Raw genomic sequence first — 72,089 nt, forward strand, 5'->3', positions numbered from 1 at the left:
TGGGTGACTGTTTCTTTTGACAAATGGGATGGGGAAGAGTTAGCCTATGCTGAACTACAGGAGGTTTAGGTGAGTATGATGGGGATTCCTGTCAATAAGCTCACCTGGAAAGTCATCTCACAGACTTCTTGTATCTTAGGCATCCTAGTGAATGTGGAGTGGCTTGAAATCTTTAGAAGCTTTTATGAAAAGGTTAAAGTCAAGATTGTTGTGAGAGATATCTCGAAGATACCATCTGAAAGGCTAGTGGAGATTGACAAGGAGTTATTCCTTATATCTTTCCTGGTTGACACAAAACCAATCTTGGAAGCTGCTAATCCCAGTACTAATGATACAGAAATAACTAATGATGATCTGCTAGAAGGTGATCCTGAAAAAGATCTGCATATGCAGGGGCCAAAAGATATGTGGACACACAAAGAAAAGAACAAAAACAAATCTACTAGGGTCCTACTCAGAACTCTCAAAAAGCTCCTTCACACTCCAAAACTCCTATGGATTTAATGAACTCACTGGAAAAGAAGGTGCAAAGTGTTATCTTGGGTATGAAGAGTGATGGGAGCATTAAAGAGAGCATACAGAGAAAACTGCCTGAGGAGAATATTGGTGTCCAGTTACTTGAGCAATTTGATGAGGAATCTGAGGGTGAAGGCATATCTATAGAATATCCAACCCAACAGAATTTGCAACAGGGACAAGCTAAGAATTGGGGCCCCGTTGTGGCGCCCACGATGATTACTAGAATCAGAAGAGATGGGAGGACTGCAATACAGAAGGCTGAAGACCTTAAAAAGCTCAAATACCTGAAGGTAACAGAAACACGAACTCCTTTTCTGCATTCAATGATGATGTATTGTTATTGAAAGCTAGGAAAGTTGGGTTATATTGAGGAGATGATGATGTTAATGTTTCTCATAACATCCAGACCATTAGGCTGGTGGAGAATGGTAGATTTATCTGCTTTTAAAGAATCTCATCATGAATGTTTCCTCCCGACTGAATTAGATATCAGTTTTGAGGAATATAATAATGATGCCTCAAAAAATGTAGGTCCAGTGTGTGGTCATAGTAGTGATCACACTATTGTTATCCCTACATGGGCTAAGGTAGTATCTGGTAAAAAAAGTAGTTGTAGAAAATTGGATTTTATTAATGGTAATAGGCCTAATATGGAACGTTAGAGGGCTTAATAAGCCTGAGAAACTTAGTGAAGTGGGAAAACTCATTAGAGATACCCATGCTGACTTGGTAGGTTTTTCTGAGTCTAAGAAATAGTCCTTTACTAATACTCAAATTAATTCTATTGAACCACAAAATTATTTCACCTAGAAATGGCTACCAGCTATTGGTACAACATGTGGTATCTTAGTAGGGATCAAGCATGATGGTTTTGATACTGTTTTTGTAGACACCTTACAAATCTATGTTGCTTGCTTAATCAAGGATAAGAGAGATAGTAAAATTTGGAGATTCATTACTATCTATGGGTCAGCATATGATAATCTCAAACTGGATTTTATAAATGAACTTCACAACACCATGGATGCATGGCTGGGCCCTACCATTATTGAAGGTGACTTCAATCTGGTTAGGAGTAGTGAAGAGAAAAATACTGGCACTGTTAACTTACATTGGGTAGCTCTTTTCAATGATTGGGTGAACAAATATGGCCTGGTTGAATTGAAAAATTATACTAGGAAATATACTTGGACCAACAACCAAGATAATATGGTGATGGCTAATATTGATAAGGTGTTTATTTCCACCTGTTGGGAAAGCTTATTCCCAATTGTTCAACTCAAAGCTCTTCCTAGGGTGGGCAGTGACCATACCCCCTAGTATATGATACTGGAGCTATCCAGCCTCCTAGAGATAAGTAGTTTAGATTTGAGAAATGGTGGCTGCAGGTGGAGGGCTTTGAGAATATAGTTAAGAAAACTTGGAATAATCCATGTTCCATTATGGAACCTATAGATAGATGGCAATTCAAGATTAGATTGCATAGGATGGTATGTAAAGAGTGGAATGCCAATTATGAGGCCTCCCAGAATAGGAACAAATAGCAGTTGGTTGCTGAGTATGATTTACTAGACATTGAGTCTAAAACAAAGGTGCTCTCCCCACCTTCTAAAGCTCAGATGGATAAGATAGCTCTAGATCTCCAAAATATGTGGATGCTAGAAGAGATTAAGTCTAGGCAAAGATCTAGGGAGAGAAAGATACCAGAAGGAGGGAGGAATACTGCTTATTTCCATGCTTTGGCTAATCAAAGAAGGAGAAAGAAGCATATTAACATGTTAATTGGGCCAGAGGGCCCTATAGAGGATACTAAAGGGATTATCAAAATTGCTGTAGATTACTACACTCAATTGTTTGGCAGGGAAGAAACCCTAGATATTGCTTTAGATGATAATTTCTTGGACCCTTCTAAAAAGGTTTCCAATGATCATAATATGAAACTAGAGGCCAATATTACTAAGATGTTAGGAAAGCAGTGTTTGGGTCTTATGCAGAAGGGGCCCCTAGCCCTGATGGCTTTCCCTTTCTCTTCTATCAACATTTCTGGGACACTATTAAGAGTGACCTAGTGTTGATGGTGGATGCTTGGAACAATGATTCTTTAGATTTGTATATATTGAGGTTTTCTCTATTAACTTCAATACCAAAAGAGCCTAATGTTGATACTATTTAGAAATTTAGGCCTACTGCCTTATCCAATTGTAGTTTTAAGATTTTTGCTAAATGTCTAGCTAATCAGTTAGGAGATATTGGGGATGAGATATTTCCCAAAATCAAACTGCTTTTATCAAAGGTAGGTTTATAGTAGAGAGTGTGGTAACAGCTCATGAAATTATTCATGATGCCATGATCAATAACAAAGAGGGTTTTGTCTTTAAGCTAGACTATGAGAAAGCCTATGATAGAATTAGTAAAGAATTCATGTTGGAAGTTATGTACCAAAGGCGTTCTAGCCCAAAATGGATGAAGAAAGTTAAATCCATTTTATATAAAGGGTCTGTAGGTGTCAGGATTAATGATTATGATGGTGATTTTTTCGAGAATTTTAAATGGGTTAGACAAGGTGATCCTGCATCCCCACTGCTTTTTAACTTGGTAGCAGATGTGTTCAGAAGAATGCTCAATAAAGTGCTAAGAACAAAATGCTGACTGGGTTAATGTCTAATATTTTCCCTCAAGGGATAATCAGTCTACAATATGCAGATGACACTCTCCTATTTTTAGAAAATAACCTTGAGTCTGCAAAAAAACTTAAAATGGCTACTGCCCTGTTTTGAGCAAATGTCTGGTTTAATGATTAATTTCCGTAAATGTGATCTAGTCCCTATTAATATCAAAGAGGATGAGGCCCAATGTGTAGCTCAAGCTTTATCTTGTACCGTGGGTTCTTCCCCCCTGAAATATCTTGGTTTCTCTCTTCACCACTCCAAGCTCAGAAGAGAAGACTTGCAGCATGTGGTTGACAAAGTCCTGAAAAGGGCTGCTGGGTGGAGAGGGAGACTGCTAGGTTATGAGAAGAAGCTAATTTTAGTTCAGTCTTGTTTAGCTAGTATCCCCAGATACCTAATGAGTATGATAAAGTACACCAAATGGGCTATTAATTTGATCAATTCTCGGATGGCCCGTTGTTTCTGGGATAACTATGAGGGGCACCATAAGTATCACTTAGCTAGCTGGGGACTGCTAGCCGAAAAAGCAATATGGAGGTATGGGGATACCTAATATTGCTAATATGAATCTAAGCCTTCTAGCTGCTTGGATTGATAAATACCAGAAAGGAGATCAGAAGTTGGGGAAGAAAATTATTGATGCTAAGTATAGAACCAACAATCCCAACATTTTCTCCTGCCCTGATACCAACTCCCCCCCCCTTCTGGAAAGGTGTTCTCTAGGCTGCTAAAGCAACCAAAATGGGATACCAATGGAAGGTGGGGAATGGTAGTCTAAGTTCTAGGAGGATCATTGGTTTGGTTCTTGCAGCTTAGCTATTCAGTTTTGGGATTTATATAGTATTGCTAATGAACATAATCTCCCTATTGCTGATCTTTGGGATGGGGTTAACCTTAAGATCACATTTAGAAGATGTGTAGACAGTAGACTGTTACATCTCTGGTTTCATTTACTTAGCATTGTACAATCAATCAACTTGAATGAGGAGGAGGATGCTATTATTTGGAAGCTCGAATCTAATGGTAATCATTGGGTTCGATATATGTATGTTGTGGTTAATTTTAAAGGAATTAGCCCTGTTCATGTTCCAAATATCTGGCAGTTATATGTTCCCCCTAACATTCATTTTTTTCTGTGGCTGGTTGCTCATGGTAAGCTGTTAGTTAGGGGAAACTTGATTAAGAGACAACATTTGAATGATCTTACTTGTATATTTTGCTGTGAATATGAGACAACTACCCACCTCTTCTTTGAATGTGATATTGTTGCTGAGGTGTGGAGAAACATTCATATCATAGCTGGGTGTATGCCACAGCCTACTTTTAATAATGTGGTTGATAAGTGGGGAAAACACAAATCTCTGCAGGCTGAGAATATGATTAGCTCAGCTACCCTCTGGGTTATCTGGAGGTGTAGAAATGATATGTGTTTTAACAATGCCACCTGGATGGGAGTGTAGGTGATTCAGAGGAGAATTGCATGCTTCTGCAATCTATGGAAGATCCTATGCAAAGGAGCTGCAAGAGAGCACGTGGAGAGGCTCATATCATCTCTGACCTCCGTTGCTGCTCTAGCCAGAGCCAGACTGGGGAAGAGGGAGTTGTGGATGCAATATTCTCTGAAGAAGGATGTGAAAGAATGGATGGGTGTGGACAGTAGGGTGCTCCTGGAAGGATGATAAGAAAGATATGTCCAATACTCTGTTGTAGGATGAAAACTATATGTTTCCTCTCTGTATCCATGTTTGAGTGAGCTGTAAGCTTTAGTTTCTACTTTCTGGATCATGCCGGAGGGGATGATTCAATCCTCTCCCACGGGCTGTAATAAGTGTTACTATTGTGGTTTCGTTTTCCAATGGAAATAGAACCGGGGCAAGAGCTCTTTTATTCTAAAAAGGTTGTAAATTAAAAGCTAACCTAATGCCAGGTGTCGGAAGTAAAATGGAAATAAAAGAAGTATATACAGTAAAAAAATCACTGTTGGGGCGCCTGTGACCTCGCCAATGAGGCCATGGCCACCTTCCATTTCGTATGATATCGGTCACCGAGAAATGCATTGATACAGGCTTTCACATGGCTCTACTATGCAACGTTTTACAGGGCAATGTACGTGCATGCATAGAGCACATGCTCCATCGATGCTCCGTTCATGCACACACTGAGGGCGTGTTTGGTTGCCGTTTGCTACAGTTCTGGCATCGCATACACTTCTCAACCCAGCGTGGTTGAGCAAAAACAGGCCCTAATACGTCATCTGCAAGTTGTTTGGTTGCCTGCATCTAGTGTCTCTGCATTAGGTAATACGCAAGTGCACTTTGTTTGGTTGCCTACATTGGCCCAAGCGGCACATAAACACGGCCTTTGGTTGCATACGGCGTACATGTTGTGCTTACCTTGTATCCTAGTTGATGAGCTTACACACACCTAGCATACCAACGCCACAGCACAGCAATGCCGATGAACTGGACGAAGATGATGAAGTTCTTCAGCTTCAGCCCAAACTGACGGTCCACCTTGACACCTCCAACCTTGCCACTGTCAACACTGCCGCCTTTGTGCTTTCGCAGCCAGTCGGAGTAAGCTTGTTCTGCTGCCTGCCTAGTTTTGAACCCTCTATGGTTGTTGCTGCTATACGATGCCACTTGTGCACTGGCTTCTTCCCATGAACTATAAACCCCTGGAACCTTACCGATGAACACGACATACCACTTGCCCTAGCAATGCACAAGGGCAAGAGTTGAAGCAGCAAACCAATGAAGCACACAAGTAGCAAGCAAAGTAGCACACAAACAACAATGGAGTAGAAAAGAAGAAGCAAATCATGCATGATCATACGACATAGCAAGTTCTACCTAGCACTACCTTGGTGTTAACCTACCACCACATTCAAAAGAGGGTGTCGTCCTACCACCGCAAGTTCACCATCAGCGTGAGGGGTTAGTATATACCACCTCACCAAAATATACATACCATCAAATAGTTTTTGAGCCCTAGCTACACAAAATGTACATCGTCGTCGTCGTCGCCGCCGCCATCGCCGTCGAGAATCATGCACGCTCGCAGGCAGCACTACTCTAGCAGTAATGCTTGTCCAGCCATCTCCTGAGCCACAACACCCTGTGAGTGTCGGCCATGGCAACGAACCCAACACCTGGGCCTTGTTGTCAAGCAGGTGGCTGAGAGCTGTCATGAGAGCCTCGTCGTTGAAGCCACCCTGGGTCATGACAGCGCCATACAGGTCAGGGTGGACGTCGAGGGGCTTGCACTCCTTGATGGTTGTTTCCACCTCCTTCACCGCCTCAATCATGTTGCAGAAGACATTGATCTCCTCCTCCATCAGGCCTCCTCTCTTCCTCTTCCTATGATGGACGGGGTCAGATGGCTTGTCGAAGGGCTTCACGAAGGGCTTGTCAGGGCCATCAAGGACCTCAACGTCCGGGGTCCCAGGGAAGTCTGGCATGGGAGAACCAAGAGGCTCCCCCGAGCCCATGGCATGCTTCATAGTCACCATACCAAAGGAGAAGATGTGCTGCATCTGGCTGTAGTTCTGTATGGGTGTGTTGAGGAACTCAACGTCCTTTGAGTGGTCCTAAGAATGAAACACAAGTGTTGTTAGTAGCGATTATGAGTAGGCAATGGTGGATAGTATGAAAAGGAAGGGGCTGTGAGCTAACCGCGACATGGTCGGCGTAGTGCTCTACCTCCAGAACTATGGAGCAAGTGTTCTCATCCCATGACGCGCCGCCAAGGTCTCTCATCTTGGATACTTGGATCCATCGACTTCTCTACTTCCTTAGGTGGTTGTACACCTGGGTGGCAGACACCTCCTGCCCACAGAACTCGAACACCTGCTTCGCAACGGTGTTCAAGTGCACCTTCTTGAAGCCCTTGTCAGTCATAACTCCACTAGAGATGAGCTCACACATCTTGTTCAGCACGAACGTGGACATGAACGGCTACCACTTCATGTTGTTCGACCTACCATCCTTCTTTACCTTTGCTGCTGCTACCTTGAGTGCAGCAGCAGCAGCAGGAGTTGGCTCAACGAGCACTACTAGCACATAGAGGGAATCAGACGCGAACACCTTTGAATCATGTGTCATCTCGGACATAGGCTGCGAGTCCTCGACAAACGATGGAGAAAACTGGCTGTCGGACATGACAAGGGCCTGACTAAGATCTTGCGTCTGCGTGGTCATGTCCTACAATCGTAGCACGCATTGACAGTAAGCATAGCACACAACGTACCGGACAACCCATGAAAGCAGGAGCATACATGTACATGGTTCATCACTATCATAGCAAGCACATGCTTCATCGCTATCATACTAAGCATACCGGACAATCTATGAGCAGGAACATACATCTACAACAAACAACATGCTACAAATGGACCACCAATAGCTACAAATCACAAATCTAAGCACGAATCAACACAAGCACAAGGTTGAACTTCAAACTCTACTACTAATCTAGCCTACCACATGCTTGAACATATAGCCCTACCACAAATTGCAACCGCAACATAGCAATCAACCATATCAGCTCACAGATCAGACCACTAATCAACCATGCATCTAGATCAAACCCTAGTTGCAGCTCAGATCTAGGTAAAAGAAACAGAGAGAAAGGGGGATTGAACTCACAGAGGCCATGGCCGCAGCTCGAGGACGAGGGGGGACAGTCGTGAAAGATCAACGTCGGCCGATGAAGGAGCGCCGACGCCGTGGACCGCCGGCCGATGAAGATGCGCGTCCACGAAAAAGCTCTAACAGAGGGAGAATGGTGGCGGGAGTTGGGCGGTGAGGGAGGACCTAAATAGGGGTGGACTTGGGCGGAGGTGAGCCAAAATCCTTCCGCCGATTTTTCGGCGATGCGGGCGAGCTTGCGCCATCTCCCTGCTCGCACGAGGGAAGAAGCGCGCCGCCCTTTCCTGCCTCGCTCGAGCCAGGCTCGCGAGCTACTGCCGATTCGGACGTTTTCCTTGGGCCTGGCCTGGACGTGCTTTAAGTCTTATGCGATACGAGCCGCATAATGAACGCATGCAACCAAACAGGTTCAATCTTTCCCGCACGGATAAGGCTAGGCCATATGCACGCAACCAAACCCGCCCTCACTGAAGCAGTAGAACCCCGGAGCGACCAACCGGGAAACCTCCCGCTCATGCCTATCCTCTGGCCACCGAGCCGCTCCATCACATGCGGCCACAAGCGTCCAAGACCCCATCGTCTATATAAGCAGCGGTATGGAGCACCATTCTTCTCAGAACCACACTCAGCCAAGAGAGCCAGCAGCAGGGAGTGTAGTGAGAGTAGAGTGAGCGAGAATGGGTGGCAAAGCCGCTCTCCTGGTGGCCCTCCTGGCCGTGAGCCTGGTCCTCGAGGCCCAGGCGGGCAGCGGCTACGGCGGCGGGCACCCCCCTTCCCCGACGCCGGTCGCCCCACCCCCCAAGCACGAGAAGCCACCCAAGGGGCACAAGCCCCTTCACCACCACCACCACGCCAAGCCACCGGCCGCTTCCCACGCTCAGGCGCCACCCACCCACGGCCCCCCGACGCCTAAACCTATCCCTCCCGCCCCTAAACCCACACCACCCACCTACGCCCCGATCCCGAAGCCGCCGAAGCCATCTCCCTCGCCTCCGGCCTACCACCCTACGCCCAAGTCTGCACCTCCCACGTACAAACCACCAACCCAGCCTAGGCCCTCACCGCCGGCGCACAAGCCTGCACCTCCCATGTACAAAACACCAACCCAGCCTAAGCCCTCGCCGCCGGCGTACAAGCCTGCCCCCAAGGTCTCACCGCCGGCCTACAAGCCTGCCCCCAAGGTCTCACCGCCGGCGTACAAGCCAGCCCCCAAGGTCTCACCGCCGGCGTACAAGCCAGCCCCCAAGGTCTCACCGCCGGCGTACAAGCCCGCCCCCAAGGTCTCACCGCCGGCGTACAAGCCCGCCCCCAAGGTCTCACCGCCGGCGTACAAGCCCGCCCCCAAGGTCTCACCGCCGGCGTACAAGCCTGTCCCCAAGCCCTCACCGCCGCCGTCGCCAACTCCGCCGGCGCCGAAGCCGACTCCACCGCCCTACAAGCCCCCGACGCCTACTCCTCCGGCGTACAAGCCTCCCACCCCGAGCCCCCCGCCTCCGCCGTACCACCACTAAGAAGATCCACCACTGTCAAGCTGGGAGCCTAGGTACGTGCAAACCACACCAGTCTACATTCTTGCATGCACACACCATTTGTCCGAAGAGCACCAACTAACCAAGTAAACATTTGTGTTTGCAGGATGCGGTCGAGAAGAGTTGTGCGAGCAGGCCAAGAAGAGCCACGTACGTACGGCGTCGTTGATCCTCCTGCGGTGTGTGAGTTGCTGCCGAGCCACTAGGGCCGATCTCTGAGGAGATGAAATAATGCAGATGGCTCCCATTAGTTATCTTACCAGCTTATCATTTGTGTTCGTCCAGTGTTAGCGTCTGTGTTGCTAGTGTCGCAATGTTGCCAGTGTCACTGTAAAACCATTAATCACCACGGAAATGGAAGTAAAAGGTGTTGTTTCCCGTTGCATGTAACGTGGTCGCGTCTCTGTTTTGCTGTTCTTCTATCTTCTTGGCCTATGGGTGACGAGATGCGATGTTTGCATGCCAGTGAGTTTACACATAAAATATGTGACGTTGAGTATCACGCTCTGCTCGCACAGGCGCAGCATGCATGCCTGCAAGTCCTGCGGCGCAGTGAGCTACAGTATCTCACACTAGTGTTCTGCAGCATATGCCCATGCGACGCTTAATAAAGAACAGTATAGTAGGTCTCTGCCGTCTAGGTGCATCCCCGCGACCATAGGCACTGGCAAAGGCACAGGCGCACACGCCCCGAGGAATGACATTTATCGGGTGCATGCATGTTTAACTCTAGTGGTTTCATTTAACTAAAAGGGTGCTTGATACATTTTAGTTCCATGACTAAAAATAGTGGGACTAAGAGGGTGCTTGAATCCAAGGGATTATTTTTAGTTTTTTAGAGGCTAAAGTTCCAAGCATCCCTAACTAAAGAGAGGTTAGGACTAGTCTTGAGACTAAAATTTTTTAGTCATAGGAAACCTACTAAAATATGTATTAATCCTCTTTCTCATCATTTAATGCCTCCTCTCAACACATGCGAGTTTTGCATTGGAGGGTTTGGAGGATAATAAATGCTCAATAACTCGATTTAAGTCTTTTAGTATTTGGATCCAAGCATGGGTGAGGCTAGCAAGTTTTAGTCCCACTACTGTTAGTTATAGGACTAAAACATATCCAAGCACCCTCTAAAACTTGCTAGCCTCATCCATACTTGAATCCAAATACTAAAGAGACTAAAATCAAGTTATTGAGCATTTATTATTCTCCGAACCCTCCAATCCAGAACTCGCATGTGTTAAAGGAGAGGCATTAAATGATGAGAGAGGCCTAATACATATTTTAGTAGGTTTCCTATGACTAAAATTTTTTAGCCTCAAGACTAGTCCTAGCCTCTCTTTAGTTAGGGGTGATTGGAATTTTAGCCTCTAAAAAATAATCCCTTGGATCCAAGCACCCTTTAAGGCTGGTCATAAAAATCTTAGCGTCCGAAACAATTTTACGTTATAAATGGAAGGTGTCACAGAAGTGATGAGCGGAAGAGAACCGAACCCTAGTACTCCACCTGAATGCGGGGCGCGTGATCTGTTTTTAACTTCATTTTTACGAACTTAGTACTTCCTTCGTTTCAAAATAGATAATTCAATTTTGTATTATATAAAGTTGGAACTTTGTAAACTTTGTATAATACAAAATTGGGTCATCTATTTTTTTTAGCATCAGTACAGACACAAGCGCTTATATACACGCGCATACACTCATCCCTATGAACGCACACACGCACACCCTACCTCTATGAGCACCTCCGAGAGACTGAGCCGGCATATCATCTTGAGATTTACGAAGTCACCGTAGGCGCCTCGTCGTCAACGGAAACGTCTCCTCCCACTGAAAGCGCATCGCCGGAAATCCTGAAATAAATTCGGGAATAATGCGAGCACCAGGATTTAAATCCTGATGGGTTAGGGATACCACTGTCTACTTAACCATCTCAACCACAGGATGATTCGCAGTTGGGTCATCTATTTTGAAGTACAATGGAGTAGGTCAGTGTGAAACCTGCGCTGCTGGGGGTAGCATGCATGGTGCCAACAGGTCTGACCGAGCCTGGTGAAAGAAGACAAGAAGAACAGTTGGCACAATAAATTAACTTGACATGCTGTGCTTACACTACCAATTTTAATTTCAGTTGAGCTAAATATGGTAATCTATCACACAGATTTGAAAACCTTGATCTTTTGGTATGGCAGACTGTTTTCCTTTTGATGGAAAGCAGACTGTTTTTCTAAAAAATGCTTGTAGTCATTGTGGTACATACTACTAAGTGAGAATATACGGAGTAGAAGTTTGTTCCATTTAATTATTTTGCACTGGAGACTTCTCATTGAGTTTGAAGTATAAATTCTAATCCTAGGATCAATGTCACAGTTTTTCAAATAGGAACAGTATGGACAAAACGAAGTGCTCCATTTTTCATGTCTGCCTGTTCACACGTACTTCATGGGTTTTCTTGGCCACATGGGTATGTCGATTGGTGTCAGAGATCCGTGGATTTTACTTGAGGCCACCATACACGAAAAGGCACAAAACATGCAAGATAAAAGCTGGAGGAGAAAAGCAAGCGCGGGAACCAAGAAAGGCAAATTATTTTCACGGAAATGATGCTGCTCACAACTTCACAAGGAAAGCGGTTTTGCAATGTCGTTCGTTTTTCGCTCGCGAGAAATTCCTCACCTTCCCGAAACAAGGAAAGAAGTTGACGAGATGGCAAAGATAGAAGGCTAGAGGATGTGATTATCAGTACTAGCACGGCTCTAATGTAACCATTGTTCAACTATCAAGGAGATTTAAGGAGCATGTGCGAGCGGGCGAACATGAGAAAAGACGTAGGAGGGCACTAGCATGGATTTGGTAGGTTCCTGCTGGACGTTAGTACGTTGTTTTGCTCAAGCATTGACTTGATACTACCAATTACCAAATGCATGGTTTGATAATCAGGATTTAGGCCTATATATGTACTAGCACTCTAGCATAAGAAAAACAGTCCCTAATCCCTAGTATCTAGTATCTACAGACGAGAGCAGGATAAACAAAGGAAAGAATGGCGCTTGCAATGTTATCAGGCATAGTATGATTTCCTGAGAGGTGAGATATAAAGGACGGAGCCTTTTGGGAAATTTGATGTACTGTTACGAACCTGAACTTCCAGCTGCAAGCAGCGGGCAGTGTACCTACTTACCTTACCTGTGTAGGAGTAGCAAGTAAAAGGGGAAAGAAACTGGTCCAGAGTAGAGCCACCCCCATTAGGGTTTTGAGGCGACACGGTTTCCTGTGAAGAGCAGCTGGCCGAGGACATTGCTGTTCACCCGCTGACCCGCATGACGGAACCAGAAGGATCCAGAAAAGCTACCGTAGAAAACAAATGCTGGATGGCTCAAGAAGTAGGGATCGGAACCGGGTCCATACGAGCTTCTGCCAAGCGAGGCTGTGGAACTTGCTTGCCACACTGATTGCTGCAGATCGAGCTACTGCATCTTAGTATTATACGTACAAAATACTGGTACGGTACAAGTATGAAGTATAGTAGTAGCTCGATCCTTCGTCCGGGGAAACTCGGAAGCAGCAACATTCATTCCAGTCATGGGAGCAGTTACATCTAGGAGCCTACTCCCTGCTGTAGGAGTATGAGCAAAAAGCTGGAACAAATTGAAGTGCATGAACCGAGCCAAGGGGCATCATCAATTGAGTCACCGGATTCACGTCGTCGGCCACTGCGCCCGCCGCTGACGAGCAGCAGTAGGCCAGTAGGGCCCCGGGCTTTGACCGTCAGGCAAGGCCATGCATCGCATTTACGCCGACAGCACGGGCGGCGTGTGTTGAATTGAACCCGGCAACTGCAAGCAAGGCGCAAAGCAACAAGAAGAAAACCAGGGCGAGAGGGGCACATGCAGAGGACGCAGGACAGGAGCAATTGATTATGGTTTTGGGAGTGCGATGCGGAGAATGAAACAAGTTCCTCCAAAAGAAAAAGAAAAGGAAAGAAAAAGAGTGACACAAGTTGACGAGGCGAGCGCGAGAATGGCGACAACCAATTAGTACGTACAGAGAGTTCGGAGGGACTGTGCCCTCCCTTGGATCCACGCTGCAAATGGGCCGCAAAATGGGCGAAGCTGCGACGAGACTTCCGGCGACCACAGTCCACAGCATGGAGTACACTATTTGCAACGTACGTTTTCTATTCCAGACCGATCGCTCGTTTCCCTGCTCATCTGCGTCTAGTTCCTTCCACGATCCATCCTTTGAGCGCGGCTCCGATCATGGATGGTCCCGGCTGCCGACATGGCTACGAATCTACGACCATGTTCGCGCACTGGATGGGCGTGTGCGGTGCCGCCGATGAGTACCGTACCGTACCGACGAACGGCCCAACGTGGTTCTCTCGCCTCGATCTATTGCTTGCTTGTTGCACAGATGCACATGCACTGATGGGCACGCAACATTGTTCCCTGGAAAGAAAGATGGCGCCCATCTGCTCTCATTCTGCACTTTGACAGAGATCAGTCTGCAAGCACACATGCATCCACGAGCCAACTGATTCCGGCGGTGCGATTTGCCTAATCGTTCGGTTCCGAAAGCTTAATAATGCGTGATGCGTCCATCGTGCACACGGAAAGAAAGAAACATCTTTCGCTTTACCCCGGCCGTGTGACCGTGTATGTACACACAACTGGCTAAGAAGACACTAGGGTGGGTGGATCGGTGTCAGTCTAGCTAAGACACGCCCTCATGCAAGGCTTACAAAGAAAATAGGTGCAGATCTCACCGTCGTGGGAATGCCTAGATCTACCTAACCATCACCGAGGTTATCTTTTTCGGTTGACCGTGCCAGCAGACGATGCCGTTTTCATGAGGGGTTGGGTTCGTCCGGTTCCGCCTAATCTTAACCAGACATCTACTGCACATCACATGCCTTGAAGCATAGCCATTTAGTACAACGGACGATATGCTTTTTTGACATGGACAGCATTGCAGGAGCAACAGTAGAAAAATTGACTCGTAAGGAAACTGACCTTGGCGGCTTCGGGAGGCTTTAAATTACGGTTCTAATGTTTCCTCCTAATAATTTGGATCAAATCAGAATTGACAGTGCGCTTCGTCCAACAAATGAGGTACCTAGCAGCTTTTTTCAGCCAACTTCACAGTAATTAGATTCGCCAAATGCCATTGTAAACTTGAGAAGAATGAGCCACCTCATGGAAAATAACAAATTCACAAAATCGCCGCATATGCCAAAATTTAGTAGCAAATGTAGCTTTCATAAGCCTATGTAAGTGAAGCAAGGCTGAGCAACAGCCAGTAACAAAATGAACTACTGTTACTCAAACCTCTGTGATCACCATCTTCCAAAGGGGCATAATATCATGAGTCAAACGAAAATTCTTGTCTGCCCACCGGACGTCTTTTGCGTGGATTGGTTTCGCCCAGACTACCGACAAAAGCCCTCCCGCTGTCCTGCAACCGGAGAATTCTTCCGTCCAAAAGAGAGCTACGATGTCAAAGCCCACACTGCGTAGTTTGGTCCAAGCACACCAACCCACAGCTGCCGCGAAGACAAACAAGTCTTTTAAGGTCCAAGCCCACTAAAAAGGCAGGAATGTTTTTTTTTCTTCTTTTTTGCGGATGCAAAAAAAGAAAAAAAATATCTAAAAAAATGCAAGAAAAGAAAAGAAAAGAATGAGTGCCCATTCCTTAAGAGAAAAACCATTTTACATATTACTCCATCTGTTCTAAAATATAAAATGTTTTGGATATTTCAATATAGACTATATACGGACTGAAGTGAGTGAATAAATAAACTAAAATGCGTCTATACATGCGAATCACAAAAAGTTAAAACATATTATAATAGTGAACGGGGAAGTAATAATATTTATGTGGACACTTGCAAAGAGCAAGCCGAAATAACTAACGCATCAAACGAATTAGTTAACAATGAATTTTATTCACCAGCTAAGAGGTGTTTTGGACATATCACCAAAATACATTGACGACGCTTTTAAAAAAACGACATTACTACTTGACGCAATGATGACAAAACACATATTCAACACCAAAGCCACATCAAAGTAATGAAACACTGATTTTATTTTACCGATAATCTTGCCCACTACCTATGTTCCATCTTGAAATGGCCCCCCTTCTAGGCAGAGGTAATCGTTACCGCTGAAAATGGTCAAAATGATTTTTCTTTTTGGAACTCTTCTTGGGTGGATGGCCTACGACCAAAAGATATGGCTCCCACCATTTTTGCCATCTTTAAAAGGAAGTTTTCGAATGTTCATGAGACCCTACCTAATAATAGGTGGGTGGATCAAGTCGACACATTCAATGGCCTCTCCATGCAACAATTATAGAAGTTCGCCTTCTTGTCGAGCTACACGTCTAATGTTCACCTTTCTAATAAGTAGTTTGACTCCATCTCTTGGAAGGTGCCCCCTCTCGGAACTACTCCGTGACCTCAGCATACAATGCCCCATTCCTCACGATAATTCCATCCAACATGAAGCACAACATTTAGAAATTAACCCTCCCCCTCCGCCCCAAATGCAATATCTTTGCTTGCCTCAGTAATCAAAATAGAGCTTTGATGGTGCATCACCCAGCCAAATGCGGGTGGCCCAACTGCGACCAACGCCCTCTTTGCAACTGCGTCCCAGAGACGGGGACACACATGATCTTTCAATGATGCTTATCCATACACATTTGGAACATGGTGAAGGATTGGTCTGGCATTCATATGCTTGACATCGCCTCCTGGAATGCATTCGTCGACGTCAAGTCTTTGTGGGACTCTATCATACACCATGACATTTCTAGGCACAAGGCGATGGCTCCCGTTGCCATGTTGGTCACGTGGAGAGATTTGGAACAAGCGTAACTTGCGTGTTTGTAACCACAAGCAGACCCCTCCACCGATCTTCACCCGATGCATCTGTCATGAGGCCGCCTTGTGGGTTGCGGTCGGGGCTAAGCATTTGGGTATTGTCATGCCAGAAGAGTAGGCACTTTCCTTCTTTTTTCGCACTCACACAATCGTTCTGTAACACACTCTTCTTAATTAATGAATCTGGCAAACCTTTTGCCACTTTTAAAAAGAAAGAAAAGAAAAGAAAACACACATTTGAGTGTTGTATCAAAAAGAAAGATTTATAGGAACTAATCGAGATTCCAATGCGAGGTTGGGAGCTCTTATTTGAGGTAAACATGTGTTGCAAGTAGGCATGACAGTTCACTTATCCTCTATTCTTAAGTGGTTGCAATCCAGAGCCTAATTTTTAATGCATGCAAGCCTTCTACATCAATAAATCATGGATATCTACTATGTCATTGGAGGCTATCTCATTATAATTAATCCTCGTAATTATCCACATCATTAGTATACTATTCTTTATATGTTTTGAAAGTGCTAGTTATTGACTAGAGGGGAGGTGAATAGGGGATTTTTATGAAAGTCTTCGAAACAAGCAATGTCTTTGAAGACGTGAAACTAAAATAGCAACTAAACATGATACAGTGGAAGATAAACTACACTAGACATGCTGACATGTCTACAACAATTGAGGTGAAATGCGAAGACAAACAACAATTAGGTAGAATAGAGAAGTTAATGAAGATAGTGTGAAGACAAAGATGTAAACAGAGGGAATGTCTTCACGCAATGTCTTCGAATAGAACGAGCAAGCAAAGGCTTCACGAAACTAAACAGTAAGTAAAGGAGTGAAGTGATAGAAACCAGTTGCTTGAAGAAGACACGTGATTTGTTTGACCAGTTCCAGCTGCTGTGATGGTTGTACGTCTGGTTAGGGAGGCTGAGATTGAACTCAGAAGACCTAGTATTCACCTTATTCCCCTTGAGATAGGACCCGCAAATCTCGCCCAATCACTCGGGTAAGTCTTCAAGGTAGACTTTCAAACCTTCACAGACTTCGTTCACCGGCAATCCACAATGACTTTTGGATGCTCAGAACGTGACGCCTGGCCTGTTGCAAGATCACAGTCTTCAAGTGTAACAAGTCTTTGATTCACACGGAACAGAAAGGCTTCAGTGATGCTCACTCACTTTTGAGTTATGTGTGTTTTGGGTTTGTCCTCACAAAGATTCTCTCTCAAAGGCTTCAAAGGTGGGTTGCTCTCAAAGGATAACAGTCGTGCAGTAACTCGAAGCAGCCACCAACTTATGGTGGAGGAGGTGGGCTATTTATAGCCAGGAGGCAACCCGACATGATATGTTCGAAATGGCCTTGGGTCATTTGGCAATCGACATGTGTCCAACGGTTGGATTTCAATCACACAAGACAACTTTACTTGAGCTTGAAGTAAAGCTAACTCACCTAACTCAGAAAGAGATTTCCTCTCATTGTCTTCATTGGAAGACACGTGATTTTAGGCTGAGCATCACGTCAGTTTTCTGACTTTGTTTACCTCGACCCTACTTAGCAATGTGGCGGTTCCTATGACTCAAGAAAAAAGAAAATGAAACTACCAAAAGACTATGTCTTCGCGCTCCATTCTCTTCAAGCGGAAGTCTTCGTGTTCCATTTGTCATCAACATGAATGTCTCCACGAACCACCATTATCTTCGGTGTCTTCATAAATTTTTAGGGTCATCTTTGATGGGTAAACCAAATCTATAGGGACTTCTACTTGTGTTCTTCTGTGAATCTCAAAAACACATTAGTCCCTCAACCAATTTTATCGTCAATACTCCAAAACCAACAAGGGATGACACTAGATGCACTTACATGTTCCATGTCAACGTGTGGGATATCTTCCGGTAATAGTTATAGGGATGATATTCTAATTAGTTCGGCACATATTTGAATAGAGTACCATCTGAAGTATCATGGCCAAATTTGGTCTCACTAAGCCATCAAGGGCATCTCTAGCAGATCCCTCATCTTGTAATCTCAAATCATATCTTCCACAAAACAACTATATTTTAGTGGGGTTAAACCTGTTTTCATCTAGCAGACCCCCAAAGCTTAATCCCCAAACACACTTGATTCCACATGGAAGCCTCTCTTCATTTTATTGTCCCTTCTTCCTCCTTTTTTTCTTCCTTCGATGTAGTTAAAGGCTGCAAACGAGTCAAGTTGGATTAGACTCAGCTCAACTTATATTAAAATTCGAGCAATCTCAAACCGAGCGAAGTTCAAGGTTTCAGTCGCCAAATCGGAATTTTTTCCTCATACATAGCTTTTGGGGATATGCTAGAGATGCCCTTAAAAGCTTGCTACGGAGCATTTGCAATTTTTGAGCAATTTCTTATAAGCAATTTTTTTTAGCCTCTCCTATACGCAATTAAGCGGGAAATTCTGAAGTATTCTACAGCATGGAAATTGGAGCCCCATGCAACACGGCCCAGTCGGCGCTCCGCCGCTCCCAATTCTACGGATGGTCCTTTCTAGTTTGTCCGAAGTCCAAGCACCAAGATAGTGGGTTTGGTCAGAGGTGGACAACGAGCAAACAAGGCAGACTTCCGTTTCAAATCTCCGCTATATAAGGCGCCAAATGGAGGAGCAACGGAGGCAAACCAAGCAGCGACGAGTACGTAGATCAAGATGGCCACCAGCACGAACATGAAGGGCGTCGCCCTTCTCCTCGCTCTTGCAGCGACGCTCCTGCCCTACTGCAGCGTCACTGCCTCCTCGCCGGTCGCAGCTCCGGCTCCGGCTCCCTACGCTGATGGTGCATCCCCGCCTTACGGCGCCTTCCTGCTGGCCCCGGCTGCCTATGCCGAGGCACCAACGACGGCGCACCATGCACCTGGACTTGGGAAGGATCACCACCATGCCAAGCCGCCGGCCGAGCCACCGGCATTCCGCAACGCATCTGAGCACGGGAAGCATCACCACCATGATAGCTCGCCCGTGGTGGCACCGGCGCCATACCACAACAATGCATCCGAGCACAAGCACCATGGCCACCTCGGCCACGGCAATGCAACTGAGCACAAGCACCATGGTCACCTCGGGCACCACCAACAGCACCACGAAGCTCCACCTCCCGCTCACAATGCACCGCCGCCTCATTTGCCGCCTCCTGCTTATCAGTCACCACCGCCGCCTGCTCACCATTTGTCGCCGCCTGCCCACACTTCGCCGCCGCCCCCGGCACACCACTCGCCACCCCCTGCTCACCCTTCACCGCCGCCCCCGGCTCACCACTTGCCACCCCCTGCGAACCATTCGCCGCCGCCTCCGGCTCAACACTCGCCGCCACCACCTGCTCACCATTCGCCGTCGCCCCCGGCACACCACTTGCCACCTCCGCCTCCATCCCATTATCCGCCGCATGTTCCGACACCTCCGGGGCATAAGCACCCAACGCCACCCCTGGCTCATCATGGTAAAGCACCGCCGCCACCGCCACGCCGCCATGGGAAATTCCCGCCACCAGCACGATCCGGGTACTCGGCGGCGGCACCATCGCCATCTTACTACGGTGCGGATGCACCATATACCAACTAAGCCAAGCTTGGTAAGCCTCGGTATCACGGTGTTCGTCACGTTCCAAACAGAGTGTCGCCTCCGTGGTATCTATGGTGGAAGGGCCAAGATAAGCATGTAACTGAAGTAAGCTCAAGACCGCAAGTGATCAAAAGCCCATTCACGACTTTCGGAGGGCGTCACTTGCTTCTAGTAATATTTTGCTTTCTAAGTTCCCCAGAGGAAGCTACTGAATAAAGTGGGTATTTTATGTGCAGTCGTATCGTTTGATCTAAATTTGTAATATTGTTTCCTTTCACCGTCACAAAAATAAATGTTTGTTATGTCAGCCTTGTTGGAGCCGACTCTCTCAGCTCACCTCTTCTCTCTTGGTTATTTCACACAACACACGCAAGAACACAAGAACACAAAAAGTTTGGTACCGCTGCCTCACACAGCCAGCACAGGCGCACTACCCGGCCACTAGCAGTGCCCACGCACGCATAACTCTTCCCCTAGAATCTCTCTAGGACGTGCAAGCTCATGCGGCTAACTAATCTATCCATGCGCTAACAAACTAACAAACTAGACGATCTCCTCTAGTTGATATTTTTCCAGCCGGTCTGACCCCAGCCACGCCTTACCGCTTCTCACGGCCATGCTGCATCTCACAGCTGTGAGCACTCAGCCGAGACCTTGCCGGACGACTCCCTACGCTAAATGCAGAACGAAAAACCAAAAACATGCAGATACACGAGACATCAAGATTATATCTAACATTCAACCCCCTAATCTTGATGGCCAATCTTCACGCAGAAACTTCAAAGGAGAGCCGGTCCGTCGCTGCCGTAGCCGGCCAGCAGCGCCTTCTCCTCATTCTCCTTCTTCTTCTCCGGACACTCCCAAGCAAAGTGACCAAGTTGACGACAATTGTAACATTGTACCTCACTTTTGTTTTTGCGTCCTCCACTGCGTCCACGGCCACGACCCCGTCCTCGCGACGAGTCTTGCCCTCTCGCCATGAGGAGCTGCTCTTCTTCACGTCCTGTCTCCCGCTCCTTGACGAGTTCCTCGTGTGCCTTGAGTGAACCAATGGCCTCCTCCATGGCCATCTTGTTCGTGTCGCCGAACAATGCAATCGATGACGCAACGTGGATGAACTTGTTGGAGACGGCTCGGAGCAGCTTCTTCACGACGTACTTCTCCTCCATCGCATCACCAAGCTCACGGATGCGCCCCACGAGCGTCGTGAACCTCGCCGCGAAATCATCCACGGACTCCGCATCGCCCATCTTGAGGCCATCAAACTCCGAGCGCAAGGACTGAATCCTCGCCTCTCGGACGCGCTCGACGCCAACGTGCATGGAGCGTAGCGCCACCCACACATCGGTGGCGGTCTCCTTCTCAGCAACGCGCAGCAACGTCGTGTCGTCGATCGACCGGGAGATGATCGTCATGGCCATCTCCTCCTTGCCCTTGTCGACCTCCGAGGCCGACGCCTCGCGATCAACGGCCCCCCACGCGCCATTGGCGCGCAAGAGGTACTTCATCCTCATCGCCCATGCCGCGTAGTTCGTCCTCGTGAGCAGCGGGAACGGGAGCTTCCCCGCTGCCGCCGTCGCCGCCGCAGCCGCGGTCGCTGACGAGTCGCTCGGCACCAATGCTCCACTCGCTGAAGAATCACGCGGCATCGTCTTCGTCATCACCTGGCTTTGATACCAAATGTTGGAGCCGACTCTCTCAGCTCACCTCTTCTCTCTTGGTTGTTTCACACAACACACGCAAGAACACAAGAACCAAGAACACAAGAACACAAAAAGTTTGGTGCCGCTGCCTCACACAGCCAGCGTTTTCTTCTGTCTATTTCTTGTCAAAGGTAAACATGCTTTGCATCTGTATAAGTAGCAGCCACACAGGCGCACTACCCGGCCACTAGCAGTGCCCACGCATGCATAACTCTTCCCCTAGAATCTCTCTAGGACGTGCAAGCTCATGCGGCTAACTAACCTATCCATGCGCTAACAAACTAACAAACTAGACGATCTCCACTAGTTGATATTTTTCCAGCCGGTCTGACCCCAGCCACGCCTTACCGCTTCTCACGGCCATGCTGCATCTCACAGCTGTGCGCACTCAGCCGAGACCTTGCCGGACGACTCCCTATGCAGAACGAAAAACCAAAAACATGCAGATACACGAGACATCAAGATTATATCTAACAAGCCTGGCAGGGTCTTGTGTCAAAACAAACGTTTCTGTTGCTCTTACCTTATTGATGACATTGTGGTTAACATATGTTTGTTTCAAACCATATCTTAGTGATTTTGGGATAAGCACAAACAAAGCTCGGCTCCTTGAGCATGTATGCTACTCGATCATTGTTTTAGTCGACCGTTGCTTCGATCTCTTTGCCTTCTCCCTCGGTCTAGGCATATCATGTTGATCCTACATGACTTTGCTTTTACCGGCGTGAACCTTTGCATGTGTCAAGATTGATATGTGCATCTTAGTCATGCGGAGATCGACTATGTACTTGTTGTGTTTGTATTTCCATGATACCTCATTGCAGAGGTGGATCCAGGAATTAAACTTAGCCAGGATGTGGTCTTTTTCCCCACAAATGCAAGTCTAGTCAACCACAACTAATGGAACTCAATTACTAAGAACATAGAAAATATATGAAACAAAACCCTCGTGGAATGACCTACAATATCAAATCATCTCTTCTCTTACTTAAACGTAACATTCTGCCGTCCAATTTCCTCTTCAATCGTCTACCCACCACACTCAAATCTCTAAAAGAACCGGACGCTTGAACAATCGCAGAACAATCTAAGAAAACCATGGTCAGCCAGTGCACAATTGCCCAAGCGCACGATTGGCCCTGAGATCCACCCCTCAGTCTTCCATATCCCTGCCATGATCCTAAACCGCTGCAAGCTACCTTCGTTGTTGTCGTGCAAAATCCTCCCACCGCGTGCGACATTCACTTAACCACCGACGTGTCAGATCCTCCCATCGTGCTCCACCTTCACCGCCTCACCTCGGCGCCACCATGTGCAATCGTCCCACTCCGTCCACTTGGGGCAGGGCCAGCCCATCACGTGATCACGCGTCGTTGGCGTCAACTCAAGGGGGCAACACGTTGTGCCGCCTCCCAACACCAATGGTTAGGAGAGCAGCGACTCTGCAACATGCCACCACGCAGGGATCAGGAGTATTATGCATTTCCTCGACGCCGTGCTGTTGCAGCCAGTTCTCGCTAGCACAATGTTGTCAATATTAGTTTTGTACCGTTCAGTCCCGCAAATGTGTCATTTCTGTCATATAGCATGCATGGTTTAGTACAGTACTTTCAAATAATTACCCTGTTTTCTATGAATCAGATTCATGAAGCTCTAATGGAGAAAGAAGTTTCAGTCCAGCCTCACTAGCCGCCTACCCTTGTCGTCGATAACTCTTGTGCTCACTTTGTCCTGAAGATAGCAGGTGCTAAATTTCTGTCAGGACACAAATATCGTGTCATGACATAGCTAAAATCCATTTCTCATGTGTGAAGCATACACACAAAAGTATGATACGTCTTTTATTTTATAACCCGATCTATGGTGGAAGGGCCAAGATAAGCATGTAACTGAAGTAAGCTCGAGACCGTTATACACGCGCAAGTGATCAAAAGCCCATTCACGAGTTTTGGAGGGCGTCACTTGCTTCTAGTAATATTTTGCTTTATAAGTTCAACAGAGGAAGCTACTGAATAAAGCGGGTATTTAATCTAAAGTCGTATCGTTTGATGTAAACTTGTAATATTGTTTCTTTCCACCGTCACAAAAATAAATGTTTGTTATGTCAGCCTGGCAGGATTCATGTCAGGTCAAAACGAACGTTTCTGTTGCTCTTACCTTATTGATGAATATTGGGGTTAACATATGTTTGTTTCAAACCACATCTGTTTTACGATCTTAGTGATTTTGGGACAAGCACAAACAAAGCTCGGCTCATTGAGCATGTATGTTACTCGATCATTGTTTTCGTCGATCGTTGTTTCGATCACTTTGTTTTCTCCATCCGTCTAGGCATAACTTTGATCTTATATGACTTTGCTATTGCCGGCATGAACCTTTGTATGCGTCAATATTGGATGTGCATGTTAGTCATGCAGAGGTCGACTATGTACTTGTGTTTGTATTTCCATGATACTTCATTGCAGTGGCGGATCCAAAAATTGAACTTAGTCAGGTTAAACATTTGAGGTCCTTTTTTTTTTGCAAATGCCAGTCTAGTCAACGAAAAGTAATGGAACTCAACTGTTAAAGAACATGGAAAATATATGGAACAAAACCCTCCTGAAATGACGTATAATATCAAATCATCTCCTCCCTTACTTAAAAAGAATGTAACGTTCTTTCGACCAACTTCGCCTTCGATAGTCTACCCACCACACCCAAATCTCTAAAATAACCAGACGCTTGAACAACCGGTTTTGCGCTGCAATTGCCCCTGAGATCCACCCCCCAGTCTTCCATATCCCCGCCCACGATCCTAAATTGCTGCAAACTACCTTCATCGCTGCCGTGCAAATTCCCAGAAAAAAAACACACACAGAGAGGAAAGACCCAGTTCAGGGAAGGAACCTTCCCAAAACCGTGGGAGGAAGGCACACAAAAAAGTGTATGTGGGTCGGCCATTATGTTATGCTACAAAGGTTTGGGTAGGCCTGGGGTGTGCGTTTCTACGCTACCCCCTGCATGCGTAGAGACTAGGAGATGCCACATGCAGTGTCTAACGACATGGCCACCCCCCTGGTATGTCTCCCGGGAGCTCCTAATCATCGCTTAGGTCGAGGGATATCGTGCAAACGGTCACCCCCCTGTCATGCATTGTGGTCCGGCCCATTGCAGACACAGGTGCCCATGTTTTTTTCTTTTTTCCTTTTCTTTTCTCTTTTTGCTTCCTTAAAAAAAATTAGGGAAAGCATAAAATGTTTGTGATTTAAAAAAAAGCCCGCGTATTCAGAAGATGTTCGTGAATTTAAAAAATGTCCGCGAATTCATAAAATGTTTATTAAATCATAAAATGTTTGTGCATTCAAAAAAAATGTCCACGTATTCAAAAGATGTTGGCGAATTCACAAACTCAAAAAATTCATAGGTTCAGAAAATATTCTTGAATTCAGAAAATGTTCATGATTTTGAAAAATATATTCGCGGATTCAAAAAAAGTTCATGATTCTGAAAAAATGTTGAAAAAATTTAAAAATAGAAGAAAAATAAAAATAAATAGGAGGAGAAAAGAAGAAGAAAATATGAAAAGAAAAACCTGAAGAAAACAACAGAAAAGCGGAAAAAAATTGTTCTACATCCTTTCCAGAACCGGTGGAAAAACACATGAAACTATCAAACTGGGCCGGGCCAATATGGTGCGTGCGGTCGGGGGAGGGTACGCGTTACCTGACTATGCCTCGACCTATGCATTAATTAGGATCCGCCATTTCTCCCGGCTCCGGTGAAGGAGCTCTCCTATTGGCTATTGGGCTGGGCTACAACATTTATATAGGCTCACTTAAGCCCATTCAACCCTTTCTTCCTCTTTCTTAATTGTTCGCTGGGTCGGAACGCCACGTTTGATTTGACCAATGCCATGACCAAAATTGTATCAAACTTGGTCCCCCCCTCCCCCGGCGAATTGTTGATCCGAGGTTGGGGGCACCCTACACCACCCCGCCGGCAACCCATGGCGGCTGCCCCAGCTCATCCCTATGGTGGATCCCTCACTGCTTCATTGTGAGTTTAAAAAAGTGTTCTTTGTTGTCAAGAAAAAAAACGTGCAGTGAGGCCGACGAACGTCAGTCTTCTTTCCTCATGGGCAGGAAGCACACCAGCAGCATGCGTTGCGTGATTACCGAACGGGGAGCTTTTTCTAACCCACAGGCCACGGCCAGAAACCAGGTCGTGTGGACCGTGCTGGTGGCAAGCTAGTACGCTACCGAGAGATGAACTAATGACCACATGTTGGAGTCTATATTGCACGATCCATTGCACTTACACATTGGCACCCAACATTGTTCCCTGGAAAGATGACTCCTTTGCAGTGCTGCACCTCCTGACGGAGATCATCACACCTACATCCATCAGTGAGATGATTCCAGCGTAGGTTGCCTATAAGTGCGAATGACATGTTTTTTCTGTATTATGCATTTGTACAAAACTACTGGCTAAGAGCATCTACAACCGGGCATCTGAAACATGATAAAGATCTTTTTTTTATTCATAACCTTTCTATTGGAATCAAGATCGGGCTTGGTATAGTTACAAGGTTTCCGTTCTATTTAACTAACACTAACTGAAACTAATCGGGCACGAGCAGGCGGAGTCTGAAGCGCTATTCGCCGAACTCGACGCAGAGATAGAGACGGAGGAGGCTGGAGCGGAGCAGCCGGAGCTACAGCTGCCGCCCATGCTGCCGGAGCCGGGCACGGAGATCATAGACATCTTCGACGATGAGTAGCTAGATGATCGACGTAGTATGTAGATTTCTTTTAGTTTGCATGTCTTTAGGCCAACTCCACTGCGACCCCATCATGTCCGGATGCGTCTGTTTTGGGTAGAACGGACGAATAGCGCGGCCCAACGGGTGACCCCAAACGAACAAATGTCTGGATCCCGTCCATTTTCGACCCATCCTTGACCCAAACTTGCGCCGAGTTTGGGGTGAAACAGACATCGCGTAGACGGGGTCGACGCACGCCCTTGTCCCCCCGTGACCCGCCTGTCGGAGACACTAGCAGTCCCTTCGCTTCCAACGCCTCCACCCCCTCTCCCCGCCCCACCCCGCCGCCGGCGCCACCACTATTCTCCAGCCGCCTCCTCACTGCACACCCCCTGGCCGTCCATACCAAACCACATCTCGACATGGCCGCCACCAGGCCCACGCTTTCGCCGTAGTTTTGGTCGTCGATTGGAGGAGATTTGGTCGTCGCCGTCGTAGCCGGTGACAGAGGGGATACGACCGTCGGCGACGTACCACGGCGGCCACGGCAGCTTCCGACGAGTGCTCCAGAGCGGCCAGTAGTCGGCCGCCAACCACCCCTGCTGCATCGAGGTGATCACCGCGGCCTCTTTGCCACCACGACCGCAAGGTGTTCAATACTTTGCCCACAAAGGTATGGACCGTGGAGATGAATTTTTCTTCCACCACTTCATTTATTCATCGGACGATTCGCCGTCGGATGATGAAGATCTTGTGGTGGCTACACTGGTCATTCCCGACCACATTGAACGGCAGTTTCCTCGATACAGGGGGTCACTCCCTGGCCGTGCTCCCAACCTGAACCATAACAGGGAGAGAGGTCACGCCCTCCTCTATGCCGATTACTTTGCGAACACCCTGCTCTTCAAGCCGGATAAATTTCGTCGCCGTTTTCATATGGCAAGGCATCTGTTCAATCGTATCCGAGAGGGAGTGGTTGCTCATGACCCATACTTCGAGTGCAAGACGGATGCCTTGGCAAGCTTGGATTCTCCTCTTACCAGAAATGCACCGCGGCCATCCGCATGCTTGCATATGGAATTCCAGGCGATCTGGTGGATGAGTATGTGCGTATGAGTGAGACCACATGTCTGATGTCACTGTACAAGTTCTGCCAGGCCGTGGTGGCAGCGTTTGGCCCTGAGTACTTGAGGGAGCCAACTGCCGCTGATACAGAGAGATTGTTAGCGACCAACGCAGCTAGAGGCTTTCCAGGCATGCTTGGCAGCATAGATTGTATGCACTGGAAGTGGAAGAACTGTCCATTTGCTTGTCAGGGCCAGTACAAGGGGCATGTCAAAGCGTGCACTGTCATATTAGAAGCGGTAGCTTCGCAGGATCTTTGGATATGGCATTCTTTCTTCGGCATGGCAGGTTCTCACAATGATATCAACGTGCTGCAGCGTTCTCCAGTCTTCGCAAGGCTTGCAGAAGGCCACTCCCCACCTGTCAACTTTGAGATCAACAACCACCAGTACAACAACGGATACTACCTAGCTGATGGTATATATCCTCAGTGGTCAACTTTTGTGAAGACAATCTCGAACCCCCAAGGTGAGAAGAGAAAGAGATTTGCTCAAATGCAAGAGAGTGCTAGAAAGGATGTGAAACGTGCTTTTGGTGTGCTTCAATCCCGACGGGGCATCGTCCGAAACCCTGCACTGTCATGGGATGAAGGGAAGCTTCGGGAGGTGATGATTGCTTGTGTGGTGACAGGATCCTCGACCAAGGATTTAATTATCAAGGCGAAAATGTTGAGCCCCTGCACCAAGAACCGGCCACGTTTGAACAGTTTGTCCAATTCCATCGTGAACTGCGTGATTGGCACATTCATTTGGATCTTCAAAATGACTTGATTGAGCACGTGTGAAGTCACATTGGCAACCAATAGATGTATTGGTTCATTATGTTCATTCAAAACAATTTCGATTTGGTTGTAAAACTATTTTATTAGAGACAATTTGGTTGGGTTGTAAAACTATTTTTATTTTCAGACAATTAATATTTGGACGTGCAAACTTGTTTTGATATGAATATATGGGTATTTTTTGCCGTGGCGGACCGAATGGGGCCAAAGGATGTAGCCGCGCGCTGGGCGCACGACCACCGCATCCCAGGACAAGCCCGCACACGACCCATTGCCCTACCCAAACGGACCGAATCCGGACAAAGCAAACGTCCGTTTGGAGTCGCGCGGTGGAGTTGGCCTTATATGGATTTGAGAATCTAGTATGAGATGTCCGGCTGCAACCGTAGAAATTTGAGGCATGCCCTGTCGGTGCCCCCGGACGCAGCGCGCGTCCACAGGTGTTTAAGGTGTCGAATTTATCAAGTCCGTCTGTAAATGCTCTAAAAGGACACATGGCCTAGCTCACACACATCCTCATGCATGCCAGGCTTGGAAAAATGATACAAATCTCACTGTCGTGTGAAGACCGGATCTATCTAAAGCACCACTAAGGTCAGTAGGTCACCGCCTTTCTCGGTTGACCAAACCATCAGACAATGCGTTTCATGAGGGTTTGTCCGGTTGGGCCTAACCTTAACCCGGCATGTACGACAGCTCACATGACTAGAAGCACAGCCACTAAATCAGATCAAAAAAAAAGCACAGCCACTAAAAATGCAGAATTATACTTTTTAACCTCGGTGGATTTCGAAGGTTGCAAAGTTCTATTTATTCCCCTTACCTTGGACCAAAACAGCATCGGTTGTGTGCTTCCTCCGTGGAAAAAAAGGCTAGCAAGATTTTTCCAGCCAACCTACAATATTCAGCAAGTTCACACGACCAGAGTGCCACTCAAGACAATGAACAAACAAATAGTTACAACTGCGAAAATGTAAATGTTGTCTGCAACTTTTTTTTTTGAAAACGATTGTCTGCAACTTCATTAGTCTGCCACGAAACAAGTCGGAGATATAACCAATACCTGAGGTATTACTACATAAACTGTTTTGATGATCATGTTCCAAGTGTGAGTTTGTGCGTGCATGCGCCACGTTTCCAAAAATATTGGCAGAATTTCAGCACTCAAATTCAGATTTATGCCCGAACTACTGGCAATGGCCTCATGCTGTTCCGCATCCGGAAAATTCTTCAGTCCAAAGACCTGCCAAGTGGAACCTTACTCTGCAGAACACAGCCACAAAAACTAAGCAGTCCTTAAGGTCCAAGCCCATTAGAATGCCAGTATCGATTGCAGGAATGATGTCCACTCGTTAAAAGAATATAGAGTTTAAATAATATCTGTATGAGCACTTGCTAAGAGCAATCCTAAGATAAGTGCAACACAAAGCGATTGCTAAACACTGAAACAGCTACTAGCTACTCCACTGGATTTTCTACGACGGTCTGCTCCGATAGCTCCGATCCGTGACTTCCACCACGAGCCAAATGGAGCAGAGAAAGGTTGAGTCGACATCACTACTTGACGTTAGGAGGAGGGCATACATATTTGGGTACAGATGCACAGCTGAAAGAGAAATATTGCCAGTACCAGTTAAGGTTCTAATATGATGTTCAGAGGTCTGATTTCAGGTGACGGTTAAACATGCGTCACAGAGTAGACATATTCTCATATCACAAACTAATTCTCACTACAACACCCTTACTAATTGCTACTAGTACATGCCAAAAATATAATCAAGCCATTGCTAATTTGCTATATGCAATTGAGTTAGAAATTTCTGAAGTGCCTTCCAACTTTGAGGTCCAGCAACATGGATATCGGAGCCCGTGCAATACGGCCCAGCCGGCGCTCCCACATTCTTTCTACAGAAGGTCCAAGTCAAGCACCAAGATAATGGATTTGTAAGTGGTGACAACGAGCCAACAAGCCAGACCTCCGGTTCAAATGCCTTCCACTATATAAGGCGCCAAATGGGGGAGCACCAGAAGCAAACCAAGATAGAAGTAGATCAAGATGGCCACCAACAAGAACATGAAGGGCATGGCCCTTCTCCTTACTCTTGCAGCGACGCTGCTGTCCTACTGCGGTGCCTCCTTACCGCACCACGTCTCCTCACTCGTTGCCGTTCCTGCTCCCTATGCTGATGGTGCTTCCCACAACACCTCGCTACCGGTTGCCGCACTAGCTCAGAGCACGGTTGCATATGCCGAGGCACCAACGACGACGCACAACGCAACTGAGCATGGGAAGCACCGCCACGATGAGTTATCGCCGGCCAAGCCACCGACGTACCACAACGCGTTGGGACAACAGCGCCATGGTCACCGCGGCCATCAGCAGCAACAGAAAGCTCTACCAGCTCATCACCCGCCGCCACCTCACTTATCGCACCCTGATAATCACACGCCACCACCTCATGCTCACTTGCCATCCCCTACTCACTACTTACCACCACCCCTATCTCAGCACACACCACCACCTCCGACACAACATACACCATCACCTCACTTACCATCTCCTGCTCATCACGCGCCACCACCTTCATGTCACCCGGCACTACCTCCTTACTTGCCATCCCCTGCGCACAACTCAGCACCGCCCCCAACTCACTACACACCGCCTCATCACCTGCCATCCCCATCGCCACCTCCGGCTCAACACGCACCACCATCTCACTTATCATCTCCACCGCCACCTTCGGCGCAACACATACCACCACCTCACTTACAGTCCCCACCGCCACCTCCGGCTCAACACGCACCACCGCCTCACTTACAGTCTCCACCACCGCCTACGGCTCAACACCAACCACCGTCTCACTTACCGTCCCCACCGCCACCTACGGCTCAACACACACCACCGCCTCACTTACCGTCCCCACCGCCACCTACGGCTCAACACACACCACCGCCTCACATACGGTCTCCACCGCCACCTACATCTCAACACACACCACCGCCTAACTTACCATCCCCACCGCCACCTTCGGCTCAACATACACCACCGCCTAACTTACAGTCTCCACCGCCACCTACGGCTCAACACACACCACCGCCTCACTTACCGTCCCCGCCGCCACCTCCGGCTCAACACGCACCACCGCCTCACTTACCGCCCCCACCGCCACCTCCGGCTCAACACGCACCACCGCATCACTCAACGTCCCCACCGCCACCTCCGACTCGACGCACACCACCGCATCATTCAACGCCCCCACCGCCACCTATGTCTCAACAACCACCACCGCCTCCATCTCACTATGCGCCACACCCTCACTTTCCATTCCCTCCTCACCACTCACCACCATCCCCAACTTACTATGCACCACCGCCTCACTTTTCATCCACGCCACCACCTCCGGCAAAACACACACCACCACCTCACTTACCGTCCCCTGCTCATCTCGCACCACCACCATGTCACCAAGCACTACCTCCTCACTTGCCATCCCCTACTCACCACTCACCACCACCCCCAACTCACTACACACCATCACCTCACTTTCCATCCCCTACTCATCACAGGCTACCACCTGCTCTATCTCACTATGCACCACCGCCACACTTACCGCCCCCAGCCAACCACTTGCCACCATCTCCTCCATCCCGTTATCCGCCGCATATTTTGGCACCTCAAGCATATAAGTATCCATCTCCCCTGACTCGTCATGTTAACACACCTCCACAGCCAAAGCCCCCTAGAAAATCCCCGTTGTCGACATAATCACGGTATTCGATAGTAGCATCATCGCCATCTTACTATGAAGCGGGCACACCATGTGAATAAGCGAGCTCCCAAGCCTTGATATCAAGGTGTTCCTCCACGCGCTCCTAATTAAGCTACATCCAAACAGGAGATCTCCACCATGTAGTGGTGGAGACAAGATAAACTCTTAATTTCCTAATAAGTAAGTTTGAGGTCATCAACTTTTGTGCAAGTTACCGGATCGTTTGGAGGGTGCTTGCCTTTTGTAATACTTCGTTTTCCAGGTTCCAAAGAGAAAGTTATTGAATAAAGTGTGTATTTCCTATGAAGCCATGTAATTGTTCTAATGCTTTCCTTATTTTTTATGTCTGGAAAATAATTGTTTGTTTGTCAGCAGATGAGTGTGCTATACTATAAGCCTTGACATGCCCCATACCGATTTCCTTATTTTGTCTCAGAACATACGCTTATATACCTCTTAGCTTATTAATGATTATTGAGGTTTACATATTGAACTTGTACATGGGGTGGGGGGCAAACCCAAGCATGATTAGACCAGCCAGAAGCCCGGCGTTCGGACCAGGCTCGGGCCTCACTTTTCAGCCCGAGGAAAGATCAGAAGATGTTGTTTTTGCCTTTTTGGGATTTTATATAAAATGTAGATACAATGTAGCATTATTTAATGCCAAATATAGTTTATTTATTAGTTTTACATTTGGAAATGGCCCTTCCTTCGGGGGGCCCGGGGTTTGCATTTTGAGGTTGGGCTATGTAAGCCACAGCCTCGTGAATGTCTAGGGGTTAGGTGGGCCTAACTACCACGTTCGTACCCCCCCCCCCCCACCCCCACCCCACAAAAAAAACTGTTACAACCCCAGCTTAAATAGCAACAATACTGTATACAACTAGAGTTCAAAAAGTTCGGCCTTGTTAAAAGGACTATCTCTGGTAAAAACAGATCATCCATATTGCGATTACAAAATCTGGACAACCACTCATTGGTGATCGCATAAGAGAATACATCAGAATAGCCAGGAAAAATGCAACGTGTCTGAGCTCACCTGTTGGCCGATTGCACCAACAGATAATTCCCAAGGTGAAGGCTAACTCTGCACAAAAAATATATGTCTTTAACAGAAAATAATCAGTCAAAAGACAAATAAGGCCCTTAAAACGGTACTCGAACCTTATGAGCTTAAATAATGAGATACTACATTCTGCAGAAAATAGTTGATGACAATAACATATAACTAACCCGAAAGTGCCTAGGAGCACCGAGCGACTACACCCACCGGAATCTGACCCATTCACTGGCCTCGGGATTCACATCTCCTATATTAGGCCGTACGTATTAGGAGTTTATTTGACATGTATCTCTCACATGAATGCTTTGTATCTAGGCTTTTTTCTGCACTGACATTGTCAGATAGTACACCCACGTCTGACCTCAACAACCAGCGCCCAACCACCAAGGGCCAACAGTCTATTCAATGCGCACGAGCCCCACCTCTCTCTTCTCCACATATGACCCTTCTTTCTTTGGACACTCATTCTTCCCCATCAATCCTTCCCCACGATCCTCTTCTAAAGCCCATGCACCTTGTTTCCCAGTCTTCTGCTTGCTAAGTGGAGCAAAGCTAGGATGAACTAGAAAAACTATGTTTGCCCTGGTCATCGTCCGAGCTTGCCGTGTCCTGCGACACCCACGACCGTCATGGCTGCCGCAACCAAGTTATGAATTCTGGTGGCTGGCGGCCAACAACGTCGTGTGAGAAGAAAGCCAAAATATAGGCAGCCGTCGTCTGTGCTTGCCGCGTTTTGTCCACCGCGTCTGCCTTGGACCGTTGGACGGCAACTCCATGGTCTGTGTTCCCGTGGCCAGTGGTGCCATCGCAGCCGGCACAACTTCCTAGACCGAGGCTGCTTTTCTCCAGCTGCGTGTCTGCATCTAATCTTTCTCGTCGCCGTCAAGCTTGGCCTGGTCATGCTTCGCCTCGGCAACAGTACACGCCATGCTCACCCAGGGCGTGGTCATGGGCTTCATGCTCGTTGCCAGTGTCCTTGACCAGGTCCCGCTGGACTGCCATGAACGTGCTCTACTCTGCTCCAGCCGAGCAAGCTCCCATATCCACAGCGGAGTCGTGGGTGCCTAATAAATGTGATTCAATGTTCATCTGCTGTATACCAGTGAGTATCTATCCGTATAGGTTCAAAGCAAAGTTGAATTGCATTAAATAGCATCCATCCCAAGACTAAAACGTACGTGTGGATTTCAGGGAGGTGCGTCGCCGAGAGCTCTTCGTCCGCGTCCATAACTAACCTGAGTACATAGGTGTAACGCACCGGACACACCCGTCGGTGGTCGTTACTCCTGGCGGGATTTAGACTGGCCCCATAGATCAATACTAGTCTTTTCTGCGCACTTTGTCCTCACTCGTGCGCACCCGGGAGAAACTTCCCGGTCGGTCACCCATCCTGACACTACTCCAAGCTAAGCACGCTTAACTTTGGAGTTCTGTCCGAATGGGCTCCCGAAAAAAAAGGAATTCTTTATTTATATGAGTAGTCTATCATCCCTAATAATCCAGGCCATCACAATAGGTTGTGGCAAATATTACTTTACTCATAAAAACGTAGATACAAAGGCTTGACACAGAAGGAATCAAGTTAAAACTTGAAAGAAGTCACGAATTTGCATCATCTTCTTGCATAGCGCTATTATCCTAACACATTGTGATAAGCACTGTCAATTTGATGAGTCCCTCAGCCTCCCCTTTCCACTGCCCTCACACCCAAAATAGTAACCTGACGTAGAAGTGTTTTACTAAATTTCACCCAAAGCATGTTCACAAACCACAAGCACTCACAACAAAATTCTGATACTTTGCCGGTGAAAGCACAAACTGGAAAACGCGATGGATAAACTGAATCTGTTGCCCAAGCACTGTCAACTCTGCATGCAACAAGGTGTATCTTTCTGAATTTGATGAGTAGTCTGTCGGCTTATTGTGTACCAACTGGGCATGAATCGCTAAGCAAAAGCATAAGACAGAAGATTAGCGTGATTCGGCGCCCAAACTGCAGACCAGAAACCCTAAAAATATGGTATCCCCCGATCTCTCCAAACGAATCCCTAATGCCCAGAGATAATCACAGGGAGTCGAGGACCAAACCATCCGCAAACCTTCGCCATCACAAGAATTAGGGGCCAGTCGGCAGTCTGTTTCGCGCAGCTTCGACTAAAATGGAATGCGATGGGAGCCGGCATGGGGCCCTGTTGGGCGCAGAGAATCGGGTGGTGGGGTAGAGTATCGTCGGTTGGCCCTTCCGAGGCCCGAATGGAGGAAGAAGAGACGAGATTGGGCTTTGGAGGAGCCATGGGCCACACGATCGCGACAGGCCAATCAACCAAAGCCTTTTCTTTTCCGCGACGCGAGGCACGCGGCAGCCTACTCAATCAACCCAACCATTTCCATCCAGATCCCAAATCAAAACCGACGCAGCATTTCCGCAGGATCTCGGCCCCTCCTCCTCCTCCGCCTTCTCCAATCCACACTCCCACTCCCCCATTCCAACCACCCCCGACGCCGGCCATGACGGGCACCATCGCGAATGGCGTGGCGGCGCCAACTGCCCCGGGGCTCCGCGAGAAGGCCGCCGCGGCGCCGCTGCCCGAGGAGCTGGCCCCGGAGGTGGTGGAGGGAGAGAGGGAGATCGTGCTGGGGAGGAACATGCACGCCTCCTGCTTCGCGGTCAAGGAGCCCGACGCCGACGACGAGTTCACCGGCGAGCGCGAGGCCACCATGGCCGGCGTCCTCGCGCGCTACCGCCGCTCCCTCGTCGAGCGCACCAAGCACCACCTCGGTAAATCCCCCCTTCCTTCCTCCTCTGCTCGTTCCTTCGACGCAGTGCAGAATGATCCGCTCCGGTTTGTGTAGCGTAGAGACACGGTGATCCTAGCCCCGATATTTTATTACTACTAATAGTATATTCCCCGTTAACCTTTTTTGGGTGAGGAGGTGAAACGTGTATTGAGTTCCTGTAGGTGCAAATTCATCGATGAATCTGGTTGAGTGCAACGCAACTGATCTGCTTCCACTCTCACGAACACTCTCATCCGTTTGCTTGTAGGCTACCCATACAATCTGGACTTTGAGTACGGTGCTCTCTCCCAGCTGCAGCACTTCTCCATTAACAACCTGGGCGACCCATTCATCGAGAGCAACTATGGCGTGCACTCCAGGCAGTTTGAAGTGGGTGTGTTGGATTGGTTTGCTCGCCTTTGGGACCTCGAAAAGGATGAATATTGGGGATACATTACGAACTGTGGCACCGAAGGAAATCTGCATGGGATCCTTGTCGGGTCAGTACTCGCAATATTATATACAGAGATATAGCCCTTCTTTCTGAAATCTTATTTACATCTACAAACTGTTTTACAGAAGGGAAGTTTTCCCTGATGGGATCTTGTATGCCTCTCGTGATTCACACTACTCGGTGTTCAAAGCAGCGAGAATGTACAGGATGGATTGCGTTAAAGTGGATACTCTTGTCTCTGGAGAAATAGATTGTGCAGATTTTGGAAGAAAGCTACTTGAAAACAAAGATAAACCTGCTATTATTAATGTCAACATTGGTGAGCTGCATACACTCTTTATTACACTTGCAAATCTGCACCTTCATGATCGGGCTGTAAACCTAACTCTTCCTTGATGTAGGGACAACTGTCAAGGGAGCAGTTGATGATCTTGACTTGGTTATCGAAACACTTGAAAAAAGTGGGTTCAAGGATCGGTTTTATATACACTGTGACGGTGCTCTGTTTGGTCTGATGATGCCATTTGTTAAGCAGGTACCTCTACTTTGCCCCCTAACGCCATATTGGTTGCTTCTTTTGACACATTGTTTCATTATCCTTGATTTATTTTCTTTGTTGCTGATCATCAGGCACCTAGGGTATCCTTTAAGAAGCCCATTGGGAGTGTGAGCGTGTCTGGTCACAAGTTTGTTGGATGTCCCATGCCCTGTGGTGTCCAGATAACAAGGTTGAATCACATAAATGCCCTTTCTAGCAATGTTGAGTATCTAGCTTCACGAGATGCTACAATCATGGGAAGCAGGAATGGTCATGCTCCCATCTTCCTATGGTACACCCTGAACAGGAAAGGTTATAGAGGTTTTCAGAAGGAAGTTCAGAAGTGCTTGAGAAATGCACATTACCTGAAAGATCGGCTCAAGGATGCTGGAATTAGTGCGATGCTTAACGAGCTCAGTAGTACAGTAGTTTTTGAGAGGCCAAAGGACGAGGAGTTTGTGCGACGGTGGCAGCTTGCTTGTGAGGGAGGTATATCACATGTTGTGGTAATGCCCAGCGTCAATGTTGATAAGCTGGATACTTTCTTAAATGAGTTGGTGGAGAAGCGGGTAACCTGGTACCAGGAAGGAAAATGCCAATCTCCTTGCATTGCAGCTGATGTAGGCCAGGAGAACTGTCTTTGTACTCTGCACAAGTCATAAGTTTGTCAGGAGACACTCTCTGTGAGTGATACTTGAGTATTTACATTGGTTGGTGTCGTATTTACCACCTTCCAATCGTGCATCCTTTATTGTTCATTTAAATTTAGTCCTCGCTCTATGTCTTTATGAGACAGATCTTAGCACGGTAGCATGCTGAGCTTTATGTGTTGTATTCATCGTCTGTCTTCATCTGTTCTTCCAATAAAGTTCTGTGCAAATGATGTATCCAAATGAAGTTACTGGTATCTTGTCCTGTATCGGCATGCCATATTCGTAACATAGCTTGTGTTGTTTTACAAAGTATAGCAACTCATTAGCTAGCCATAATTTTGAATTAGACAGAATGCTTATCGTTATTTTACCCTTTTTCAGCATGTGCTGACGAACATATGGTTAAAATTGGAGTCGATTAACTGAGGACAATATTGTCAATTTTTTGTTTTTCTTGAGAAATAATGGGTCCATGACTCATAAGAATCCAGAAGAGTCTTAACACAGAAACATCCTTTGCACTTATCCTACATTCGTGTTCTGGCAGATTGTGGTGTTAATGACTCATAAGAATGGGTCAATGACTCATAATAATCCAGAAGAGTCTTAACCCAGAAACATCCTTTGCACATATTATATTAACACTTAACTATCTAAAGTGCACTTATCCTAGCACTAACTTGAGACTTGTTTATTCTTACATTCGTGTTCTGGCAGATTGTGGTGTGGATACAGGTGATAAGTAGGAATGCTACTTTTATGCATAAATGGCCTACCACTAGCAGCAAAAGGGTAATCTCTATCTGTCAGATACTTAGATAAGGTCAGAACCTCTTGGCCGTCTAAATGCCGCATCTATCTTTATATCTGGATTCAACCTATTTCTGTCAGTTGCTGGAGTGCATCTAGAGGCAAGAAAGATGTGTTTCTTATTTCATGTGAAAGAAAAAACCAATGCCTGCTCTTGCATAGAGCTACTTAAGTTGACCCCTAAGACTTGGACTCTGACATGGAAACTGACTCGACTTCTGACGTATGGACTCTTATCCTAACCCTAAGCTTTCCTGATATACTACCGACCGCCTGGACTGATGGACCATCTAACTGCAACATCTGCTTCTGATTTCCCTGACAGGGAGTCCACAAAATATCATTAAATAGACTACCTTCACGGGTGTTTTTCAGTTTACAGCTGATATGGGCCTTAGATTTATGAAATATAAGCTAACTAGTAAAAGATTGGAGGCAGCATGAAAATAGTTGAATTTTCACGGTAACTAAGCTCTTTCACCATGCAAGTGATAAGATGCTGCCTCATAAAGTAGGGATATTAATATGTCAGTGCCTCTTCAATTCAGGTGATCCATATCCCATTTGCTGATGGAGTCTATTGCTTGTTTTTTTGCTGTTTGTATCGGTTCATGCTCATCTTAGCCTACGTGATATTTAAATAACCTGTGGACCAGCTTTCACCACAGAGTGCTCTGAGCCTATTGTGCTTTGTTCTCCTTTTGACTGTTAGTCACACCTGATTATTTAAATGATGCGCTTTTGATGTTCTATGGCTATTTAAGCTTTTATTGTTACGATAGTTGGTGTGGATTAGATAACAATGGTCTTAATTCTTCTGTTTCTTTATCTTTTTTTATTTCCTGTTTCAAGTCTTGTTTTCGGAATTCAAAGTCTGCTGGAGCAAAGCAAGGATAATAGGAAAATATTTGTATATATGTTACTATGGTGAAAGCTTATATTAGATCTATGATGAATGTTTGCCTTATATTTAATTAATTTACCAAATGAAGGCGACACATAAAGAGCATTGTCACCTGACATTTTTCTTACTATTCCTGGACACTAGCTGAATAGGATCTGCTGTATATATGCTTACGGCGGTGGCGGGGGCTGTGCTCTAGGTATGGCTGGGTTTCCAGATTTATGACTGAGGCAGTTTAATCGTAGATGCATAGATTCAGCTTCAAAAAATTGCTGGCTGAAGACACATCAGGAGGTGGTATGTTTCACCTTCATCTACATACAAGTATAAAGACCCACTTCATGGTACATATTCGGTGGGTACCGTGTGCTTCCTCGTCTTCCCGCTCTCCATTTTCCTAAAATACCTCTAGCAGTACACTCTCCAGTCTCAGTAGACTTCTAACAAATGTATCCTTATCCTAACAACATGCCCTTCTGTCTCACACCCTTCCGGTCATCCCACACTCACCATATCGATTTTGCTAATCGCTGCCACCGAACTGTAAAACCCCCACCATCTGGGTATATCCTCTCTCATTGCTGTCCTAGTGTGGCTGCCTCTCCTTGCTGCAGCAGCAAAGATGACGAGTTATATATTTTCAGAAACCTCTGTTACATGCCAATACGCATTTAAAGTAAACTGCGGAGTAGTTATTCAAACTTTGTGGCTTTATGCATGCTATGCCTAGTATAACACGGTTGACTTGACCCTATTCCTTGTATCTAGTATATATCTGCTGACCTGATGTGGTGCAAGAATGTGTTGGCAAGGGCTAACTGCATTCAGGAAGTTGGGACACATGCTTTCTTTCCGTTTTCCGCAGCAAGTTATCTGGAGCAGCATTCATCAGCATCCATACTTTTTTACATCGATTTCCCTTTCTTGTCATGGGTTGCCTTTTGTTCTTTTTGCCGTACCTGGACGGAGGCCATTTCTCCTGATGGGTAACCTATAGGTTTGAGGCATTGTGCTCTTCTTGTAACTTGAATGGTTAAATATACCAGGTCTGAAAAGCACAAAGTGACTTAAGATAAGGTTAAATTAGGGGCAGCTTGGAAGGAACGCATGATTTACACGTAGATGTCTACAAGTTCATCACTGAAGAAGGCCTGGTACAATGGTCAGACCTTGTGGCAAACAATTTATGTGTATATTAGAAACGAGAAGTCGGAGCCATTGGTGCGTACTTTCTTGACATCATAAGAGGAGCTCATAGGATAGCTTTGGTCTTTGCAGATAAGCACGAGTAGAAATTAAAAACACCGCCCATGGGCACTAACAGGCCGTTGATTATCCTAGTGAGCTGACCCTGCTGAGCCGCATGGTGCCTGTCAATGCTGTTGCCTGAATTTTATCTCCAAAATCTTGTCACTGTTTTATGATCTTGGGCATTGCCTCATCTACATTCCCTAGTCCAGCTGCCGCGGGTCCAAACATTTGATCCTTCGTCATCCTACGTCTAGGCTCATCTGAAGCAACTGAAGCTATTATGTATTTGACACGGATATTTGCTAACAGATCCAATACTCATGAAACACCCCTCCTCGTGCCTCATTGTTAGGGTACTCTGAATTATGTCTAGTAGCTTTACTAAAGTAGATACACACAAGATCTCAGATGTAACTGCCTTTGATACAACAGAAAACAGTAAGCCATTATGCTTGTAACTGTCAGCAACGTGCGAAAGAAACGTACATTTTCATGGAGGAAGCAGCACTCATCATCGTTTATATGAATGATGATGCTTCATTGCACACCATAACTTAACTTAAACTTTTATGCCAGAATTGCTTTGTTGTCGACTAATCAGTCATCTAACAGGTGCTTTACCCACTAGGACTGCTGCTGATGACCCAGGTAGCTCTCATTTGACAAATCACCCTCCGGTTTGCTGTGCTGTATGGCTGATTCTGATGCACTCAAAGTGGAACGATGGGGAATAATGACCCTCCTTTTCCCTTCCTCTCCTAGTATTCGCTGCAGTCCTTATCGTTTATGTTGCCATATAATTAATTTCAAGTTGCAACACATTCGCAATTTGTTAAAAAAAACAAGTTGCAACAGCTATATAAATAAATCTATACCAAGTTGCAGTTGATTGTCCTTGGATCTGTCCATGCCAAAATATTTGCGGCGCAGTTTCACGATCCGTCGGGCTAATAACATTCAATAACATATCCAGAGTGCACTTTCCTGCAGTTACGAGTGGTGTTTCCGTGAGTATTTAACCAAAAACTACCACAATTGACGGAAACGTGACGAAAAACTACCACTCTACGATTTTGTGCCAAAAACTATCAAATTTGGACTAAACCGTGGCAAAAAACTACCAAGTCACGAAAGCGCTCGCTTCGCCCGCGCTAACCCCGAATCTGACCGGCTGGGCCCGCAAATCAGTAGCCACGCTGGCCAACGGACGGCCGCCGCACGCTGACGGCCGTTAACGCCCCGTCCGTTGTCCGAATGGCGGTTGTCGGTGGGCCAATAAGTGAGAGCGAGCTCAGCCACTCGCTCAGTCTCTTCCTCCTCGCTCGCTCTCACTCGTCCTCATCCTCTCCCTCTCCATGGTGCTCTGAGCTAGGTCAGCCTATCACCGTCGCCGCCACGGCCATTGCTGCCGGTAGAAGTTGAGGATGCCATCCTGGAATGACGAGGAGAGCTCGGACGAGGACATCAACATGGTTTCAATGGATCCTCAGCTCTTTGTAAGTGCATAATGGTGGAACAGAGTTAGGGTTAGGGTTAGTTCATCCAAATTGGAGATTCCAAGTTGGTTTTGGTTTGATTCGAACTTTCTTTTGCAGGAAACCCCTGACAGTGTGGTGGAACCATCTTTCTGTGGTTCTTACACTGAATCTGAGCCGACGTGCATGATGCATCATCAGAGGCCGAAGAAGATGGTGGCTTTTGAAGGTGCTTTGACTGGGAGGCGATTCCTGGGTTTTCCTGTGCAGCAGGTATTAAATCTTGCATGCTAACTTGTTTTGTTGGTGGAGATGTGCGATGTGTTTTGCTGCTGGATATGTGTGGTGCAGCATGTGGTGCAGAGATGTGTGATGTGCAGAGATGTGTGTTGTAGTTTAGAACTGAAACTTGAAAGTGCCATACATATGGAAGCTATATGTGAAAGTAGATCTTTAGTTAACTGAATTCAATACATGACTGAACCTGAGAACACCTACATGCAGAGATCTTTAGTGTACTGTGAACTGAATGTATTTGGTAGGTGTTAACTGAATATAGCTGTTAACTGAAAAAGAACAGAGTTAAATGAATTTATATCTATTGCTAAATATAGCTGTTAATTGAATATAGTCAGGTGTTGTGTGCTTACTATGAAAGAATTATGTTTGCATAATTCAGAGAGCATATTGATTTAAACAAAGGGTTTCAGTTAAATGAAATGACTTTATGACTTTAGTTATCTATAGTAAGTTTGTTACTAAGTGCTTTGTGCTTAATTATAAATAATTGCTTCTGTAGGATGTAGGTGTGAACTGTGGGGTTGTGGAGTGGGTGGATGGTCCTTGGCCAGAGATTCTACAAAGGTGCCTAACAAGGATTTGGGACATGTACCATGAGCAGAACTTGGGGAGGGTGAAGGACAAACAAGCCCATGAGAAAGAGGTGGCCAAGCTACAGAAGGAAATTGATTTCCTGTCAAACAACTACAGCCAGTTGGTGGAAGATGTATCCAAGCTTTTTGACTATCAAGATGGCAAGATGTCTCATGACATGGACTATACCAGTCAGGCAATCAATGATCTAAATGCAAAGAAGAAACAACTTGAGGATCAAGCAAAGATTGAGATAAGTGTGGAAAAGACGAAGCTTGCCAAGGAGCAAAGGTGCATTCTTCGAAGTCAAGTAGATATCATTCAGAACATGAGGAAGGCCATGAAGGAAGTGGAGGGGGACAAGGACCTACTTAAGCAAGAGAAGAAGAAGCTGGAGTATCTGATTGCTGATCTGGTCAATGCTGGGCATGCCAGCAAAGATAAGCTGGAGAGGATCAATGCAATTATGAATGAGTGAAGTGCTTGGTGTGTGGGTTAAGTAATTAGTAGGCCTATATATATAGCTGGCCTTGGAATGTCATGCATGTTAGGTGTATATTTTGGGAAAGTTTCATGTGCTTTCAGAATGGTATGAGGGAGGGAGGTACTCTTATGGTTTAAGAACTAGTTGGTTTTCTATGATGTAATGACTTTTATGTTAAGACCTACTATGCTAAGTGAGTACTCATGCTAAGTTAATTAAGTAAGAATGTTTTATCTATGATGAGTCTGTTTTACTCTGCATATATCATGTGTGGATAACTGACAGTAGTGACATAGTTGGAAGTATAAAGCAGCAAGTAACATATATAGCAAGTAGCTTAGATAGTCTGACAAGTAACTAACATATGTAGCAAGTAGCAAGTAGCAAGTAACATATATACATAGTCTGACATAGATAGATAGTACTGCCATTCATAGTCTGACATAGATAGCAACTAGTAGTAGATAGTGCTGACGAAACTGAACCTAGGAACTTACTGAACTTACGAAAGTTCAGGACTGACGAAACTGATTTTCTTGCACTAAACTAACTGAAGGCAGCACTTCACTCCTCCTTCTTCAGCATCTTCAGGCGCTGGGAGTGGCGTACCGCAGTCACGGCCGCCCTTTTCTTCTTACCCGGCGCCGGCTCCTCCACATCTTCCTCGCCGCCATCTTGTTCTTGCTTCACGACGACGCCGTGTGGGAGATCGACGACCTCCGGCAGCGCATCCACTTGGATTGGGAGGTTCCTGTCTCCCTCCACGGTGTCGAGGACTGGAGCCAGCAGCTGCACTTCAGGCTCGTCGTCGGAGAGGATGACGACCTCATCCACCTCGTCGTCAGAGTCGTCAGAGGACTGGTCCTCATCATCGTCACTGGACTCGTCATCAGAGGACTCGTCGTCAGAAGCGTCAGAGTCGTCATAGGGCCCAAGGACCCATGGATTGCGCCTCTCCTAGTAGGCGTTATTAATTGGAGCTGGGAGAGCGAGGACGGCGTCGGTGACGTGGTCCTTCGGCGGCCGGCGGCGTGGTGGATGAGCGGTACATCCACCATCGGGCGCGCTGCCTGGGGTCGGGGGAGCGCTGCACCTCGCGCATCGCCCATAGCAGAAGGGACGGCGGCGGGATGGTGCGCCGGCAGGGAATGGGCGATGCTTTTCAGCAGCTGTCATCACCTTCACGAGGCCGCGGGCATGGTTACTCATCATCGCCATACTGGGGAACCAGCGTGCGATCTCCCTATACTACGCGCGCATCTCCTGGTTGTTCCCGGCGAGAGCTTCGATGGCCAGTTGCCAGTCCATGGCGACGGCGGTGGCGGTGGTTGTCGGCGGCGATTTTGACAAGAGAGAAGGGAAAGTGGAGTGGGTGGTGCGAGCGGCGAGTGGGCGAGTGAGAAGAGAGCGTGGTGGGTGGACACGTATTAAAGGCGTAGAATCCGAAACGGTTGGTTTTACTCAACACACGCTCACCACGCAGCCGGCCGCAACGCACGCTGAACAGAGGACGTGGCTAACAACATATAATAAGTTCGGCCGATGCTAGTCAAACAAATCACCAACACTAGCCCATTGGTATTGATCGCATGGTTACAACCAACAGGTCTTGGGTTCAAGCCCCAGGCCAGACTTTTTTTTGTGCAGATTTCTTTTTCTAAAATGAATTTGGCAGTAACTTCTGAACTGTAGAAATGGCAATGTACAACAAATAAAACAAATTAACATGTCCACAAGTTCACATGTCTGAATTTTAGCAGGCTAGTACCACAACACACATTTAGTAGCAGAACACAAACTTAGTACCATACACTCGAACTAAGTAGCAGAACACAAACTTACTACCATACACACATTTAGTAGCAGAACACGAACTTAGTACCATACACACAAACTTAGATACAGAGTTTCAATAGTTTCCACTAGCATTGAAATAGGATGCAAACTTGCTAGGAGGTTTCCTCTTCCTCTTGCCTGCCAATATCCCTGGTTCTCCAGTGGATGTTCTTGGTGCATTGAATGTTCTTGTTGATGTTGATCCTCTTGGAGCTCTTGTTGACGCTGATCCTGTTGCAGGTGCTAGTGAAGACCTGACTGCTCCTGCTGAAACTGTTGATGTTGAACCTCTCTTACTTGCTGCTGTTTTTCTGTTCCTCATTGCTTTAGGAGGTGGAGCAGATGATGATGGCATCTGTGAAGTTTGGTGTTGAGGTGGTGGTTGTGGAGGTGGATGTGTAGCACTAGAGGAACCCCTAAAAATTTCTCTATTCTCCTGCATGACAAAATTAACTCGGTTAGTAAATAGACCAGACATAAAATAATTAAACAAAGAATGCAACATATTTGAATGACCTGATGTAAGTTCTTTCTCATCTCAAGACTAGGTTTTAGAGCTTTCCCATAGTTTGTATATCTGTGGCCTTGTAGACCACAATTGTTGCATGTAATTGTTCCCATCCTGCTTGTGTCCTTTGGTGCAGGCACCTCAAACTGGCCCTTTCTCCTAGCTATCTGTTTCTTGCCTGCTTTTTCTTTGAACACTGGGGGCTCAATATCCTAAGTATGGGTGTCAGGCCAGAATTCAGGACCAGGGACAAGGTACACTATGTCTTTGTATGCTTCAATATATAGTTGTTTTTTGAAAAAATCATGCACATAGTCCTCTAGGTGCATGTGAATCTTGCTCATTGCTGCTATTGCATGACTGCATGTCACACCTGTCATGTCCCACCTCCTGCAGTCACATGATTTACTAGCTAGGTTCACACAGTACTGATTTTCCTTACTAGACACTTGCCAAATGTCAGGACCTGTCTTATATGCATCACAAAATTTGGCATACTTCTTATTCTCCTCTAGTTTCTCTGAATAGTTGGGTGTGATCATCCACCTGTTGTTCTCTGTTTTTCCCTAGTCTTCTGCCTTTTGATCATCTCCTTAGTCCTAATTCCTTCAAATATAGTCCTAATTGGTTTGGCCCTAATATCAAAGATCATTTTGTTGAAAACCTCACTAAGGTTGTTCACAACAAGATCAGTTTTGCAATTGTAATCCATTGCAGACCTACACCAAGTCTCCTTTGGATTTTTTAGAAGCCACTTCCAGGCATCCTCACACTCTGCTTTTAGCTCTACCATTGCTAATTCATGGCCATGTTTGGTGAATGAGTAGCTAGCCCGATCTACTAGCTTCTTTAGTTCTGCTCCTCTGAAACCAGCTGACTGAAAATTTGCATATATGTGCCTGAGGCAGTATCTCTGAGGGGAATCAGGGAACACCTCATTTATAGCCTTAAGAAGACCTTGATTGTAAATTAATAAACATGGTCATGAACAAAAAGAAATAAAGCTACTAATAACAATATATATCTGAACTACTGGCTAAGATAGGGTGCATACCTTTTGCCTGTCAGAAATAATGGTGTAGGTTCCAAATTTGCTACCACTTCCAATGAACATCTTAGCTGGGTTAGGAACCATGTCCAACTCTCTGAATCTTCCTTATCAACCACACCAAAGGCTATGGGGTACCGAACGCACGACACCTCCGAGTTCTGCACACGTTCAACTCGATGACGTCCCTCGAATTCCGACCCAGCCGAGTGTTGAGGGAGAGTTTCGTCAGCATGACGGCGTGGTGACGATGATGATGTTCTACCGACGCAGGGCTTCGCCTAAGCACCGCTACGATATGATCGAGGTGGATTATGGTGGAGGGGGGCACCGCACACGGCTCAGAGATCAAGAGATCAATTGTTGTGTCTTTGGGGTGCCCCCTACCCCTGTATATAAAGGAGTGAAGGAGGGGGAGGGCCGGCCCTCTCTATGGCGCGACCTAGGGGAGTCCTACTCCCACCGAGAGTAGGATTCCCCCTTTCCTAGTAGAACTAGGAGCCCTTTCAAGTAGTAGGAGTAGGAGGGAAGGAAATGGAAGGAAAAAGGAGAAGGAAGGAAGGGGGCGCCCCCCTCCCTAGTCCAATTCGGATCAGTCCATGGGGAGGGGTGCGGCCACCCTTTGAGGCCTTTCTCTCCTTTCCCGTATGGCCCATTAAGGCCCAATACGAATTCCCGTAACTCCCTCGTACTTTCGAAAATACCCGAATCACTCGGAACCTTTCCGATGTCCGAATATAGTCGTCCAATATATCGATCTTTACGTCTCGACCATTTCGAGACTCCTCATCATGTCTCCGATCTCATCTGGGACTCCGAACTCCTTCGGTACATCAAAACACATAAACTCATAATATAACCGTCATCGAACTTTAAGTGTGCAGACCCTATGGGTTTGAGAACTATGTAGACATGACCGAGACAACCAATAGCGGAACCTGGATGCTCATATTGGCTCCTACATATTCTACGAAGATCTTTATCGGTCAAACCGCATAACAACATACGTTGTTCCCTTTGTCATCGGTATGTTACTTGCCCGAGATTCGATCGTCGGTATCTCAATACCTAGCTCAATCTCGTTACCGGCAAGTCTCTTTACTTGTTCCGTAACACATCATCCCGCAACTAACTCATTAGTTGCAATGCTTGCAAGGCTTATAGTGATGTGCATTACCGAGTGGGCCAAGAGATACCTCTCCGACAATCGGAGTGACAAATCCTAATCTCGAAATACGCCAACCCAACAAGTACCTTCGGAGACACCTGTAGAGCACCTTTATAATCACCCAGTTACGTTGTGACGTTTGGTAGCACACAAAGTGTTCCTCCGGTAAATGGGAGTTGCATAATCTCATAGTCATAGGAACATGTATAAGTCATGAAGGAAGCAATAGCAACAAACTAAACGATCAAGTGCTATGCTAACGGAATGGGTCAAGTTAATCACATCATTCTCTAATGATGTGACCCCGTTAATCAAATGACAACTTATGTCTATGGCTAGGAAACTTAACCATCTTTGATTCAACGAGCTAGTCAAGTAGAGGCATACTAGTGACATACTGTTTGTCTATGTATTCACACATGTATTATGTTTCCGGTTAATACAATTCTAGCATGAATAATAAAAATTTATCATAATATAAGGAAATAAATAATAACTTTATTATTGCCTCTAGGGCATATTTCCTTCACCTCAGTCTATAGTATTGCTCGTTCCGGTCACCTTGTACAACCTTAATAGCCTTTCTCCTTGCCCTATAGGCCACACTCTTTGATACATCAACTGAAAACTTGACTTCGCTGTTTTTAATAAGTGAATCCACAGGTGCTCTAGGATCTGCTCTAAGAGAAGGCTCAACTGCTTTGGAAAGCCACTTAGTAGTAACCTTTGTGTTCTCTGCTGATGCTGGACAAGTGTGCTCCATGTTACACTTCTTAATGCAAAATGTTCTTTCATGAGCAATCATGGCGGCACACATGTAAAATTCATATCCATGCTCTCTCTGTGAACACCAAACAATAATTCTTGTTGGAGTGTTCCTGTGGTAGTGAAAAGACCTCAAAGTCCTTATATGAAAATCTCTATGCTTCTCTGAACTGGTAAACACTATCAAAACACAAGCTCTTGCACAAGAGTAAATGTGAATTGAGAATTGAGGGGTCAAAATATAGCCTCTCCTTCATTTTTTTTCTTACTACTCTTTGTCTTTGGCTTCTTCATGAGGTATGGTAGTTCAACTTCATCTTCTTCTTCCTCATCACTTATGCCTGCATCACCAGCAAAACAAAACTCATCTGCTTCAGGAAACCAATCTTCAAAACGTTTTTTCTCTACCTCATTGTGACATATGCTAGTTGGACCAGGATTCTTCACATGTTTCACAATAGCAGTAGTTTGCAATGATGTATCCTCTTCAGAGGCACACTCTATTTCCATTAGTTGAACAGCTTCAGCACTCCCATCTGAATGAACTGAATCCTCAGAACAAAATTCAGACACTTCAGTGTCTCCTTCAAAGTGGTTCAAATCTGCCTCTCTTTGAATCCTACTCCTCTCAAGCTGAGCCTTTCTATCATCTATCTGATTCTGAAGCTCAGATTGCTTCACAACATTTTTCACACAACAGCTCTCTGGAGTGTTCATGTAATTCTCATTAGCCTGTGTACTAATTCTAGTTTGAACATTTCTCATAACCTTTATGTTCACTAGCTTGACATGATGAAAAAACTCCAACATTTCATGAACACTAGCTTCATTACCTAAATACTTTACTCTTTCAGATCCAATTTCCTCCTCCTTCACATAGTACATGTAATCACTGTCTCCATACCCTTCACTAGCAATGAGTGATTGTAGAGTAAGCGAAGAAATATTTAACTCAAATATACCCCTTTTCACAGGGTTTCTTCCTTCTAAATGAAACCATATCTCCTACTTCTGGTCAGCCAAACTGCACAAATAAGTGCTCATGAATTGAATTGAAATTAACTGAGCTACAAGTGCAATATAGTTTACTGACTCCAGGTTACTACACATGTCCAACTAACAGAAACAAACATCTTACTAATTTGCCAGATTGAAGGAGCTAACGAAAGGCCCAGCAGATGATACTTGCATACCTGCAACCCATTGGCGATGACTGCGAGAGCGGTGCCTCCTGCTGCTGCGAGCCGGCCTGCGTCGAGAAACTGGTGCTCCCCAACCAATTATCGACTGAACCGCTGGCCATCGGTGGAGGCGCGAGCGAGGCAGCAACATCCAAACTTGTGTCACCGCCGCCAGCGTCGCCGCCGCCAGCGCCGCCACCCTCCGGAATCAACGAGGACATGGCGGCCGCCACCTAGTTCAGAGAGAGGGAGAGGAGGGAGAGAGTGAAGCGAGAGGGGAACAGATCAGATCTTGACCCGCAGCCCACCGACAGCCGCCGTTCCGACAGCGGACGGGGCGTTAACGGCCGTCAGCGCGCGGCGGCCGTCCATTGGCCAGCGTGGCTACTGATTCGCGGGCCCAACTGGTCAGATTCGGGGTTAGCGCAGCCGAAGCGAGCGATTTCGTGAGTTGGTAGTTTTTTGTCACGGTTTAGTCCAAATTTGGTAGTTTTTGGCACAAAATCGTAGAGTGATAGTTTTTCGTCACGTTTCCGTTAATTGTGGTAGTTTTTGGCTAAATACTCTGTTTCCGTAAACTTGCAGGAATGGCATGGCAGTAAAAAATTGTTGTTCTCTCTCGGTGGCATAGTTAATGAACTTCGGCAATAAGCCAGAGGGACTTCTCAAGTCACTGGGAACTTGATTACTCAGTAGCTCTGCAGGAAGTGAGTGAGTAGGTCCCTAGCGTGTATTTTGCATCTACTCTACCGTGTCTCATGAACCCACTGGTAAAGGTGAAATACATAGACCTCACTACGATCAGACTGAGAATGTTCAAAACCACCCAGGAAAGATGAGCTTAGAGCAAATGCTTCGGCACTGTATTTTCAAGTCGAACCAGACGAGGTCTCATTCCATTATATACAGTTCCGATCTCCTTGCCTGCATATGTACTTTTATTATCAGGCAGACAAGACATGGTGCGCCGTATGGCCCTCTGATTCCCAGAAAACGCACCGAGATCAGATGCAGCCCACTTGCCACAACCAAATGAATTTCCAACTCTGCACCTTGAGCCATTCCCTGAAAGCATTTGTCTCTAGTATTGGCTGGCAAGGACAAAAAGGTCAGTCTGCCCTACCAAATAAAACAATTCACGCCATTTTGTTGCAGCCTTAAACCTTATAATGAGCCTATAAATACTTCAGCATAACCCCGGCTTATGATTCTACCTGGGCCAAATCACACAGCAGCAATACAGAAAGACCTACGACCCACGTTCTTTGCGGTTACTTGCAGGATTCTGAAGAAAGATTACCAAGAGTGAACATGTACTCAAGAAGGACGCTGCTTCACACTCCTTCGTTCTCTGGGGGGCAGCCCTCCGGACCAAGCCAGCCGGTGACCGACGGCGGCGCCCCGGGGAGCAACTTCGACGCGAACGTGGTGATGATCCTCGCCGTCCTCCTCTGCGCGCTCATCTGCGCGCTGGGGCTCAACTCGATCGTGCGGTGCGCGCTGCGGTGTTCCAGCCGGGCGGCGGCGGCGGACGCGGAGCCCAGCCGGGTCGCGCGGCTGGCCAAGGGCGGGCTGAGGAGGAAGGCCGTGCGCGCCATGCCGATCATGGTCTACTCGGCCGGGCTGAAGCTCAACACCGCCTGCCCGATGTGCACCATCTGCCTCTCGGACTTCGAGGCCGGGGAGCACGTCAAGGTCCTGCCCAAGTGCAACCATGGCTTCCACGTCAGATGCATTGACCGGTGGCTCCTCGCGCGCTCCACCTGCCCGACGTGCCGCCAGTCCTTGTTCGCCGAGCCGCACAAGGCGTGTGGGTGCTCCGAGGCCAGCCAGCCCGACGTAGCGCGTGTCCACTCCGTGCTCGTGCCGCTCAGGCCAGAGGGTTTGATCACCACGTATGACTTTTAGAGCCATCATGAGTTGCTTCCAGTTGTTGCATGAAAGATGACGGAGTGGGGTGTAAAACAGCAGAAGGTTGTGTTCACTCGTTGTTGCTGCCAAAAACTGGCTTCTAGTTTCTTCTAGTCCTGTTGCTCCGGTACATTGTGTAGTCCCTAGCTAGTATAGTGGAAGGAACTGTACATTTCCTCCGTGTTTCAGCAGCTCATGTGTTGATGTCAATTATTGCGATGAGTTTCTGCGAATCACATTTGAATGCCACTTTGTTGAAAAGGAAATAAAAGAGGAGAATAAGATTGCAGGTCTAATCATATGGCAGTGCCGCACCACCGGTCCAGCATTATGACTGTGATTGGATTTGGAGGTCAACCTCTCGAGCGGTTGCTGAGGTTCAAGCTTCAGTGGAGGCAGCATATTCTCGAGCCATCACCAAGAGATCAGGGTCCTGTAGTCTACTACTTCGTGGCTAAGCCTTAGTGATCAGTTTATGCCCACATAATTGACGGCTGGGTCCACACCCGGCTACATGTGTCATCTGCTGCTCGTCTACATGGGTTCACGAGGTGATGGGCCAATTTCATGTGTCGCATTGCTACTGCTTAACTATTCTTTCTTCTACTCTAACTCACTAGCTGTGGTTTAGAGGAACATTGGGTTGTGCTCACTGAAAACGAAAACCGCCTGGATGCCCACTCGATGGAAAAGCTGAGATCTTTCTGCAGCTTGTGCGGCTCCGTTGGACCGGGCACTTCAATGTCACAATGATTATGAGAATGTTGCAACAGTGCTATGAAGAATGTAGTGATTGTTTCCTGCACCATTCTTCTTTTCTGAGGAAAGTTGTACTATTCTTCTAAAGGCCCCACTCACAGGATTCGTAGTGCTGCGTGGAGTTCATGTTATTGATGACAATAATGGGTAAAGGGTCTCCTTGAATTATTGGTGTGTGATAATGGCTAATAGTTTTCTTCGCATTAACCGTGCCTCGACAGGCTTTCTGTCCTTATGGTTAAAAGCTTTATTGTTTTTTTCCTTGGTTATATCAATACGAAAGAAAACTTCATTCCAGTTTTAACAAAAGAAGCATTATTTCTTATGACAAAAACGGTGATTTTTTGTTGGGCGAAACTTGTTTTTTTCTCGGTGTGCATCAGAATGTGCTTCATTTTAGAAAAAAGGCACCGAGAAGGCGCAAGTCAACGACCTTAAGATGCTAGTGCGGAACGTGTGGGGGCTAAACTATCGACCCCGTCGCACGGGTGTTCGGAGTTGCGGCTACGACGGGCACGACTACCATGTGTCTCCAAGAGACTAAGTTATCTGATTTATCATCGGATTTGGTTATGGAAGCTTACGTGTGGATTTGATGGTTATTTCTGCTTGCCAATTGTTGAGATGAGGGGTAGTATCTGATAGGACCGAGAGTATATCGATCACAGGGGGTGAATGGAAAATTCAAAATTTCGTTCTAGACTTTGAAACGAAACCAATCACAGCAGCGGAATAAACAGAGTAGAACCGACATCGAAGATAAATAAACAAAATCGGGGCCGCTCCCTCCCCTGCTAAGGTTCCCACCCCCGCCACCACCGAAGATAAATAAACAAAACGTGCAACGAAGAATCACTCCAAAGTTCCTATATAGCGGAGAACATAAGACATAATTGTTTGTAGGGTACGGAACCACCTCAAAGCTATTCTTTCCTATCAATCTATCCTAAAGTTCGTACTAAAATAACACGAAACTATTATTTCCGATCGATCTAACCAAGAGTTCGTACTAAAATAACACCAAAGCAAATTCAGATTCATAATATTCAATCCAACACAAATAACTTCAAAAAGTGCCCCAAGATTTCTACCGGAGAAACAAAGACAAGAACTGTTGGGGAACGTAGTAATTTCAAAAAAAATCCTACGCACACACAAGATCATGGTGATGCATAGCAACGAGAGGGGAGAGTGCGTCCACGTACCCTCGTAGACCGAATGCGGAAGCTTTAACACAACGCGGTTGATGTAGTCGTACGTCTTCATGATAACCCACAAGTATAGGGGATCGCAACAGTTTTCGAGGATAGAGTATTCAACCCAAATTTATTGATTCGACATAAGGGGAGCCAAAGAATATTCTCAAGTTTAGCAGCTGAGTTGTCAATTCAACCACACCTAAAAACTTAATATCTGCAGCAAAGTTTTTGGTAGCAAAGTAATATGATAATAGTGGTAACGGTAACAAAAGGTAACGGTAGTAAAAGCAATGTTTTTGGTATTTTGTAGTGATGATAGCAATAGCAACGGGAAAGTAAATAAGCGAAGAACAATATATGGAAAGCTCGTAGGCAATGGATCGATGATGGAGAATTATGCCGGATGCGGTTCATCATGTAACAGTCATAACCTAGGGTGACACAGAACTATCTCCAGTTCGTCAATGTAATGTAGGCATGTATTCCGAATATAGTCATACATGCTTGTGAAAAAGAACTTGCATGACATCTTTTGTTCTACCCTCCCGTGGCAGCGGGGTCCTTACGGAAACTAAGGGATATTAAGGCCTCCTTTTAATAGAGAACCGGAACAAAGCATTAACACATAGTGAATACATGAACTCCTCAAACTACGGTCATCACCGGTAAGTATCCCGATTATTGTCCCTTCGGGGTTAACGGATCATAACACATAATAGGTGACTATAGACTTGCAAGATAGGATCAAGAACACTCATATATTGATGAAAACATAATAGGTTCAGATATGAAATCATGGCACTCGGGTCCTAGTGACAAGCATTAAGCATAGCAAAGTCATAGCAACATCAATCTCAGAACATAGTGGATACTAGGGATCAAACCCTAACAAAACTAACTCGATTACATGATAGATCTCATCCAACCCATCACCGTCCAGCAAGCCTACGATGGAATTACTCACGCACGGCGGTGAGCATCATGAAATTAGTGATGGAGGATGGTTTATGATGACGATGGCGATGGATTCCCCACTCCGGAGCCCCGAACGGGCTCCAGATCAGCCCTCCCAAGAGGTTTTAGGGCTTGGCGGCGGCTCCATATCGTAAAACACGATGATTTCTTCTCTCTGATTTTTCTCTCCCCGAAACACAATATATGGAGTTGGAGTTGGAGTCGGAGAGGCAACAAGGGGCCCATGAGGTAGGGGGCGCGCCCCCCACCCTCGTGGACAGGTGGTGGGCCCCCTGGCCTTCATCTTTTGCAGGTATTTTTCATATTTTCTGAAAAGTCGCTCCGTGAAGTTTCAGGTCATTCCGAGAACGCTTGTTTCTGCACATAAATAACACCATGGTAATTCTGCTGAAAATAGCGTCAGTCCGGGTTAGTTCCATTCAAATCATGCAAGTTAGAGTCCAAAACAAGGGCAAAAGTGTTTGGAAAAGTAGATACGACGGAGACGTATCAACTCCCCCAAGCTTAAATCTTTGCTTGTCTTCAAGCAATTCAGTTGACAAACTAAAAGTGATAAAGAAAAACTTTTACAAACTCTTGTTGTTGTAAATATGTAAAGCCAGCATTCAAGTTTTCAGCAAAGATTATAACTAACCACATTTGTAATAACGCATAGGTCTCAAGTTTACTCATATCAATAGCATAATCAACTAGCGAGCCATAATGATAAATCTCGGATGACAACACTTTCTCAAAACAATCATAATATGATATAACAATGTGGTATCTCGCTATCCCTTTCTGAGACCGCAAAACATAAATGCAGAGCACCTTTAAAGACCAAGGACTGACTAGACATTGTAATTCATGATAAAAGAGATCCAGTCAAGTCATACTCAATGTAAATTAACAATAATGAATGCAAATGACAATGGTGCTCTCCAATTGGTGCTTTTTAATAAGAGGATGATGACTCAGCATAAAAGTAAATAGATAGGCTCTTCGCAGAGGGAAGTAGGGATTTGTAGAGGTGCCAGAGCTTGGTTTTGAAACAGAGGTGAATAATATTTTGAGCGGTATACTTTCATTGTCAACATAACAACCAAGAGATGGCAATATATTCCATGCTACACACATTATAGGTGGTTCCCAAACAGAATGGTAAAGTTTATACTCCCCCTTCCACCAACAAGCATCAATCCATGGCTTGCTCGAAACAACGAGTGCCTCCAACTAACAAGAGTCCCAGGGGAGTTTTGTTTGCAATTATTTTGATTTAGTTTGCATAAAGCATGGGACTGGGCATCCCGGTGACCAGCCATTTATCTCGTGAGTGAGAAGCGGAGTCCACTCCTCTTGAGAATAACCCGCCTAACATGGAAGATACAAACAACCCTAGTTGATACATGAGCTATTCGACCATACAAAACAGGATATTTATTTGAAGGTTTAGAGTTTGACACATACAAATTTACTTGGAACGGCAGGTAGATACCGTAAATAGGTAGGTATAGTGGACTCATGTGGAATAACTTTGGGGTTTAAGGGATTGGATGCACAAGCAGTATTCCTCTTAGTACATGTGAAGGCTAGCAAAAGACTGGGAAGTGACCAGCTAGAGAGCGACAACAGTCATGAACATGCATTAAAATTAATCAACACCGAATGCAAGCATGAGTAGGATATAATCCACCATGAACATAAATATCGTGAAGGCTATGTTGATTTTGTTGTTGGAAATATGCCCTAGAGGCAATAATAAATTAATCACTATTATATTTCCTTGTTCATGATAATCGTTTATTATCCATGCTAGAATTGTATTGATAGGAAACTCAGATACATGTGTGGATACATAGACAACACCATGTCCCTAGTAAGCCTCTAGTTGACTAGCTCGTTGATCAATAAATGGTTACGGTTTCCTGACCATGGACATTGGATGTCATTGATAATGGGATCACATCATTAGAAGAATGATGTGATGGACAAGACCCAATCCTAAGCATAGCACAAGATCGTGTAGTTCGCATGCTAAAGCTTTTCTAATGTCAAGTATCATTTCCTTAGACCATGAGATTGTGCAACTCCCGGATACCGTAGGAATACTTTGGGTGTGCCAAACGTCACAACGTAACTGGGTGGATATAAAGGTGCACTACGGGTATCTCTGAAAGTGTCTGTTGGGTTGGCACGAATCGAGACTGGGATTTGTCACTCTGTGTGACGGAGAGGTATCTCTGGGCCCACTCGGTAGGACATCATCATAATGTGCACAATGTGATCAAGGAGTTGATCACGGGATGATGTGTTACGGAACGAGTAAAGAGACTTGCCGGTAACGAGATTGAACAAGGTATCGGGATACCGACGATCGAATCTCAGGCAAGTATCGTACCGCTAGACAAAGGGAATTGTATACGGGATTGATTAAGTCCTTGACATCATGGTTCATCCGATGAGATCATTGTGGAACATGTGGGAGCCAACATGGGTATCCAGATCCCGCTGTTGGTTATTGACCGGAGAGTTATCTCGGTCATGTCTGCATGGTTCCCAAACCCGTAGGGTCTACACACTTAAGGTTCGATGACGCTAGGGTTATAGGGAATAGATATACGTGGTTACCGAATGTTGTTCGGAGTCCCGGATGAGATCCCGGACGTCACGAGGAGTTCCGGAATGGTCCGGAGGTAAAGATTTATATATGGGAAGTCCTGTTTTGGTCACCGGAAAAGTTTCGGGTTTTATCGGTAACGTACCGAGACCACCGGGAGGGTCCCGGGGGTCCACCAAGTGGGGCCACAAGCCCCGGAGGGCTGCATGGGCCAAGTGTGGGAGGGGACCAGCCCCAGGTGGGCTGGTGCGCCCCCCCCCCCCACAAGGGCCCAAGGCGCCTAAGGGGAGGAGGGGGCAAACCCTAAGGGCAGATGGGCCTTAGGGCCCATGCCTGGTGCGCCTCCCTCTCCCCCTCCACTTGGCCGCCACCCTAGATGGGATTGGGGCTGGCCGCCGCCCCTAGGGTGGAACCCTAGGTGGGGCGCACCCCTCCCTCTCCCCTATATATACTTGAGGACTTGGGGCTGCCAACAGATGAGTTTTTGACCTTTCCCTGGCGCAGCCCTACCTCTCTTTCTCCTCATATCTCGCGGTGCTTGGCGAAGCCCTGCTGGATCACCAGGCTCCTCCACCACCACCACGCCGTTGTGCTGCTGTTGGATGGAGTCTTCCTCAACCTCTCCCTCTCTCCTTGCTGGATTAAGGCATGGGAGACGTCACCGGGTTGTACGTGTGTTGAACGCGGAGGTGCCGTCCGTTTGGCACTAGGATCTCCGGTGATTTGGATCACGACGAGTACGAATCCTTCAACCCCGTTCTCCTGAACGCTTCCGCTTAGCGATCTACAAGGGTATGTAGATGCACTCTCCTTCCCCTCGTTGTTGGTCTCTCCATAGATAGATCTTGGTGACACGTAGGAAAATTTTGAATTTCTGCTACGTTCCCCAACAGTGGCATCATGAGCTAGGTCTATTGCGTAGATTCTATGCACGAGTAGAACACAAAGCAGTTGTGGGCATTGATTTTGTCAATTTACTTGCCGTTACTAGTCTTATCTTGATTCGGCGGCATCGTGGGATGAAGCGGCCCAAACCGACCTTACACGTACTCTTACGTGAGACTGGTTCCACCGACTGACATGCACTAGTTGCATAAGGTGGCTAGCGGGTGTCTGTCTCTCCCACTTTAGTCGGATCGGATTCGATGAAAAGGGTCCTTATGAAGGGTAAATAGCAATTGGCATATCACGTTGTGGTTTTTGCGTAGGTAAGAAACGTTCTTGCTAGAAACCCATAGCAGCCACGTAAAACATGCAAACAACAATTAGAGGACGTCTAACTTGTTTTTGCAGGGTATGCTATGTGATGTGATATGGCCAATAAGAATGTGATGAATGATATGTGATGTATGAGATTGATCATGTTCTTGTAATAGGAATCACGACTTGCATGTCGATGAGTATGACAACCGGTAGGAGCCATAGGAGTTGTCTTTATTTATTGTATGACCTGCGTGTCATTGAACAACGCCATGTAATTACTTTACTTTATTGCTAACCGATAGCCATAGTAGTAGAAGTAATAAGTTGGCGAGACAACTTCCTGGAGACACAATGATGGAGATCATGATGACGGAGATCATGGTGTCATGCCGGTGACGATGATGATCATGGAGCCCCGAAGATGGAGATCAAAAGGAGCAATATGATATTGGCCATATCATGTCACTATTTGATTGCATGTGATGTTTATCATGTTTATACATCTTATTTTCTTAGAACGACGGTAGTAAATAAGATGATCCCTCATTAAAATTTCAAGAAAGTGTTCCCCCTAACTGTGCACCGTTGCGAAAGTTCGTCGTTTCGAAGCACCACGTGATGATCGGGTGTGATAGATTCTTACGTTCGAATGCAACGGGTGTTGACGAGCCTAGCATGTACAGACATGGCCTCGGAACACATGCGAAACACTTAGGTTAACTTGACGAGCCTAGCATGTACAGACATGGCCTCGGAACACGGAGGACCGAAAGGTCGAACATGAGTCGTATAGAAGATGCGATCAACATGAGATGTTCACCGATGATGACTAGTCCGTCTCACGTGATGATCGGACACGGCCTAGTTGATTCGGATCATGTATCACTTAGATGACTAGAGGGATGTCTATCTGAGTGGGAGTTCATAAGATGAACTTAATTATCCTGAACATAGTCAAAAGGTCTTCGCAAATTATGTCATAGCTCGCGCTTCAGTTCTACTGTTTAGATATGTTCCTAGAGAAAAATTAGTTGAAAGTTGATAGTAGCAATTATGCAGACGGTAGAAGGCTTATGTCCTTAATGCACCGCTCAGTGTGCTGAACCTCGAACGTCGTCTGTGGATGTTGCGAACATCTGACATACATGTTTTGATGACTACATGATAGTTCAGTGCGTAATGCTAAATGGTTTAGAATTGAGGCACCAAAGACGTTTTCGAAACATCGCAGAACATATGAGATGTTCCAAGGACTGAAATTGGGATTTCAGGCTCGTGCCCACGTCAAGAGGTATAAGACCTCCGACGATTTTCTTAGCCTGCATAATAAGGGAGAAAAGCTCAATCTTGAGCTTGTGCTCAGATTGTCTGAGTACAACAATCGCTTGAATCGAGTGGGAGTTGATCTTCCAGATGAGATAGTGATGGTTCTCCAAAGTCACTGCCACCAAGCTACTAGAGCTTCGTGATGAAATATAACATATCAGGGATAGATATGATCCTTGAGCTATTCGCGACACCGCGAAAGTAGAAATCAAAAGGGAGCATCAATCGTTGATGGTTAGTAAAACCACTAGTTTCAAGAAGGGCAAGGGCAAGAAATGGATACTTCATGGAACAACAAATCAATTGCTGTTCTAGTGAAGAAACCCAAAGTTGAACCCAAGCCCGAGACTAAGTGCTTCTGTAATAAGGGGAATAGTCACTGAAGCAGAACCGCCCTAGATACTTGGTAGATGAGAAGGCTGGCCAGGTCGACAGAAGTATATTGGATATGCATTATAATGCGTACTTTACTAGTACTCCTAGTAGCACCAGAGTATTAGATACCGGTTCGGTTTCTAAGTGTTAGTAACTCGAAACAAAAGGCTACAGAATAAACGGAGAGTAGCTAAAAGGTGAGATGACGATATGTGTTGGAAGTATTTCCAAGGTTGATCAAATATCGTACGCTCCCTCTACCATCGAGATTGGTATTAAAACCTAAATAATTGTTATTTGGTGTTTGCGTTGAGCATAGACATGATTGGATTATGTCTATCGCGATACGGTTATTCATTTAAGGAGAATAATGGTTACTCTGTTTATTTGAATAATACCATCCCGATCGTAGTGATACACATTTTCATGCCAAAGGTATAAGATAGTAATGATAGTACCACACAAATGTGGCACTGCAATTTGAGTCATATTGGTATAAAACGCATGAAGAAGCTCCATGTTGATGGATCTTTGGACTCACTCATTTTTGAAAGGATTGAGACATGCGAACCATGTTTGTTGGTAGATATGCATGAAGAAACTCTATACAGATGGATCGTTTGGACTCACTTGATTTTGAATCACTTGAGACATGCAAATCATACCACATGGGCAAGATGACTGAAAAGCCTCGTTTTCAGTAAGATGGAGCAAGAAAGTAACTCGTTGGAAGTAATACATTTTGATGTGTGCAGTCCAATGAGTGCTGAGGCATGTAGTGGATATCGTTATGTTCTTACTTCACAGATGATTTGAGTAGATGCTAAAGTATATTTACTTGATGGATCATGAGTCTGAAATTATTGAAAGGTTCAAGTAATTTCAGAGTGAAGTTGAAGATCGTCGTGACAAGAGGATAAAATGTCTATGATATGATCATAGAGATTCATATCTGAATTACGAGTTTGGCACAGAATTTAGACATTGTGGAAATTGTTTCACAACTAATACCGCCTGGAACACCATAGTGTGATGATGTGTCCGAACATCATAGTTGCACCGTATTGGATATGGTGCGTACCATGATGTCTCTTATCGAATTACCACTATCGTTCATGGGTTAGGCATTAGAGACAACCGCACTCACTTTAATAGGGCACCACGTAATTCTGATGAGACGACACCGTATGAACTATGGTTTAGAGAAACCTAAGCTGTTGTTTCTTAAAAGTTTGGGGCTGCGACGCTTATGTGAAAAGTTTCAGGCTGATAAGCTCGAACCCAAAGCGAATAAATGCATCTTCATAGGACACCCAAAACAGTTGGGTATACCTCCTAATTCAGATCCGAAAGCAATAGGGATTGTTTCTAGAATCGGGTCCTTTCTCGAGGAAAAGTTTCTCTCGAAAGAATTGAGTGGGAGGATGGTGGAGACTTGATGAGGTTATTGAACCGTCACTTCAACTAGTGTATAGCAGGGCACAAAGAGTTGTTCATGTGGCACCTACACCAATTGAAGTGGAAGCTTATGATATTGATCATGAGACTTCAGATCAAGTCACTCCCAAACCTCGTAGGATGACAAGGATGCGTACTACTTCAGAGTGGTACGTAATCCTGTCTTGGAAGTCATGTTGCTAGACAACAATGAACCTACGAGCTATGGAGAAGCGATGGTGGGCCTGGATTCCAAAATGGCTCGAGGCCATATAATCCGAGAGAGGATCCATATATGAAAACAAAGTGTAGACTTTGGAAGAACTACTTGATGGTCATAAGGCTGTTATGTACATATGGATCTTTAAAAGGAAGACGGACAATGATGGTATGTATCACCATTAAGAAAGCTCGACTTGTCGTTAAGATGTTTTCCGACAAGTTCAAGGAGTTGACTACGGTGAGACTTTCTCACTCGTAGCGATGCTAAGAGTCTGTTGGAATTATATTAGCAGTCACTGCATTATTTATGAAATCTTGTAGATAGGATGTCAAAAACCATTGTTTCCTCACGATTTTCTTAAGGAAAGGTTGTATGTGATACAACCAGAAGGTTTTAACAATCCTGAAAGATGCTAACAAGTATGCAAAGCTCTAGCAATCCTTCTAAGGACTGGAGTAAGCATTTCGGAGTTGGAATATACGCTTTGATGATGATCAAAGATTTTGGGTTTATACAAAGTTTATGAGAAACTTGTATTTCCAAAGAAGTGAGTGGGAGCACTATAGAATTTCTGATGAGTATATGTTGTTAACATATTATTGATCGGAAATGATGTAGAATTTCTGGAAAGCATGCAGAGTTATTTGAAAAGTGTTTTTCAATGGAAAACCTGGATTAGGCTACTTGAGTATTGAGCATTAAGATCTATAAGGATAGATCAAAACGCTTAATAGTACTTTCAAATGAATACATACCGTGACAAGATTTTGAAGGAGTTCAAAATGGATCGGCAAAGAAGGAGTTCTTGGCTGTGTTATAAGGTGTGAACATTGAGTAAGACTCGAAACCTGACCGCGGCAGAATAGAGAGAAAGGACGAAGGTCGTCCCCTATGCTTTAGACGTAGGCTCTACAGTATGCTATGCTGTGTACCGCACCTGAAGTGTGCCTTGCCATGAGTCAGTCAAGGGGTACAAGAGTGATCCAAGAATGGATCACAGGACAGCGGTCAAAGTTATCCTTAGTAACTAGTGGACTAAGGAATTTTCTCGATTATGGAGGTGGTAAAAGAGTTCGTCGTAAAGGGTTACACCGATGCAAACTTTGACACTAATCTAGATTATTCTGAGTAGTAAACTGGATTCGTATAGTGGAACAGTTATTTGGAATAGCTCCAAATAGAACGTGGTAGCTGCATGTGGGAGATGACATAGAGATTTCTAAAGCACACACGGATCTGAAAGATTCAGACCCGTTGACTATAACATCTCTCACAAGCATAACATGATCAAACCCAGAACTCATCGAGTGTTAATCACATGGTAATGTGAACTAGATTATTGACTCTAGTAAACTCTTTGGGTGTTAGTCACATGGGGATGTGACCTTGAGTGTTAATCACATAGCGATGTGAACTGGATTATTGACTCTAGTGCAAGTGGGAGACTGTTGGAAATATGCCCTAGAGGCAATAATAAATTAGTTATTATTATATTTCCTTGTTCATGATAATCGTTTATTATCCATGCTAGAATTGTATTGATAGGAAACTCAGATACATGTGTGGATACATAGACAACACCATGTCCCTAGTAAGCCTCTAGTTGACTAGCTCGTTGATCAATAGATGGTTACGGTTTCCTGACCATGGACATTGGATGTCATTGATAACGGGATCACATCATTAGAAGAATGATGTGATGGACAAGACCCAATCCTAAGCATAGCACAAGATCGTGTAGTTCGCATGCTAAAGCTTTTCTAATGTCAAGTATCATTTCCTTAGACCATGAGATTGTGCAACTCCCAGATACCGTAGGAATACTTTGGGTGTGCCAAACGTCACAACATAACTGGGTGGCTATAAAGGTGCACTACGGGTATCTCCGAAAGTGTCTGTTGGGTTGGCACGAATCGAGACTGGGATTTGTCACTCCTGTGACGGAGAGGTATCTCTGGGCCCACTCGGTAGGACATCATCATAATGTGCACAATGTGATCAAGGAGTTGATCACGGGATGATGTGTTACGGAACGAGTAAAGAGACTTGCCGGTAACGAGATTGAACAAGGTATCGGGATACCGACGATCGAATCTCGGGCAAGTATCGTACCGCTAAGACAAAGGGAATTGTATACGGGATTGATTAAGTCCTTGACATCGTGGTTCATCCGATGAGATCATCGTGGAACATGTGGGAGCCAACATGGGTATCCAGATCCCGCTGTTGGTTATTGACCGGAGAGTTATCTCGGTCATGTCTGCATGGTTCCCGAACCCGTAGGGTCTACACACTTAAGGTTCGATGACGCTAGGGTTATAGGGAATAGATATACGTGGTTACCGAATGTTGTTCGGAGTCCCGGATGAGATCCCGGACGTCACGAGGAGTTCCGGAATGGTCCGGAGGTAAAGATTTATATATGGGAAGTCCTGTTTTGGTCACCGGAAAAGTTTCGGGTTTTATCGGTAACGTACCGGGACCACCGGGAGGGTCCCCGGGGGTCCACCAAGTGGGGCCACAAGCCCCGGAGGGCTGCATGGGCCAAGTGTGGGAGGGGACCAGCCCCAGGTGGGCTGGTGTGCCCCCCCCCACAAGGGCCCAAGGCGCCTAAGGGGAGGAGGGGGGCAAACCCTAGGGGCAGATGGGCCTTAGGGCCCATGCCTGGTGCGCCTCCCTCTCCCCCTCCACTTGGCCGTCACCCTAGATGGGATTGGGGCTGGCCGCCGCCCCTAGGGTGGAACCCTAGGTGGGGCGCACCCCTCCCTCTCCCCTATATATACTTGAGGACTTGGGGCTGCCAACAGATGAGTTTTTGACCTCTCCCTGGCGCAGCCCTACCTCTCTTTCTCCTCATATCTCGCGGTGCTTGGCGAAGCCCTGCTGGATCACCAGGCTCCTCCACCACCACCACGCCGTTGTGCTGCTGTTGGATGGAGTCTTCCTCAACCTCTCCCTCTCTCCTTGCTGGATTAAGGCATGGGAGACGTCACCGGGTTGTACGTGTGTTGAACGCGGAGGTGCCGTCCGTTCGGCACTAGGATCTCCGGTGATTTGGATCATGACGAGTACGAATCCTTCAACCCCATTCTCTTGAACGCTTCCGCTTAGCGATCTACAAGGGTATGTAGATGCACTCTCCTTCCCCTCATTGCTGGTCTCTCCATAGATAGATCTTGGTGACACGTAGGAAAATTTTGAATTTCTGCTACGTTCCCCAACATTTGTTTCAACTACATGCGTGAACATGTGCCAAGTCAAGTCACGTAAATCATTCATAGGAGGATACCACCCTATCATACCACATCATAACTATCTCAATAGCATGTTGGCACGCAAGGTAAACCATTATAACTCATAGCTAATCAAGCATGGCACAAGAAACTATGATCTCTAATTGTCATTGCAAACATGTTTATTCATAATAGGCTGAATTAGGAACAATGAACTAATCATATTTACGAAAACAAAAGAGGTCGAGTTCATACCAGCTTTTCTCATCTCAGCTAGTCCGTCATATATCATCATAATTGCCTTTGACTTGCACGACCGAACGATGTGAATAATAATAATAGTGCACGTGCATTGGACTAAGTTGGAATCTGCAAGCATTCAATAAACAGGAGAAGACAAGGCAATATGGGCTCTTTCGTCAGATCAACATTTATGCATATAAGAGCCACTTCAACAATTTAATCATGGTCTTCTCCTATCGACCCCCAAAGAAAAGAAAAGAGATAAAACTATTTACACGGGAAAGCTCCCAACAAGCAAAAGAAGAACAAGAAATCTTTTTGGGTTTTCTTTTTAATTACTACTACAAGCATGGAAAGTAAACTAATTAAAAGCTACAACTAATTTTTTTGGTTTTTCTTAAGGTTTATTAAACACACAAGAAGAAAGCATAAAAAGGAAATAAACTAGCATGGATGATACAATGAAAAAGTATGAGCACTGACATCTAGCAATGAGTGTGTGAGCATAAATGTAATGTCGGTGGGAAATACGTACTCCCCCAAGCTTAGGCTTTTGGCCTAAGTTGGTCTATGGCCACGGCTGGCCTGGCAGATATCCATAATAATAGTTGGGGTCGTACTGAGAAGAAGAAGAGGAAGACTCCGATTGCCACTGGCTGACAATCATCTCCGGATCCCACTGGTAATTAGATTGTCGTGAAGGATCAACATGTGGTTCCGGATCTGGCTCCATGGCTGGTGCAGGGTTCCGGTAGGTGTGAATAGCCTTCAACGGGACAAGGTACTGGCCTACAGATAAATCAAACAAAGAAGGAGCAGGCAGGGTAATAGTCTCAGGATGATGTTTATTAAAGAACAATTGATATTTAAGCTCTCCTTCCCTATTCTTAACAATAAAATCATGTGCCACCATACTTTTATAATCTAGATAAACACGATGCAACACTTTTTCTTCCTTCTCATAATGCCTAATAGGTATGTTAAAATGTGCAGCTAGGCGTGAAGCATAGATGCCTCCAAAGATGGGGCCCTTTGTACGGTTCAGACTTAACCGTTTGGCAATAATGCCGCTCATACTAACAGAGATATCACCATATAAACCGTGGAACAAAACAATAATATCAAGGATACTAAGGTTTCCACAGTTTTCGTGACCAATTAAGCAACGACAAGCAAATAATGCAAAATAACGTAAAACAGGAAAATGTATGCTAGTGATTCGTGCATCGAAAACCTTCCTTGTTTCCCCTACAGTGATAGTATCAATAAACCCCTCCACATCATCGCGATGTGGTTCTTCTGTCTTGCCCTCAAAAGGGACTAAACAAACCCGACAAAAATCATAAAGTGACATCTCCTTATGCTCATCATATAAATAAAACTCCATCGTAGGTGGTGAGCTCCTAGAATGGAAATGAAAGTTTTGCACAAAGATATTTTTGAGTAAGGGATACTGATCACATTGGTCGTGGAGGAAAGCGGTGAGGCCTGCATTCTTAGCCAATTCATGTAAATCTTCATAAATCCCGGCTGCTCTCAAGAAATCCTCGGAAGGCCATTCACACGCCCGAACCTTCGCGGTGCGCGGCAAATTATACTTAGGCTTCGGTGCCTTTTCCTTAGAGCTTTGGCTCGATGAGCCCCTCAAAAGTCTCCTCATCATTTTCTGAAAAATTCTGAAAGTTTTAGTAACTTCAAAATAAAAGTAAACCAAACTCAATAATATTGATAGCAACTACTCCTACAAGTGCCTAGAGCCTATATCATGCATCAAAACTACTTTTGACCATATAAATTTGACATGCAAGCTCAAGAACAGGGTCACCTAAGCAGAAAAAATTTGCAATGAATAAAGCACTAGAACAAAAACTAATTGGACCAATGGAGGAGTCACATACCAAGGAACAATCTCCCCAAGCAGAGTTTGAGAGGTGCTTTGAGCTAGGAGATCAAAAATGGTAGCAAAGTGAGCTAGAACTCGTATTTGAGCTGGTTATTCATGTTTGTGGGAGGAAGAAGGAGTGTGTGGGTGAAAGGATAAGTGGAGGAGGGCCACCGTGGGCCCACGAGGCAGGGGAGCGCACCCAAGGGGTAGGGCACGCCCTCCACCCTCGTGGGCAGGTGGTTGGCCACCCTGTTGTGTTCTTAGTGCCAAATATTCTCAAATATTCTAGAAAAAAATCATATTTAAATTTCAGGGCATTTGGAGAACTTTTATTTTTGAGGTATTTTTATATTGCACGGATAATCAGATAACAGACAGAAAAATATTTATTTTTATTTAATTTAATATAAATATCAGAAAGTAAAAGTGGGGTACAGAAGGTTGTGCCTTCTAGTTTCATCCATCTCATGATTATCAAAAGGAATCCACTAACAAGGTTGATCAAGTCTTGTTAACGAACTCATTCCGAATAACATGGAACCGGAGAAATTTTGAATAACACTATGTTACCTCAACGGGGATATGCACATCCCCAATAATAAGAATATCATATTTCTTCTTGATAGTAGGAAGAGGAAATTCAAAACCTCCAAATATAATCGATGGAATTTTTCCAATAGAGTTGATACTATGAACTTGAGGTTGTTTCCTCGGAAAGTGTACCGTATGCTCATTACCATTAACATGAAAAGTGATATTGCCTTTAGTTCAATCAATAACAGCCCCTGCAGTATTCAAAAAGGGTCTTCCAAAAATAATAGACATACTATCGTCCTCGGGAATATCAAGAATAACAAAGTCAGTTAAAATAGAAACATTTGCAACTACAACAGGCACATCCTCACAAATACCGACAGGTATAGCAGTTGATTCATCAGCCATTTGCAAAGATATTTCAGTAGGTATCAACTTATTCAAATCAAGTCTACGATATAAAGAGAGAGTCATAACACTAACACCGGCTCCAAGATCACATAAAGCAGTTTTAACATAGTTTCTTTTAATGGAGCATGGTATAGTTGGTACATCGGGATCTCCAAGTTTCTTTGGTATTCCATCCTTAAAAGTATAATTAGCAAGCATGGTGTAAATTTCAGCTTCCGGTATCTTTCTTTTATTTGTAATTATGTCTTTCATGTACTTAGCATAAGGATTGGTTTTGAGCATATCAGTTAATCGCATACGCAAAAAGATAGGTCTAATCATTTTAGCAAAGCGCTCAAAATCCTCATCATCCTTTTTCTTGGATGGTTTGGGAGGAAAAGGCATGGGTTTCTGAACCCAAGGCTCTCTTTCTTTACCATGTTTCCTAGCAACAAAGTCTTTTTTATCATAACGTTGATTCTTTGATTGTGGGTTATCAAGATCAACAGCAGGTTCAATTTCTATGTCATTATCATTACTAGGTTGAGCATCATTATGAACATTATTATTTGCATTATCACTAGTTTCAGGTTCATTACCAGATTGAGTTTCAGCATCAGAAATAGAAATATCATTTGGATTCTCAGGTGTTTCAGTAATAGGATCACTAGAAGCATGCAAAGTCCTATCATTTTTCTTTTTCTTCCTTTTAGAAGGACTAGGTGCATCTATATTATTTCTCTGAGAATCTTGCTCAATTCTCTTAGGATGGCCTTCAGGATACAAAGGTTCCTGAGTCATTCTACCACCTCTAGTCATAACTCTTACAACATTATCACTATCCTAACTATTCAATTCATTGAGCAAATCATTTTGAGCTTTAAGTACTTATTCTACTTGAGTGGTAACCATAGAAGCATGTTTACTAATAAGTTTAAGTTCACCTTTAACATTAGCCATATAATCACCCAAGTGTTCAAGCATATTTGAATTGTATTTCAATTGTCTACCAAAATAAGCATTAAAATCTTCTTACTTAGCCATAAATTTATCAAACTCATCTAAGCATGGGCTAGCAAATTTAGTAAATGGGATTTCAGCTTTATCATATATGTAGAGAGAATTTACCTTGACTACATGTGTCGGGTTATCAAGACCATGAGTTTCTTCAATATGTAATGGATTAAGATTATATGTTTCTTCAAGAGGCGGTAAATTAAGACCATGTATTTCTTCAATAGGAGGTAAATTCTTAACATCTTCAGCTTTAATACCTTTTTCTTTCATAGATTTCTTTGCCTCTTGCATATCTTCAGGACTGAGAAATAGAATACCCCTCTTCTTCGGAGTTGGTTTAGGAATAGGCTCAGGAATTGGCTCCGGAGGTGTCCAATTATTTTCATTTGTCAACATAATATTCAATAGAATTTCAGCTTCATCCGGTGTTCTTTCCCTGAAAAAAGAACCAGCACAACTATCCAGGTAATCTCTGGAGGCATCGGTTAGTCCATTATAAAAGATATCAAGTATTTCATTTTTCTTAAGAGGATGATCAGGCAAAGAATTAAGTAATTGGAGAAGCCTCCCCCAATCTTGTGGGAGACTCTCTTCTTCAATTTGCACAAAATTATATATATATCCCTTAAAGCAGCTTGTTTCTTATGAGCAGGGAAATATTTAGAAGAGAAGTAATAAATCATATCCTGGGGACTACACACACAACCAGGATCAAGAGAATTAAACCATATCTTAGCATCACCTTTTAATGAGAATGGAAATATTTTAAGGATGTAAAAGTAACGAGTTCTCTCATCTTTAGTGAACAGGGTGGCTATATCATTCAATTTAGTAAGATGTGCCACAACAGTTTCAGATTCATAACCATGAAAAGGATCAGATTCAACCAAAGTAATTATATCAGGATCAACAGAGAATTCATAATCCTTATCAGTAACAAAGATAGGTGAAGTAGCAAAAGCAGGGTCAGGTTTCATTCTAGCATTTAGAGATTGCTTACTCCATTTAGCTAATAACCTTTTGAGTTCATTCCTATTTTTGCAAGCTAAATAGCTAAAGAAGCTTCTTGATCAAAAACATAACCCTTGGGAATAACAAGTGATTCTTCATCATCACTTTCATCAGTATCATTAGATTCAATATTTTCAATTTCTCTAGCTCTAGCAAGTTGTTCATCAAGAAATTTACCAAGTGGCACAGTAGTATCAAGCATAGAAGTAGTTTCATCATAAGTATCATGCATAGCAGAAGCGACATCATCAATAACATGCGACATATCAGAACGAATAGCAGAAGTGGGTGTAGGTGTCGCAAGCTTACTCAAAACAGAAGGTGAATAAAGTGCAGAGCTAGATGGCAGTTCCTTACCTCCCCTCGTAGTTGAGGGATAAATCTTGGTTCTTGGATCTTTCAAGTTCTTCATAATGATAAGCAGATATATATATATATCCCAAGTGACTCAAATAATAGAGCTATGCTCCCCGGCAACGGCGCCAGAAAATAGTCTTGATAACCTACAAGTATAGGGGATCGCAACAGTTTTCGAGGGTAGAGTATTCAACCCAAATTTATTGATTCGACACAAGGGGAGCCAAACAATATTCTCAAGTATTAGCAGCTGAGTTGTCAATTCAACCACACATGGAAACTTAATATCTGCATCAAAGTGTTTAGTAGCAAAGTAATATGATAATAGTGGTAACGGTAACAAAAGGTAACGGTAGTAAAAGCAATGTTTTTGGTATTTTGTAGTGATGATAGCAATAGCAACGGGAAAGTAAATAAGCGAAGAACAATATATGGAAAGCTCGTAGGCAATGGATCGGTGATGGAGAATTATGCCGGATGTGATTCATCATGTAACAGTCATAACCTAGGGTGACACAGAACTAGCTCCAATTCGTCAATGTAATGTAGGCATGTATTCCGAATATAGTCATACGTGCTTGTGGAAAAGAACTTGCATGACATCTTTTGTCCTAGCCTCCCGTGGCAGCGGGGTCCTTACGGAAACTAAGGGATATTAAGGCCTCCTTTTAATAGAGAACTGGAACAAAGCATTAACACATAGTGAATACATGAACTCCTCAAACTACGGTCATCACCGGTAAGTATCCCGATTATTGTCACTTCGGGGTTAACGGATCATAACACATAATAGGTGACTATAGACTTGCAAGATAGGATCAAGAACACTCATATATTGGTGAAAACATACTAGGTTCAGATCTGAAATCATGGCACTCGGGCCCTAGTGACAAGCATTAAGCATAGCAAAGTCATAGCAACATCAATCTCAGAACATAGTGGATACTAGGGATCAAACCCTAACAAAACTAACTCGATTACATGATAGATCTCATCCAACCCATCGCCGTCCAGCAAGCCTATGATGGAATTACTCACGCATGGCGGTGAGCATCATGAAATTGGTGATGGAGGATGGTTGATGATGACGATGGCGACGGATTCCCCTCTCCGGAGCCCCGAACGGACTCCAGATCAGCCCTCCCGAGAGGTTTTAGGGCTTGGCGGCAGCTCCATATCGTATAACGTGATGATTTCTTCTCTCTAATTTTCTCTCCCCGAAACACAATATATGGAGTTGGAGTTGGAGTCGGAGAGGCAACAGGGGGCCCACGAGGTAGGGGGCGCGTCCTAGGGGTGCAGGCGCGCCCCCCACCCTCGTGGACAGGTGGTGGGCCCCCTGGCCTTCATCTTTTGCAAGTATTTTTCATATTTTCTGAAAAGTCGCTCCGTGAAGTTTCAGGTCATTCCGAGAACGTTTGTTTCTGCACATAAATAACACCATGGTAATTCTACTGAAAACAACGTCAGTCCGGGTTAGTTCCATTCAAATCATGCAAGTTAGAGTCCAAAACAAGGGCAAAAGTGTTTGGAAAAGTAGATACGACAGAGACGTATCACTTCACGATCCGACCGATCCAAGTACCGAACGCACGGCACCTCCGAGTTCTGCACATGTTCAACTCGATGACATCCCGCGAGCTCCGATCTAGCAAAGCTTCACAGGAGAGT

General features: G+C 45.4%; 5 protein-coding genes across 5 annotated transcripts; all 5 read left to right on the plus strand.

Annotated features, from left to right (window-relative positions):
- Positions 1-8,438: 8,438 nt before the first annotated feature.
- Positions 8,439-9,751, plus strand: LOC125538208 (extensin-like). Its single transcript, XM_048701487.1, has 2 exons — positions 8,439-9,380; positions 9,473-9,751. The coding sequence occupies exon 1, from the start codon at positions 8,515-8,517 to the stop codon at positions 9,346-9,348; it is 834 nt and encodes a 277-aa protein (XP_048557444.1). The 5' UTR covers positions 8,439-8,514; the 3' UTR covers positions 9,349-9,380; positions 9,473-9,751.
- Positions 9,752-30,229: 20,478 nt separating this feature from the next.
- On the plus strand, positions 30,230-32,262 carry LOC125538209 (extensin-1-like). Its single transcript, XM_048701488.1, has one exon. The coding sequence runs from the start codon at positions 30,242-30,244 to the stop codon at positions 31,949-31,951; it is 1,710 nt and encodes a 569-aa protein (XP_048557445.1). The 5' UTR covers positions 30,230-30,241; the 3' UTR covers positions 31,952-32,262.
- A 3,121-nt stretch (positions 32,263-35,383) lies between these two features.
- On the plus strand, positions 35,384-37,685 carry LOC125538210 (serine decarboxylase 1). The gene is made up of 5 exons (XM_048701489.1): positions 35,384-35,797; positions 36,065-36,296; positions 36,376-36,569; positions 36,652-36,785; positions 36,881-37,685. Exons 1-5 carry the CDS (start codon positions 35,527-35,529, stop codon positions 37,448-37,450), a joined length of 1,401 nt encoding a protein of 466 aa, XP_048557446.1. The 5' UTR covers positions 35,384-35,526; the 3' UTR covers positions 37,451-37,685.
- A 148-nt stretch (positions 37,686-37,833) lies between these two features.
- On the plus strand, positions 37,834-43,429 carry LOC125538211. The gene is made up of 4 exons (XM_048701490.1): positions 37,834-38,264; positions 41,019-41,902; positions 42,002-42,154; positions 42,681-43,429. Exons 2-4 carry the CDS (start codon positions 41,831-41,833, stop codon positions 43,230-43,232), a joined length of 777 nt encoding a protein of 258 aa, XP_048557447.1. The 5' UTR covers positions 37,834-38,264; positions 41,019-41,830; the 3' UTR covers positions 43,233-43,429.
- A 7,347-nt stretch (positions 43,430-50,776) lies between these two features.
- On the plus strand, positions 50,777-51,951 carry LOC125537132 (RING-H2 finger protein ATL72-like). The gene is made up of 2 exons (XM_048700426.1): positions 50,777-50,852; positions 50,919-51,951. Exons 1-2 carry the CDS (start codon positions 50,777-50,779, stop codon positions 51,650-51,652), a joined length of 810 nt encoding a protein of 269 aa, XP_048556383.1. The 3' UTR covers positions 51,653-51,951.
- The last annotated feature ends 20,138 nt before the right edge of the window (positions 51,952-72,089 follow it).

Source organism: Triticum urartu, chromosome 2 (genome assembly GCF_003073215.2).
Source record: "Triticum urartu cultivar G1812 chromosome 2, Tu2.1, whole genome shotgun sequence".
Taxonomy (NCBI): domain Eukaryota; kingdom Viridiplantae; phylum Streptophyta; class Magnoliopsida; order Poales; family Poaceae; genus Triticum; species Triticum urartu.

Excerpts from the sequence above, each read along its gene's own strand:
- LOC125538208 (XM_048701487.1), top strand. The coding sequence starts at position 8,515 with ATGGGTGGCAAAGCCGCTCTCCTGGTGGCCCTCCTGGCCGTGAGCCTG.
- LOC125538209 (XM_048701488.1), top strand. The coding sequence starts at position 30,242 with ATGGCCACCAACAAGAACATGAAGGGCATGGCCCTTCTCCTTACTCTT.
- LOC125538210 (XM_048701489.1), top strand. The coding sequence starts at position 35,527 with ATGACGGGCACCATCGCGAATGGCGTGGCGGCGCCAACTGCCCCGGGG. Across the intron at positions 35,798-36,064 it reads GCGCACCAAGCACCACCTCG|GCTACCCATACAATCTGGAC; the intron begins GTAAATCCCCCC and ends GTTTGCTTGTAG. Across the intron at positions 36,297-36,375 it reads CTGCATGGGATCCTTGTCGG|AAGGGAAGTTTTCCCTGATG; the intron begins GTCAGTACTCGC and ends ACTGTTTTACAG.
- LOC125538211 (XM_048701490.1), top strand. The coding sequence starts at position 41,831 with ATGCCATCCTGGAATGACGAGGAGAGCTCGGACGAGGACATCAACATG. Across the intron at positions 41,903-42,001 it reads CAATGGATCCTCAGCTCTTT|GAAACCCCTGACAGTGTGGT; the intron begins GTAAGTGCATAA and ends TTTCTTTTGCAG. Across the intron at positions 42,155-42,680 it reads TGGGTTTTCCTGTGCAGCAG|GATGTAGGTGTGAACTGTGG; the intron begins GTATTAAATCTT and ends TTGCTTCTGTAG.
- LOC125537132 (XM_048700426.1), top strand. The coding sequence starts at position 50,777 with ATGAATTTCCAACTCTGCACCTTGAGCCATTCCCTGAAAGCATTTGTC. Across the intron at positions 50,853-50,918 it reads TGGCTGGCAAGGACAAAAAG|CCTATAAATACTTCAGCATA; the intron begins GTCAGTCTGCCC and ends CCTTATAATGAG.